The sequence below is a fragment of the Cyprinodon variegatus genome, unplaced genomic scaffold (genome assembly GCF_000732505.1).
Source record: "Cyprinodon variegatus isolate N-32 unplaced genomic scaffold, C_variegatus-1.0 Scaffold204, whole genome shotgun sequence".
NCBI classification, from domain to species: Eukaryota; Metazoa; Chordata; class Actinopteri; order Cyprinodontiformes; family Cyprinodontidae; genus Cyprinodon; species Cyprinodon variegatus.
The window spans coordinates 726,565-790,603 of NW_015150657.1; the positions used below are offsets into that span (position 1 = coordinate 726,565).

General features: G+C 35.9%; 2 protein-coding genes across 4 annotated transcripts in view; both read right to left on the reverse strand.

The window, feature by feature from the left end:
• erbb4 (erb-b2 receptor tyrosine kinase 4) overlaps positions 1-5,970 on the reverse strand; it is a 367,864-nt gene extending 361,894 nt beyond the window's left edge. The window contains exon 1 of the mRNA XM_015379960.1: positions 5,598-5,970. Coding sequence (XP_015235446.1) covers positions 5,598-5,676 — 79 coding nt within the window. The 5' untranslated portion in view covers positions 5,677-5,970. The remainder of the gene's footprint in view (positions 1-5,597) is intronic.
• A 22,034-nt stretch (positions 5,971-28,004) lies between these two features.
• ikzf2 (IKAROS family zinc finger 2) lies at positions 28,005-54,942 on the reverse strand. Of its 3 annotated transcripts, none has more exons than XM_015379963.1 (9): positions 54,803-54,942; positions 51,747-51,793; positions 44,655-44,756; positions 40,452-40,643; positions 37,824-37,991; positions 33,792-33,920; positions 30,439-30,570; positions 29,968-30,009; positions 28,005-29,583 (listed from the first exon to the last, which is right to left on the reverse strand). In XM_015379963.1, the coding sequence occupies exons 2-9, from the start codon at positions 51,778-51,780 to the stop codon at positions 28,775-28,777; spliced, it is 1,608 nt and encodes a 535-aa protein (XP_015235449.1). In that variant the 5' UTR covers positions 51,781-51,793; positions 54,803-54,942; the 3' UTR covers positions 28,005-28,774. The 3 variants fall into 3 exon arrangements, with proteins under 3 accessions (XP_015235449.1, XP_015235447.1, XP_015235450.1); XM_015379961.1 differs by lacking the exon at positions 54,803-54,942 and adding an exon at positions 53,493-53,818; XM_015379964.1 differs by lacking the exons at positions 29,968-30,009; positions 54,803-54,942 and adding an exon at positions 53,493-53,818.
• Between the last annotated feature and the right edge of the window lie 9,097 nt (positions 54,943-64,039).

Genomic DNA, 64,039 nt, shown 5'->3' on the forward strand with positions numbered 1-64,039 from the left:
TTTTGTTTTTTTTATGTATAACTGTGAGAATGAGAATAAAGCTGCAGGACTGTCTAACGGTCATGGCATGGAAAATTCCAAGAATGATTTTCCAGTCATTGACAGTGAGGGAGATGACAGACTTCTTAATGGTCCTTAAAACATGTAGCCATCACAGTGACTTAGTGGAGGACATATTAAAGTAAAAACATTACTTAATTCTGCCTTGAAAGCCAAAATGAGAACTATACATCAAAATCAAACTCCTACATGTAAGTATCAGTTTTGCCTTCTATGCATTTCGTCAAAATAGAAAAAGTGGTTTCACAAAAGTTATTTTTTGAGACAAGAGCAGAGATTTATAAAGAACCCTGTGGTTTTCACTATTCTCACTTTGAATCCTGTGTGGATTATTCATCCAGAAAGTTGTTTTTCAATCATTTTATCCGTCTGTAGAGTGAAATCCCCAGGGGAGACGAACACAATAAATTACAGTCTGTCTTAGTTTTGTCATTCGTGTAAAGAAGAAAAGTCAACAAATACTCAGGAATAAAAAAAAAAGCTAAACTCCAAAGGCTTATATTTAATACCCTCACATTCTAAATAATAAAATATTGTCAGCAAAGAGTTGTTTATCGAATATATATTCTTTTTTTTAACAGATGAAGAACTGATTTAGATCAGATGGGGAAGAAAATGTCATTATAAAGGGTCAATGGTCCTATTTGCTCCTCGTCTCAAACAGAGACATAGGGTACAAATGAACAAAGGTTCACATTCCTTTTCTCAACAGATGGAAGTGAATCGGTACCTAATCAAAGACTGCCATTCTTCGAATATAAAGCCTGGTGTCAGCACAGGGTCAAAGCTCCTTTAACAGGCAACTGCAGATATGACTGTAAGAGGGCTTTGTGACATAGCCGCTGTGTAGGCCGCTAAATGTGTCACCATTTTTTTCGCCTGGCAGTAACTGGCAAAAGGAAACACAAAACAGAGAAGTGTAAGAGATGCATCAGTCTTTGTAGTGGGAGCAGAAAAACAGACAAGCAAAGGAAAATAACAGTCAACAGTTTTCTCTAATTTTTGTGGGGCTCAAACCCTGTAAACATTTTGCTGTACAATGAACCCACATTGCAGTGGAGATGCCTCATCAAGTTCTGCCCAACAAACAGTGGGTTCAACCACAACATAAATGCTGAAACATTTTAAGTGTTCTTTAAGTCCATTGTACACCCCTCTTTTCAGTAAGATCAAGGAAGCGTCTGAAGGCTGTTAGTGAGAAAGATTAAAAGGTGAGGTTTATTTATATGTGTTGAAAAAACAATACTCACTACCGCACACAAGAGGGCTTGAAAACACATTTCTACTGATTAAATAAATATTCATAGGAACAGAGTTTCTGAATGACGCCATATGGCTTAAAATTACCAGCTGTGGGTATTCCTGAGCTCCTACAGCTTCCGAGCATAGCTGCACTCAAATGAAGAGGAGTGAGCAGCGCAGGGAGCTATGGGGTATACCTACAGTAGCACATTGCAGACACATACCCATCTGCTGTCACCTACAACCCTGGAAAAGGGCTGGTTTAATATACAGGCATACTTTGCAGCTATGTAATGTTCCTTTCTAACTTTGGGCTCCAAGAAAGATTGAATTCAACCATGATGGATATTTACAAGCCCACCATTGGAACACATACCAAAGTTATCAAACAACTTTTAGGCATGGGAACAGACATGGCATGGGAAAAGAATCATACACTAAAGCTATTTTAGTTATGACCGCGAGTCTGATTCTTTTAGTTATTCTGTTCAAAAAGTGAACCTGAGAAAAATTCTATTAGATTCATTACATTTAGAATTGTATGATCTTCGAATATTGATTAATGCCATTCCCTAATGGTATTCCACAATTTGAATTATCTAAAAAGTTCATAGTATTTCAGACCTAAAAGAGAAAATACTTTTGGACAGCAAAATGGTATATTTCGCTGACACAAAAATGGGTACAACTGCAGACTTAAAATTTATTTAGCAGTCAGTCACTAAAGTCCAAGAAACTCAAAAAACTTCAATCAGGCACAGTAGGTAAATAAGGCTATACTAAGGAAACAAGTTGTTTACAGAACAGTGTCAATGAATTTCAATGGAAAATGAAGTGGTAGGAAAACATAGTAGATACAAGTAAAGTAAGGAAATTCAAGAATGGATAATAGCTTTTAAGACAAGAGTCTTTCATTTATAATATTTTTTTTTTCCATTTAGAAATCAAGGGCCCAGGGTGTAGTATTTTAACTACCTAGTCGTGTTACTGATATTACTTACTTATTTTTCTCTTCATTAATACATGTCAGCATAATTTACATGAATTCGGCTCTCTAAGCAACAGCCGCTCCCCATCCTGGAAACATGTGTGGCCATCGCTCTCCTGTGAAGGACAATGTTAACCCATCCCCTTCAGGAAGCATCTACCTTAATCATGCCACGCCTGCTCTGTAAACATGACACTTCTCCAATCAATGAGTGGTGATGTGGGGCAGAGGAGGAACAACTAAAAATCTGAGTCATCACTGTTGATTAGATAACCTGTTTGAAAGTGGCAAGCTACCTTTGAGTTAGGAAATTGTTTAATATTAGAAAAGGTAGTAGATCATGTTGCATCTTTTTTCTAAATTAGTATGACCTTAATGTCTTTGAACTAACTATTAAAAGCCAAGGTTGGAGAGGAGTTCTCATTAACCCTTTATAGGGGCAAGTTACCATTTTTGATCACTTGCATACCCCTTACAAATAGAGTTCCCCCCACCCACCCCCCATACCTCAGTGAGGTCTAGAAGCACAAGATCTAAATCCAGTCATTCAGGAAAGTTCCTGCTACATGGCTGTACGTCTTATTTTGGCATTTTACCAGTTAGATGAGCCCTTGAATAATATATTACCTATGGTAAAATAAGTTGGAAAAAAAAAGTTAACAAGTCAAGAAAAAAAGGTAAAAAGCTAATTGAAAAGTTAAAAAGTAAAGTTTAAATGTTAATAAGCTTAGATAACAATTAAATTTATGTTTTTAAACTGAAAAATGTAAGTGTCACTATCAGCACTAATGCCACTAATGCATAAAACTTTAATTCAATTCATTTCAGTTTATTTATATAGGGCCAATTCACAACACGTCATCTCAAGGCACTTTACACTTCACCAGATCATACAGTCAAATGAATTCAAAGTTTTCTATCAAAGGAAAACCATTTGATTGCATCCACTCATTGACTCGGATGCAATCCCTCACACTAAGCTTGCTTGTAGCGACAGTGGAGAGGAAAAACTCCCTTTTAACAGGAAGATACCTCCAGCAGAACCAGGCTCAGTGTGAGCGGCCATCTGCCGAGGAGACAGAAGCAGAGATACAAAAAGCAACTGTAAAAGGCAACCCCATCCAGGAAACACACAGCCAGGCAAAAAAAAAAAAACAACACTATTAAAAAATACCGTTTATCCATAAAGGGACGGTTGAAATTCTTGAGTAAAACACACCATCATATAGTTTAGTTGTTCTAAGAACTGAAAGCCTCAGGCAAAGGGCATAATGGATCCTCTGAACTACTGTTTAGGGCCTCACATAAATTTGTGCTACCATTGCTGAAAACTCCAGGTTATTTGTGAAAATGAAAATGTGTGCATGGACAGCACCAGTCCATAAAAGGTGTCCCTTTGAAGACAAGAAACAATAAGGCAGCATAATTGGTGAAGGATTTTACATTAATTTTGCATTATTGTTCATTAAGACAGACAAACGTTTCCATTAAAAGGAGACCTGAAAAAAGTAAAGATAAAAAACGTGAGAGACGGGCGCCTGAGCGTGCAGTTCAGCACACACAGCAGAACTCGTTCACGCGGTTCTGTGCACGAGCTTGCGCACGGGCGTACATGGAGGGAAATTGCCTTCTCCTTTTTTACAACAGACAGATTAATCCGCGTTTATGCCAATTCTCGCGCTGATATTTGTATAATCCGCTCTTCCTGCGTTTGTCTGCTCCTCTCTTTTGCGTCACCTTTTCTTCTTTTTTCCCCCCCAATAATAACATTAACACAATTTGGAACACTTCCGTTAGAATGACAAACTTTGTTTTTGTTTTTTTCCAAATATGAAAGTGAATTACTCTGATCTTTCTCCTCGTAATCCTCATGGAACACGGATGGGGAAAAGCTCCCATAATCTCCTGGGTACCCCATTCTAATATGTGCATCTCACTTTCATTTTTTTTTTTTTTTTTTTTTTTTTGCTCAGGGGCATAAAAACTGTCTGAAAAGAAAAAGAATCCAGTATGTAGAGAAACATAATTATACTTTGTTTAAAAGGTCACTGATGCAAGGGTCCAACTAGAGTTCAGTCATCATTATCATAACCCTTCTTCAATGCTGTGCTACGCATTAATGCAGTTAAGTTGGTGCAAAAATAAAAAAAATATCTTGGTTTAAAAGGTTTGGGATTTATTTTGGTTTCCTCCGTTAACATTAGAAATCTTAATATTTCTCAAAATATTTGAAGTTTGAACTTTTTTTTATAAATTAGAAAATTGATATAGAGAGTTATGAACAGTTATATGAAACTGTTCCAATAAATTTGTCTGTACAATTAACCCATTCATTTCATTCATAAATTATTCATAAACTAATTCTTTCTAAATAGTAAATTAACAAATATGAAGCAGAGATCAGGAAATCCACTTTTACAATTGCAATCAGACTAAAGCTTTGCGTTTAACATAGAGTCCAAACGATGATTATGCATCATGAGGATGATTTTTAAGCCCATTTCATCTCCATCACCGAGTGCACCTTATGCCGCCCTGTGCGTAAGGAGCGTCATTGCACTGTAAAAACAGTACTTCCACTGTCAGAGTGGGAGCCCTGCATGTGCGCTGAAATACAACATGCCTTATGGATGCGAAGGAGAGAAAGAAAAAAAATCTTAAGGAATAATGTGATTTTACGACTTCTGTTTAGTAGTTTATTGCCATATGGGTGGGCGATTTAAATCAATGCAGGAGTAAGTTGCGGTTGTCCTTTGTTTGACAACGATTGCGGAGCCAATAAAGCTGCAACCTGATGCCCTGCAAACATTACTCTAATTAATTCAAACATAAAACAAACAAACACCGAATCGCAGCTTTTGATATACATTCGTCTGCAGAAAACAGCAGAGTGTCGGACAACTTTGGTGACAGTTGCGCATTTGACAGCCTGCTTATCCACAGGAGCAGTAGCAACTTTCTCGATTGCTGCATCTGCTCTGCGTAAAAAGGACACGTGCTACGGACATCAAATGTCCTGATTCCAACAGCTTGTCATTGCAAAAGAAGAACAGCAAGTCACTCAATTGGGTTCATCACAAGTAGCTCACAGCTAAAACCTGCCATCTGCTCAGACTGACACATGCGCTTCAGTGGAGCACCAAGTTGCTGCTGTTTCAGACAACATGAATGCATCATGTTTAATGCGTAACAAGGAACTAACTGGGGTGATTAGGAAGAAAACTGGTAAACAAACACGCAGCTACGCTCAGCGCGCACTTATTAAAACAGACACAACGGGAAGGGGGGGCGCCTGGCTTTTACTCACCTGATTGTGGAGAGCCGACCCCAAACAAGACGCTCGTCAAGAGAAAGCCGAGGCAACACAGGGCAGACGTTGGCTTCATTGTTGTGCTTGACAGGTATCTCCTTTTAATTTCACATGTCCAGCGGAGTATCCCTCTTTCACAGCGAGGAAGGATGAGTCGCTTTGCGTTTTTTTTTTTTTTTTTTGACGGACGGCTCCTCCGGCTGCGAGTTTGTGGGCACTTTTTGGCTGCTTCTGAACAAGTTTACAGTTTGTCCAACTGTTCTGTGCGTCGTCTATTTCTTGCCTTCTGGCTGAGTTTATGACTGACGCTAGGACAGAAAATAGTGGAAAATCAGCTTCTCATGCGCGCTGAAAAACAAAAGCTTGGCATAAAAAAATGCGTAAAGCACTGTACTCATGTCATTTCTCCCGACTTAGACACTATGCAGCTGCAGACACGGTCTCCAGACACACCCCCAAGTCCCCTGAACTCCTCCCACACGCGCCCTGATTGGCACAGGTGCCCGACGATCACCGCGCACTCCGCTACACTTCATCCTCATGCGCTGTCCAATTGGTTGGCACAAGACGCCCGAGACCCCCTTAAATCCGTGCATCGGCAGTGTTGCACCTGTCACCCTGAACACAGCAGAGATGAATTCTGCTTGAAGGATTTATTGGTATAATAACTAAACTAGAGCTGACTACTACTTATTAGTGCCTTCTTTGCGCTTGGGAAGACCTTATCAGGATCCGATAACATATAGTTTCATTTTAGAAGTGTCGATAGGCTGTTGGGGCTTTAGTACTTGTGGAGCAGTAAAATGAAAGTATATAGAACTAGAAGGGAATTAAAGGATATAAAACTAGAACATATCTTGTTTTATTTATGTAAAGCTCTTTGGTAAAGGCTTTCCTCTTTATTTTGTTTCTTATTCAAAGCATTTTTGTTGGATCTGATTTATTATGAGTACATTTTCAACACTCAATGTTCAAAAATTACTTAAATTTAGGCAAAATTACATAAGTTTAGTCGATGGCGGTATTTATGTTGAAGGCTGTAAATCAATCAGTCTCAATCTCAAAATCTGAAAGACGATGCATGTATTATGCACTGAATATTAATGAATTCTAATAAAAATGTATCACTGTCAATTTACGGGGATTATGATTCACTGAGGATAAACTGTTAATTTAATCATTTTATTATAAGAAATCTTAAGATGAACTGACAATTGATCTAAAACAGGGTTGTTCAGAACCAGTCTTCATGGGCTGGAGCCCTGCATAGTAAAACACAACTGATTCAGACACCTGAATTATCTTTTTTGTATGTTTAGCTAAGTTTTCATTTGATCCAAGTACTGTAAGTTTGACATTTAATATACTCGACACTGTCACCTTTCGACGAACCTCACTTAGGGAAAGAGATGAAGGATCTAACTTCAATAGTTTTCAAGAGTTTATCAGGAGCTTAAAGAAATTGGTTTGCAGCTTCATTTTGTTTAGAGTAAAAAGAGGAGAAGAAAGGGTTGTCTTTTAAATAACTAGGCTAGAGTGACTTTAATGAACTAGGAAGGAGTAGTTTAGATAACTCTTAAAATGAGTTAAAACATGATGGTGGATACACAGCTAACGTGGATAAAGGGAATCTTTTACAGCTTTATCTGTAAACAAAGAGACAGATAAAGGCATGAATAAAACCAAAAAAGTGGGGAGAAAAGAATCTCAAGGTTAATTAGGCCTCTTTCCCTGGTCAGACAAGCATTGTTGATTAATTCTAAGTTTGTAGTCATACAACTCAGCCCTGGGATTAACCTCAATTTGCTTTAGCTGGTGAGAGGACCTCTCCTCCTAACATAGTTTTTGAAAGTTTAATACTAAGTTTAAATACATTTTTGTGCTTGCTGTGTTATCTGTGCCATATAAAAAGTTTTGACTTTGTCCTGACTGAGAGACAACCGGGAGTAAGCAAATCAATGGGACAAAAGGTTATTGGTTTCACCAGCTGGAGCTTACTTTTTGCTCTTTTGGAGCAGGTTAAATGCCTCCTAGTGTTAAAATATGCCCACACATCTGGGGCGATTTGTGAATGCCCCAACCCTTTCAGTTTTCACTCCACGTTTGACTGACCTGTGCACAAACATGTCCACACACACCAAAAAAAAAAAAAAACTAAGATGAGCCTAATAAGTCCTATAAGAGTTTTAAGGCTAATGACACATAAACCTGCAACTATTAAAAAAAAAACTTCACATTTTCCATATTTTATTTAGATCACTTAATGTAATATCAGTTAAATTGAGCTGTTGTGTTAGACAGCGATTGAAATGAGAATGTTTTTATTCCAAGTATCTTGGAAAAATATAACAGCACATTAATTGTGTACTTCATTTTTGCTTTATTGCTAAACACACAGCTCTTCAAAAAACTGTTAACTGAGACCAACATTTCTAATTGTTTGTGTTTGTTCTTTATTCTGCATTGTGCACACATTATACAAATAATATATGTTTATAGATTACTGGCTCAATGGCAATTTGAGGTTCGTCCAGAAATTTGAGATTGAAAAAAAAGCCCCACAGCATTATTTTTCACCTACTTTGCTTAACAGTCTTTAGATTTACCTGGTAAACCTTGTCCTGCTTTTAAGTTTGGTGAAAATGTGTAATCTTTGTCTCTTTATTTTTTCTTCCCCCCAGAAATTGTCTCATCTCTTTAAATTGGCAGATTTAAGTTTTTAGGTTAAAATTTTTAGCTTGGACCACATCCTCCCTATCTTCTCTCTGGACACAGATATTAGTCTTTTTGTAGTTTCCATGCTTAATTTGGGTCTTGGATTTTGGAAATTTGGATCAATAATAAAGTTATTAATGCATTCTCTTTAATATCTGAAACAGAGTATGACAAAAAAAAAAAAAAAAAACAGGTAATCAAATATGACAATGATTCCAAATCATCAAAACTAGTTTTAGAAGGCTTACATCAACCCTTGTCAATAGCTATTGAAACACCTTTACCTGGACCATATAAACATTTGTGAACTCTGCTCAAAAAAAGATCTGTCATTTCTGTTTAGAAGAGTCATCATGTAACCGGCAGCAAATTAGCAAGAAGCTTGCTGATGGCTATCAAAACCATGTGATGATTTACAACATTTAACCAGATTTTGGTGTATGAGTGAGTAGATATCTTCTATGTCGATTTTCATGTCATATGGGTTCAAAAAATCTGCAATAAATTGAAACTTTTGCATCCCCCTCTTGTTTTTCTAAAAATCATCATTCCACACTGGGAAGCGAATGGTTTAAAAATAATCCCTCAACGTTCTAATCTTTTATAAACCAGCAACAACAAATATTAAGTTCTATATCCAGCTTTTGAATTGATTAATCAATGTATTGTGTCATTATTTTATAATTTTAATAGAGCAGTCTAAAAACATCATTATAAGCCCTCAATAGTATACATTTACATCTATGAGAACCATCCATTTCAATTCAGCTTGTTTTTGTTGCATGGATTAAAATGAAATGTCTAAAGAAAAAATCCAAGTCATCCAAAATGACTTCATTTCAGACTACATAGACCAGGGGTCTCAAACTGGTTCCAGAAAGAGCAATATGGCTACAGGTTTTCTTTCCAACCAAGCAATCGCACACCAGACTAAAGTCATCTTATCAACTGAGTGCTATCTGAATGAGATGACTTTATGAGATGAATGGAGTCTTGTGTTCGATTGCTTGGTTGGAAAGAAAACCTGCAGCCACATGCCCTTTCTGGATCGGTTTGACACTCCTGACATAGATGATTCTTACAAAATCAGATGTTTACAATAAGATCATCAGTATGTGTATCAACTCAAACAAAGCCCTGAGTTCTGTAAAGGCCAAAATGTTGATGTCTTTATTCAGCTTAGATTAAATTGGTTTTAAAAAGACTGAAGGAGGCGGAGTACTTCCCACTTAATTTTCCCTTTCATGCCATGTGGTCTCTATGCTAATCACATTATGGGTTAAACATTTATCTCCTTGCTGTCTTAGGTCCCTCCTCCCTGTAGATCACTGTGGACTTTAAAATTAAGTTATAGAATGCTTACACCTTTACCCCTTTCCTCTTTTGCCTTTAGAAACTTTTGCCAAAGCAAGTAATCAACACGTTTGTAAAACAGTTTGCAGTCAGATTAAGTTTTCACTTTGAACAAAGTCAAAATGTTCTGCTGTTGGCTGCAATATGAATAGTGCACTGAACTGTGAGCTGCACTTTTTAAACTTTTGCTGCAGTATTGACCCCTTACCAGTGGGTGGCAGTCCGGATCTTCCCGCACAGGTCACAGTACCAGCCAGTGTCACAGTAGGTGGGAATCACAGAGGTGGGCTATTTCACCTACCGCCAACTTGCTTCCTGTCGCTCTGTTTGACATTGGCTTCATATCACAGTGAAGCTTTATTAAATATTCCTTAGAAGAAACGAGCTTTTAATATCACTGACACCACAAATATATTAAGAAATATGGAAAAATTATATCTGGCAGTGTGCTATGAGAAGAGGCTTCACTCTAAATATCCCCCAAATGGCTGCCATTTATCATTTTTAATACCAAAAATGCAATTTAGCAACACTGTGCATTTTCATTATGCATTACACTTTAAGAGCTACCCTCTGACAGTGTCAAACTAATGCTGTCAATTAGGTGTTTTATTCCAAGGATTATGAGAAGGAATAAGACAGCGGTTTCATGTGTTGTTCTCGCCGTTCCCCAGCGCCCGCTGTACAGCTAATCTAATACATAACCCCCTGATTTGTTTAATGGATGAGACTTTGCTGCTGCAAGAAGCACGCCAATAAAAGCCAGGCCCTCCAGAGGCTATTGTGCCTCATAATGATGCCAGACACACAATATGAGCGTTATGAAGCAATTTTTTATCATGCAGCGCATTGTTTTGCTCTGGTGGAGCCTTGCAAGTAAAGGTAATCTTTCCCTGCAGCATAACGCTTCTCCCGCACACTTAGATAAACCTTCACTGTGATAAACTGTCCCAGCTACATGCTGTAGTGAAAAAAAAAGAAGTTTGGATAGAATTACCATGCTGATGGAAGTCAGACATGGTGTTTTTATTAGAGTTTCTTTTCCTCCTAACCCATTTGTGCTTTACTTTTTTGTAGGAGGGTGTAATTACAGAAGGCATTTTTTATATTTCTTTATGTTTTAAATTATGCATAGAAAAAAAACTATTTAAAAAAGAAATAACAAATGCTGGCCGACTAAAAAATATGATCACATAGTATAAGCTGCTTTTGGTATGTTTGACCTAATGCACTAAATACTAAATATGCAGAATAGCATGGAGTTGATTACCCAGTGTCAGTTGTTAAAAAGACAGGTTGATTTGATGGCTAATTTTGGCTTCTCTGCCATTCAGCTTCTTGATAATGCCCCAAAGAGAGTTTTGGGGGTTTACCCTTGGACAGTTTGCATGTCACAGACATTCATCATGTCTTTGATCTGAACTTTTCACAGTTTGGGCAGGTGTTAAGTCATTTTAAAACATGGGGCCAGCATCTCTGTAAAATTGGCCAGCATAAGAGGCATAAGCAGCTCTAAAACTTCCTGGAACACATTAGACTTTGGAAAACCGAGTTGACAAACATCAGCAGATGGCAAGACACTCCAAATCATCACTGAGTAGAAATATCAAACTGGATCTTAGGGGACTTCTTTTCTTAAACTTAATTCCCAAATTAAAGGCAAAAGTTGGTACAAAAGAGGATGTTAGACCAGAAAGCAGCAGTATATTCATTTTCTCCTAAACTAAGGTACAGTAGGCACATTTGTAACACTGTCAGTGTTTAGTGCTTTAACACAAGAAACATTGCAGTTGTAACCCACACCCTGGACACATATGTTTGTAATGGTTCATCGGATACTGACTGCAGCAGCAGACCCTATTATGTAAATCAGAAACATTTCTGGTTTGCAATGTGTTAAATATGTAAAGATGCTGTTATTTATGTTGCTTCAGCAGCTTTTTCAATTTACTTTGGAATTTTACTGGTTGCACAGTATAATAGAAATAGACAGAAATAAAGGCCTGAAATACGTTAGGGGGAAGTTGTATTTAACTCTCACTTTATAAATCCAGTTACTGAATAAATCATATTTTTATTATTTTCTGGTTTATAGAGCCACAGCCAGGTGAGAAATAATGATAAGAAAAGGTTAAATTACAGCATCCCCTCAAAAGTCAGAACTTAACTAGAAATATTATACTGTCAAAATGATAACACTAGATCATGAAAAGCTAAACACCAAACAAAAGATTTCTAAAAATGGTTTCTATATAAATTGAGAACATAAAAATGAATCCCAGAGGAGAATTTGTGAAAGTGGGATATCTAAACTAAATCACTCATAAAAGAAAACTGCTTCAATAGCATCTGTTTCAGAAATATATACAAAGGACTGTAAAACGGCAGGTGTTGTGGCACAGCAGGTCCTTTTCTATGTCTTTAAATTGACTATCTTACCTAAATGACACAGGGGTAAACATTTTTTTCTTTTCTTCAAGGATAATACAAAACGTGAAAGAAATATAGAAGCAACCTCTGATTGCTTTTTCTAAATCAGAAATGAGAGGCCTTTGTTGACAAAAAAAAGGTGTGTTGAATAGATAGCATTGAAGTTATCTTTTAAACAAAAGACACCTCAAAAGCTTTCAGACAAACCACTGGAAAGCTAGAGCATTTCCTGTCTAAACATATATCACTTCAAACATAGCTCATAAAACTAAAACATCCCAATTTAGTCATTTTCTTCCTCATCTTTGTTAATATGTAGTACATATGCTTCACTTTTTGGTGTACGTATAAACAATTGATGATCGCATTAGATTAGAAAAAGGTATGAAAATGACCATTTTTATAAAGAGAAAGAAAAAAACAAATAATGAGAAATTTTCAAGCATAGATTGCCATTGATTATGCCAGTTGACATTTCACGCTGTAGGCTGTTGTCAAGTCTCACAAGATAAACAGCAGTGATGCATCATTTGACATGTTGACTGATAAAAATTCAATCAGCAGCACCTCTACAGTTGCTCCTCTCTATGATTACTCATTGTTAATAGACACTTTCCTCTCCTTTCTTTTTTAAACAGAAAAGATAAACCCTTTACAGCTGTGCTGTGCAAATGGTTAATATAAAAATGATTTAATGTTTGGAGAAATCTTAAAACCTTTTGTACACAAAAGTGTATTCAACTATTTTACAATTTAAAAAAGGAATACAAATATAAAGGGCTAGTCACACCAATACCATGTAATGTTTTATATCTTCCCAAAATTGTAAAGTGTATGGTAAAACTTTAAGATATATATATTTTTTTGCTTCAGATATGAGAGGTAATTACATACATGGGATATTCTTAGCAAACAACAGTAAAGATCAACAGATATCTTTGTCTTATACAACAGTTTTTATATAGGGGGGAATGCAATAGCTAAAAGAAACAACATATAAGCATTCACTTGGACAATTAATTTTGAATTTGAAATAATAAAACCATTAGTTGCATCAAATACACATAAAATCCCATCTTAATGATCATGCTTGGTAATTTGTATGGGTGTGATAAAAAAGTCACGACATTTGGATCTGCTGTGAATTAAAAGCTAAAATTATTTATTCACAATTACTTGTTTCATGCATAATTGGGATGGAGTGTGAAAGGACCTTAAGCTATTAACCATTTATCAAACAAACTGCTCTGTTCTGCGTATTGCATCAAGACTGCATCAGAATAGACTGAAATAGAACTGCTGGTGGAAATGAATAATCAGACTAGTAATTCACACACTCAATATAGGAGTCAAAATAATTGGTTTCACTGTGGAAGCAGTGTTGGTAGTTGCAAAGCCTATAAAAATGTTTAATCAAGATGTATACAGTGCATATATTATGGTTTAAAAACATTGTAGGCACAGTTAGCAATGCATAACATGCTACATACTTTTTGTACTAAAATAAAAAAACAAATTTCAACCTCAGGAGGTACAGAATCTGCAAGGAACCCTCCCTCCATCTGTCAGTCCGCCCATCCATCTAGACAGATAGATGGATAGATATGGAATGCAAACAATTCAGATCGCTTTTCATACCACTTTTCATCTTGCAGGGGTCTCTGCACGAATTTGCTTGTGTCTACGTGCGTTCATGTGGATGTAGGGTTAGCCACATTATCAGTTTACCATGGTTTGAAAAAAAAGGTACAAATGTTACACAAACAATTGTTGCTGGTTGTTGTATATCGCCATTCTGGTGGAACAGAGATGTCCATGATAAAAGCAAGGTGGGCTCAATTTAGCACTCCTTTCACTAATAAGGTTAATCAAGGATGAGGACTGACATCGGATTTTTTGGGGAGTTCACTTTGTGGGCTTCTCTTTGACAGTGAATTTTCTAGTACATTTTAACTGTAGTGCCGAATGCACATATTTTAACCTGAAAAAGTCCGATTTCAGGCTGATGACTCCCATTTGTTCTCAAAAGGTGATTCAGCCTGCCTATGTACACTTTAACTTCACAATAGTAGCGTCTACATTGCCAGGTTTTCATCAGTTTTACATCCTTGTTTTTGTTTGAGGCCACAGAGTGAATGCCTTGCCCAAAGCCACTCTTATTTGAGTATTGGTTTTCTACACTGTCCCATTTTTTGTTTGCTTTACCATTTCATAAACCTCACATTTTCAAAAGTGTTCTATTATTACTTGTGAATAACGCAGTGAGGGGACGTGTGACTAATAGTGTCAAGGGCCTTACAGTTAAAATATCATTGACATATTTGTCCTTCTGAATAAAGAACAAAGTCCACAATGCCAGAGATAGTAGGGGGAGATGACAGACCATCCAACTGTCTCATAAACCTTTAGATTACAATCACAGCTACTTAAAAGATAATATTTTAGTGCTGCTTTAAAGCTACAGTGTGTAATATTTACAGGGATATACAGTCAGAAATTTAATATATTATACATAACTATGTTATTTATCATCATCTACGAGCTCAGCCTCTTAACCTTAATATTTGCGTTGCCTTAGAATTNAGTAATATTTTTATGTATTCTGTATCGTTTCAGTTTCACACTTTTTTGCATTAAATCCTGTTCAAATACAACACACGCCTGTTCCTTGGAGGAAGTGATGCAGGAAAGAGTTTAGCTGGCTGTGAATCTCAATAGAGGACACGGGGTCACATTGGGTGCAACAGTACAATCATTGACATATTTGTCCTTCTGAATAAAGAACAAAGTCCACAATGCCAGAGATAGTAGGGGGAGATGACAGACCATCCAACTGTCTCATAAACTTTTAGATTACAATCACAGCTACTTAAAAGATAATATTTTAGTGCTGCTTTAAATATTGGTGAAGATTTGCTTTCGATATGATGTTGATTGTGATTGATGATTTCTGTTTCAGTCAAACGTCAGAGCCAAAGATGTATTTGATTAAATCAAAGATTAAAATGAACAGAACCCTCTTCATCCCATTTATGCTATTACAAAACTAAAGTAAAGAAAAAAAGAAAAGAAAAGCCAAAACATTATATAACTAACCTAAAACAAACATAAACACAAAAAATTGCCTGTTTCTTTTAGGACGTCATTTCCATCGTACATCTAAGAAATAGCTTACATTAAAGATTATGTCTCTGGATGGGGTACTTGAGTGCAGCCATTTAAGTGATAAAGCAAGAACTGAAACTTGAATGATATTCCTCTGATTATGTATTTTCTATACTCAAAACCTCTAGACTCAACATTTTGCCTGTCACCAGACTCATATAGTCGCTAAAGAGGTAACTGAAGCCCCTACTAGGCCGGCATGAGCCTGAGTCAGTGAGCAATCAGCAGCGTTAACGCATTACACACACATGATTACGTGGCCATTTCCTCCATGAATGAGTCTCATCAGAAGTCACTGAAGAATCCACTGAGTGTGTAATTGTTTCCCATTAGGGAAAATGTTGACTGCCATTGAGTCGCATCTCACTGCAGAGTTTGCTGACGAATGCACTCTGTCCACTGAGTGAAGCGGGCTAATTCAGCTCTGAGTGGTGATGGAATTACTCAAAATCCCCAAACCACCAGAATAGCAAGGGTGGTGCAGAATGTTCCCTCTTTTACTTTTCTTACACTGCACTGCAGTGGCAGAACCTTAGATGATTCAAAGACTCTTCAGTCCTAGAGTGGTAAATAATTGTAATACAGTGATATCCTCTAATGCAGCAATCATAAACCATGTATGTACCATTTTACTGTCTGTTTTGTTCTCTTCCAATGTCCTTGGGTGTTACTGATTCCATGTAGCCATAGATTTTATTATCTACATGCAGCACCACATGCACTAACTATGGTAAAAGCAAGCGATGAATAATCGTTTCCATGTGCCTTAGTATAAGGTGCAAATTGAGTGGCTTATCCTGAATATTAAAGTGTGGTCAAAAGTTTATCTGAGGCCATCTTTGTCATGTTAAATCTGAGTCTTAAGCAAGGAGAAAATCCTTATTTATGAATGCTACATTCAATGGAGGTTCCTGCTGCATCATTAAGCTGATGTAGATGTGAGCAATTATCACCACCTGTTTTAAGTTTTTGTTACAATGCCGCCATCTACAGGATGGCACTTAGAAATGCTTTAATCAGCATAGTTTTGATGATTTATAAAGTTACTCAAAAATAATTTCCCCAGTGTTTTGTAAAACATGGAAAACACCTGTATGAATTGTTGTGGGAAAAAAGTATTCAACTATTCATCCTAGTTAAATAAACGGAGATCGATGGATTTCACTCAGTCGGCAGATTTATTCGTACCTTTGCAAAGAGAGAACATTTCATCATCCTGCCCTTATGGCACAGCATTCTGCCCTGTTCTGCATGAGCAGCGTTCGTTCCCCCTTACTTACAACAACGGAAAAGTAGTCAGAGTCAAAACAAATTACAGACACTTTGGTTAACAGTAACATGTTATGAATAAACCTTGAGAAAGAATCTGGCTTGTTATGGCAAGAAGCAATGTCTGGTCTACAAACACCATCCCGCAGAGAATTATGTGGCCTTGAAGGTGAAGGTAAATTTTCTGACAACAGTAATGAGTTGAATTAAATTGTAAAACTAAAACTTTACTGCTACTCCTGAAAGTACTTGTTCTTTTTTACTTTTACTTACTTACTATTACTTAGTATTGCTACCCTTGCTTAAATTAAATATTTTTACCTTACCTACTGTGAGTAAATTTACTTAATAAAGAGCAAGCACATTCTAAAGGGGTCCACAATTATTTGTAGCATTAGACTTTATTTGGGAGATATTTATTTTTTATGTAAATAAAACACAGTGAGATTACATTACATTTCAATACAATATTGTCACACAGACGTCACCATGATTTTTGTGATGCATTCTAGGTGAATTATGTATCCTGTTGTGCCAGCGCCGCCCAGCCAAAACAGCAGTGAGTAATGGAAACCTTTTGGGGTAAACATGCAGCACGTTGAAATTGAAGAAAATGTAGGACTCGCAAGAGATAATATAGAGTTAAGGGTATTGACGTAGACTTAGACAACAATTATTGTCATTTTGTATACACAGAGTATATACAAAACGAATTTTGTTTTGTACAGCTTTCATGACATTTCCACTTTCTTAAAGTGCAGCAGTGATCAAATGTAAACATTTTGGGAGAAAAAACATGGTGTAAAAAACGCATTTATATGGTTAGAGTGATGCAGAATCTCTGACATGATTTAGAGTTTTTTCAACATTCAGCTGTCTGATGGCGGTGTGGAAGAAGCTGTTTTCGGAATCTGCTGGACCTGCATTAAATGCTGAGAAGCCTCTTCCTAGAGGGTAGCAGGTAGAACAGTCCATGGTGGGGGTATGAGGGGTCATTGATGATATTATGGGCTCGGGACATGCAGCGCTGGGATGAAAAGAATTTAATGGAGGGAAGAGGAACCCTGATGATCTTCTCTGTAGTTCTCGCTACAGAAGAAGCATTGGCTGAAAAAGCTGGTGTTTGTGTGGTTGTTGCTGGGAGATGCTAATCCAGATGTTGTTAGCAACTCTGTAAGGTCCAGTCTAGTAAGACCTACAGTAGGCTGTGTCAGCCCTAACCCCTCAATCACTGTATAGATTGAGGGGACTATATAGTGGACTTTATAGTGAACTCCGCTAGCCCTCACATTGTCTTCAACCCAACTTGCATTGCAATCTCCATGGGTGAAAAATAAAATTTATAAAATTTAACATTTTAGAACTAATTATGATTTATTACCTATCATAAAGAGCAATTCCTAAGTTTATATAAAAACGAACATTTATTTGGTGGAACATGTTTAACAAGTCACATTTAAGGAACAATGCAGCACACAACTTGAAGGAAGCTACGGGGGAATTATGCCTTTTCTGTGGCAGCTCAGAAATGACCTTCCATTGCCTATTACCTCTCTGTCTGATTCTAAATTATTTATTAAAAAAATCTCTTTGCTTTGCCTTTTAACAGTACATGAGATGGCTGTTGTTGCCTGTGATATATTTTTTTTATTTATTATAGACATTTTTTGTTTTTATTTTAATTTAGTTATACTCTATGTCTTTCATACTTGTAATGTTTTTATTTGATTTAAGTTCTCTGAGTCATTGTGTCAGTTCACTTCTGTTCAATGTCCAGTAATTTAGCCCCTGGGAATTTTTTTTTCTTTATAAATAAAGTTGAACTGGATTGGATTGAAATTAGTGTAGCCAGATTCAAAACAAAATTCTTAAGATGACACATGACAATGTACAAATACAGGCATTAACTTAAAGAAGCTGTTTATCTGGAATCTAATCATGCAAACTTCTGCAAACTTCTGTCTTGACTTTTCCTTTGTCAATACCAATAAGTCACCACTAGATGGTAGGATAAGAAAACTTCTGAACTGTTTTTTAAAATTAAGACACAAGTAAGGAGAAAGTAAAACAATACAAAAAAAAAAGCACTCTAGGCTTAGTAATGAATCTTTCAAGTTAATTCCTCTGTGCTAGTTTTGCAGGTGGTGAACTCCACAGTCCTTTAATTTTATATTAAAATTGCTATTGCAATTACATATACAACACGCCTCAACACAGCTTTTGATAGTGTCACTCTTTCCATCTCCCTTACTCTCCTCTTGACCTGAGAGTGTGCAACCACAACAAATGCTCTGACATTTAAAAAATAGAGAAGGAAAAAAAAAAAGCCTAAAGGTGAGAAGCGTGCCATAAGTACTTACAGCAACCGTATATAATCTTTTTGTTGTTGTTTTTAAAATTTCAATGGGCTGCAAAAAAAAATGCTTTAAATAAAAAACCAATTAGCAAAAGTAGTAAAAGTATCCCTATTACATAATTACTTTAAATATCATTTGTTTTACGTACAATAGAATTGAGTATAATGAAAATGTTTGTTTGAGGAACTTTGAAAACCTTTTTATCTGATTTAAAACCAAAACCTTTGTATTTTATCAAGGTTTTATAAGATAAATCAACGCAAAATATTTCAACCATTTAGTGTGTGAACAAAGTTAAATACCTATTATTTTAGCCTAATTGAATCCTGATCTTTGTAACCATATGTGGATGTTATTACAGCTGCTTGAATATACAGTATCTCTACATGATTTGCATATCCAAATGCAGAATTTAGTATTACTTGTTTCAGACTTGATAGCAGTAATTATTAAATTGTGTCAATCTCAGCTTTATTTGAACCTTTATATTTCCTTTAAATTAAATTTAAATTTATCTAAACTATTTAATTTTATAATTGGCTGTATTTCTAAAGCGTTAAATTGTTAGAGAGAGCTTCTCTGCCCTACATCTTTAACATTTTCTTTTCCGACCACATTATGTTATTATTATTATTAAATCAGACACTTCTAACAGAGACAACTATCTCCTAAAAACAAGGATGTCTCAACTCTATTGTTTTAGATTATATTCTAAGAACAAAGCTAAAACATAATTTTCGTAAGTAGCAGCTCCTTTTACATGTGTGCTTTTCCCCCCTACATGACTTTCAGTTAAACTCAAGTAGGAAGTTTGATAGCATTCCTTCAACAATGGATTCTTCTCGCCAAGGCTTAAATAAAGAAAAGTTAATTGGCTAGACAAATAACAATGCTGTTACAGACTGATTCTCCCACCTAAGCTTTGGATCTCTGCAGCTTCTCTTTAGTTTTCGGCCCCCTGTTTGCTTCTCCAATACTGCTCTGTTTGGGACATTGTTTTATGATCTAACCCTTCCGATAAAGTTTTCCAAAGCTTAGTCCTTACCCTGTTCATTGTGTACTTTGGTCTCCATGTATTTAAGTCATTTATCTTCTCCCGCACACATCTTAGAGATTTTAAAGAACTGCTGCATTTAAACTTAGATTAAATCACACACAGGTGGACTCACACAGGTTTATCAACAAGAAAGAAAAGAAAAAAATATTGCTCTGAATTAGACCCAGTGTTATCAGAGAAATGAGGGCTAGATAGTCTTTTATGCAACACTTTAAATTTTTTATTTGTAAAAATAAAAAATAAGGAAAATGCTGCATAATGTCCATTATATTTCACAGTTACATGTATTTTTTTACTTTTTTGGTGTATCATAGGGACTGTTGAGTTAGTGTTTCCTTATAACATGACAAAAATACTGACACAAATAGGTTTAAGAGGTATACATACAACTGCAAGGTACCATCTATATGTAAAAACTAAACTACAAAGTTTTCTAATCTCATCGCATCTCATGATAGTAAGATCAAAAAGGCCTATTTCAATCTGAGTAATCAGATTTGTCCCTATTCTCTTCAGAGAAGTACAGTAATGCCAAACATCTCCAGTTTTCTGGCAGCTTCTTACAATTCCTCAGTATCATGTCATCACACAACCCTGTGTGTGATCCTCTGTGTTGATACCTTACAAGTTAGAACTACCTAACTAGAACATGAAAGTCATTATTCAACACTGTATTTCATTCTGAGTGTTACCACTCAGTAAAAAACATGTTGTCAAAGAGTTACTCACTACAAGGACCCAGCTCAGTTCAGTCAGTGCGTGGACCTGATTGATGACAAGGAGCAGAGACATACAGAGAACATGATGAGTCTCCCGAGCAACATAAATGGAGCAACCTCGAAACTGACGTGCCTTTGTTTTTGGCACTTATTGGTTTACAGTATACGCAGCTGCCCTTTAAATTTCCTCTTGTTTCTTATAAGTTTGAACCTGACTTTTTCTGCTGACCTGTTTTAGGTCCCAGCCACAAAAAACCTGCTGCACTCTGTCGTGGAAGAGCTGCTTCACCACAGTCAAACTGAAAATGATTTTAAAATGTTGTCTGGGCTCATTTATTCTTGGACCTTTCAGTGGTTACATGTGTTTTTCTGTTTGTTGTCTGAAATTCAAATTAGACAGGATACTGGCAATGAACTGATGAACTTCCCTCTTTTTTTTCTTATGTAAGAAAACATTTCTTCACATTTATTTCCTGTTTTTTTTCAGTTCAGCTCTTGGCAGCTGCGTATCCATTCATGTCAAACCACCAAGTGTCCCTACATCCCAGTCTCCTGCAGTGAACCTGTGGCTGCCTGCTGCATGACAGCCCTCAAACCTTATCTTGTTCTTTCCCAATGTGTGTTTTCTTACTGTTGGGGCTGATCCGCAGGTGTGCACTGCTACACAAACCCCTGCTCTCTCTCTTTGTGTCACATTTTCTATCTTCCTGTGTCAGATGCAGATTCATCCCTCTTTGTCTCAGTTTCTCTGCTGATGTTTCTCATTATGTCTTTCCCACTTTCTCAGTCTGACTTCCCAAGAAGCAAGTAATGCAGACACTGCTGTGTTTTTTTTCTGCTAACTTAATCTCTTCTTTCCTGCATGAGCTCCATCATTTTATCCTTTACACTGTTTTATTACCTTTTGCAAAGTGAAGTGTGGCTGTAAAATGTCATTTTTTTAAACTTTATTTAGTCTTCTGAAAAGCATCTTTCAAGTTGTCAAATATTTTGCACCTCACAACCCTCGTCACCAGACTTGACTGCACAACGCGGGTAAAAAGTGGAAGTTCCCTTCCTCCCCACATAACATATAGACCTCGGTCTCTGACCACAAACCAGCCCACCATTACCCATAAACCTTTGCACTGAGACACCAAGTCTCAGTTATGTGCTGCCTGCACATAGCGTCAAAAAGTTGGCCTCAGAAATCCTAACTTGGAGTCTAAGGTTTTCTCTTCTGCAGCCATATATTGCTTTATAATGATTTTATAGTAGTTTTACTTATTTGCATAAGTAAATCATAATTTAAGGCATCCATGAATAAGCTCAATGCATCTGCTATAGCTGATGTCTGAATTTTCAAGTTTGTAGCAATGATCTCAGATCAGTCATCGTGCATCTTTTCCCAGATACTCACATTACAACTGATGCAACACCTTAAAAAGCTACTGCACAGGATATCGTTTTCTACCATGCTTCAACTAGCCTTATTAACTTCTTAAAATATGGGTGTGTAACAGAAACTAACTAGGAGTGTGGGTTGTTATGCGTGTGCGCTACATGTGTTCAGTGATGTGTGTGTGTGTGCGGGTTTTGGGCCTGTCCAAACAACTACTTGGCAGGAAAAACAGGAATGGGACTAATCACCAGGCATTTGTGCAACCCTGCTGAGGATTCACACTGCATGCTGGAAAAAAAAAAGAGTAAAAGCTGATCCTTGCTCTCTTGGATCAAAATCCAAAGTAAAGTATGTAGTGCTTAAGGTAAACCCAACTTTTATTCTGTTTGTTTTTGTCTTGTTTTTTCTTTTTGCAAAAATGTCACTACAGAGGCTTTTTTTTTTGTTTGTATCTTCATGAATGCTGGTCAACCAGGAGGTTTAACAACCAGCCTGGATGTTTGTTTCCAGTGGCTTCTGCTGCCTCCATGGCTTTTGTTGTCTAACAGGAGTTGTAAAAAGACATGACCAGAGGAAGCCAACAGAGGAAGTCATCTCTAACCACCAATCTACTGCTGCTGATGCGCTGCTGTTTTTTAAAAGGGCCTTAAGTTTCCATTACCATCATGTAATTATTTATCATTAATAATCTTCTCAACCTCAAGTTTTTCTGGGGATTTTTTTTTTATGCATACACGATATATCTTTTCAGAGTATATCATTAGGATCAAATACTTGAAATACTTTTTCTTTTGTATTTTCATTTCCATAGGATAACAGGAATTATTAAAAATGATTGCAAGTAAAACAGTATTAAAGTATTTCTTCTTACTTCATTCATTTGCAAATCATGGAGGGCCTCTTGAACACAGTTTTGGGTGCATTTCAGTTAATGTATTTTTTTAGTAATAGTTTTAATCCAACTATGGTAAGATCACATGTACTTCCTTGAAAAAACTGATGTTAAATGAAAAATATTTTTTACAATAAAAAGACCACAAAGCAATAGCAGGTGCATCACTCCTTTGTCGAAAGTGTGACTCAAACAGAGATAAGATTGAGATGGGAGTAAACAATCAACTGACAGGCAGGTAAATAGTGGAATCTGAAGATGAAACGATACAGTTTAGGGTCTGCTCAAGCTTTTACACCTCTCGGTTTTGCTACCGCCTTCAGGGAGCTTTGATTTTGTGTGTTGCTCTCTGGGTGAATATGTGCAAGTGCGTGTGTGTGTGACTGTGCACGACATAGATTAAAGAAGCAAGTGGGTAAAGGAGACAGCTCTGACATTTAGAAACATCAGCAGGCTCTGGCGCCCACCTGTTCATAGACAAAGACAGAAGAACAAACACCAGTCATTACATTTTAAACTGAGATAATCCTAAGATGCTTTACAGTATGGGGCTGACGTACTTGGTGGACTTAACTAAATTATTTTCAAATCGAAGATTACATTTTGTATGCTTGAACCATGCTGTATCTAAGAAACCATTAATTTCTCTGACATGTACCCTTTTATACAGTAATTAAGCTGCTTTTTAAGGAAAAATATATTATATATTATAAATATTTGGAAGAAAATGCAATGCTTCTAGATGCATAGATATAATAAACTATATAAATAAACAATTTACTTTATTATTTCACCTTTACATCTTCACTGTAATTCTAATATTTATACTTCTTTTAGGTTTATTTCTGTTCATATTTTTTGGCCACAAATCATTTTTCTGTAGGCAACCACCACAATATGTTCTATATTTTTATTTAGTAACACCGATTTGACAATTCAATTTAATTTGGTCGTGAATTAAAGACACAATCAGCATACTTGTAAACACAAATATATTTAAATTTAAAGAAGAATAACTTTGCCATTAAAAACAAAGAAATGTGTTAAGTTTCATGGGGTACTGTTAGTTTTGTCATTACTTATTGATACAATCTTTAAGCTAGATACTTTAAGCACTTTTACAAAGTTAGAGCTGTTTTCCTTCACACGAGTCTATGCAGGGAAGATAATGTCTGCAGTTTGTTGTACTCTGTGTGTGTTTAGGCACTGTACATACAGCAAGTTTAATTTAGATTTATCATTTACTGTGGATTCCAAATAGCTGCAGGTTAAAGCTGCTGCTATTTGTCATACAAAAGAACAAAACACAATTAAACCAGATTAAACCAAAAAGATAATGGTTCGCTCTATGAGCACTGCTCATTTAAAAAGGTTTTTCTTTATGGTTAAATGAGGGCTTTAAATCATGGCTTTACTTCAAATTGTCAGGCTATAGGCTACATGTTTTGATGCTTTGTAAAATAAATTTGTAAAGCACAGCAAAACAAGCAACATCAATGATGAGCAGCTAACGAAAATAACATTCAAGTGTTGCTATCTAACCAAAAGAACATTTGTAGGCAAATCTCGGGCAGTTGTGGGTTCAACAGATTTTAAACCAGTTAGGTGACATAAAATATTACCTTTATCAAAAAAAAAAAAAAATCATCTGTATCATTCAAAACTGTTGATGTAAGGAGTGTAAATCAACCTTTTCCATTTGAAGTAGTACTTATGATTAAACTGAGCCGTATTACATCAATAATTAGAATCTATCTATCTATCTATCTATCTATCTATCTATCTATCTATCTATCTATCTATCTATCTATCTATCTATCTATCTATCTAGATCTCAGGTTCTTTCTATCATATAAATTGTATTATTCTATTTTAATGTCAGCAACAGTCATCCAGTTTGTAAAAAATAGTTCATGTAATACATTAAGCTGAGATCTTAGTTTCCCAAGTGTATTTGATGTATAAAACATCAACTATTAGATAATATAACATAAAAAAGAACTGTTCATTGATGGAAGTTAGAAGACTTTCAAATTCAACTCGATGTAGATTGCCTGATCTTGGAATTTAAAATTATGTCCAAACATAAAAAAATACTTTCAGAATCCTAAACGCTGGTGGAAATAATATATATATATATTTTTTAAAACTTGTTTCCAATATGCATAAAAACATGGACTTCAAATGAATGTTATGAGCTTTAGAATGAAACAAAAATGACTTACATCTTGTTTTAAAACTCACAGTGCAAGTAAAGCAGTAAAACCATTTATTTATATGAGAGAAATCATGTCTTAAAATGTACACTGTCATTTTCACAGCTGTGTGTCTTCATATGGTCAATGTTGTAGAATAAAAATAAAGACAATGATATTAACAAAACAAAAAAAAAAGAACAGAGAAAATACAGGTATGAACAACTTCCTTCACCACTTTCAATGTTAAAGAGGCATCAGAGAAATCTCAGTGCATCTTTCTTGATAAATAAACTACATAAAAAATACAAGGCCTATTTAAATTCCTGAGAGCCGTTACACTAAGAGTCTTTATTAATATCAAAACTCATCATTCGGCACAAGTTCCTGAATAATTTCAATATTCAGTGCCAAGATCAGTTTTGTACACCCAGAGCCACTCCTTGTACAATTTTGTAAACATTTGCAAAACTTCAAAACCATACGTTCACAAAACTATTTGTATCAACATTTCGGCAGAAAAATAGAACATTTACAACGCTTGTTTTTAAACTTGGAAGAAAAAAAACACACACACACAACATGTAACATTAGAATTGATCTGAATTTTCAAGTAAAGTCCCCAGTTACACAGAGGGTGAAAGAAGACTTTTTCTTTACATGGCTGCTAATATAGACAGATAGCCAGCCAGCCAGCCAGCCAGTGACAGACAGAAAGACAGACAGACAGATAGAAAGACAAAAAGGAAAATGCATGCTGCAATACATTTAAAAGAATGTATTTTAAAAATAATACATATACACACAAACACACACACACACACACATATATAGATATATATATATCTATATATATATCTATATATCTATATATATATTATGATGATAGCTGCAAGGTGTAAACAATTTCCTATACCAAAACATTTGAATTATCTCCTATTTGAAGAGGCAACATATAAAAAGAAAATATGGTTGCCTTTAAGTGGATGTATAATCAAACTTAAAAAAGAGCTGTTTGAAACTAATAATGCCTTATAACTTATAGAGGTTATTACATAAAAAAAAAAACAATTATAAGACATCAGAATAAACCTAAACAGAAGTTTTGTATTCATTAAGCTGCTAAAGAATGTTTAATTAAATAAGCTGCATTGTTTTCTGTTACGCCTACATCAAAGGATATTTCCTTGACAGATATATAAGTGCATGACCACAGGCTACTGTTCCTAGCACAATGCTGGGAACAATGACAGGACCAGATTTTCACATCCAAATATGATTTCCTACAGTAACATGTTGTAGTTTGCCTTTACGTTCTTTTAATGCGTGATACTAGAGGTTTATTAATGGTCATATGGAACATTTGGTACAGTCCTTGGAAGTGCCTTCTCGTGGAAATCATCCTATGTTCACTTACTGTATCCCCATTCTGACACTGTCCCTTTCTTGACCTATGCTGCTAAAGCTCCTAAGTGAATGTAAGGGAAAATAGCAAACACACAAGACAAGATTGAGTGAAGGAAACTAACATGCATTAGTGTGTACTTTCTTGTTTGCAAGATCAGGCTGAAGAAGAAAAGATAAAGAGCAGCCCCATTAGAGGCTGACAGGCCTCATAAAACCGCAGCTGAAAGCCAACGAGGCAACACTTGAGCTTCAGCATTAGTAAAATGTTTCTCTGTGATGGTGATAATGCTGAATGCTGAAAAATGCATGTATTACCTGGGCTATACAAAATATACATTTAACTGAGACCGAGTCATACAAAAAGACACTTGATCTCATTTAGTTAGGTACATTAAAAAACATTGCGGCTGTGTATTTAGATTCAATTTTTGTTCCCCTATGGCTTAAATCCCCATTTTACAACCAGATCGAGAGGTGGCGGCAGTATCTTCTTTACTAAAATGCTCACAAGGTATTTTCTGAAGACCTGGTCCACCCATTTGCTTCAAATCCATGCTTTAATCTTAGATCTTTTTGGAGCAAATCTAAGTTTTAAGTCAGTTAGGACTCTGTGCTGTACTCTTTATCCAAGGGCTTATTTAACAACAAAATATCCAATATTTTTTTCTTTTTAATAAAGAATCATTCAATTCCTTAAAAGTTTAATCCGCAAAGCACTGTGATGAGATTATTAGGAAACCAGATTAAATACCTACATTTAAAACCAGTGACATCAAGTTTCATATTGTTACAGCAGTAAACAATATAAAAGACACAATTTACAACGTAGTAACTAAAAAAAAAAAAATAGGAGATGTTTTTACTTTAGAAGTGAAGAACGAAAGCTGCTCTTGACAAAATATAGGGAATGAAATTAGACTATCGGGCCATGCATCTAAGTCCAATCTTGAGCTTATTTTAATATTCTTGCAGTTTAAAAAAAATGATAATTGCATAAGGTTGTTGAATCTAAAGCTGCGCTAAAGGTGAAGAGATGAAAACAATGTAAAGAAGCAAGCAAATACAATTGTCTGTTTTATATTGAATATTTTGGATGTTATTGAAAAAAAAAAGCCTTGCAAGTTGTTTTACTTCATAGCCTGTTGTTCTTCTTAGTAGGTGCATCTCCAAAAATGTTTTCTTTTTTCATTTAAATTAACTGAACAAAACAGTCAATTTCATCATATTGTGCCAGGCCTAAAATATGGTAAATAAAACTTTTCAGAATAATTTTTGTTTTCATTTTTCTTAAGTCATGTTGTGGTGGGTCTAACATATAGGACAATGCCTTTGAGATAACCAGAAGAAACAGCACCTCCCACTGTCAGTATATGATTTATGAATGAGGCAACTGTATAAATCTAAAAAAAAACGATTGTTAATCTATTGTTTAATTTTTTAAGGCCAAATGAATTTGTCTTCATCCATTTTACCATAAAACTAGTGCTTCCATTTGAATGTATTATTTTGAATTTCAAAATAAAAAAAGAGAATTTAAAAAATCAGTATAACCCAAATGAGAACTTTAAATCAAAACAATAGGCTTAGCGAAAATCTTTTGTATAACTTTGGAAGAATCATCTCCAAAAAATGTTTGATTGTAAAACTTGTAAAATTGAATCCAGAGGTAATGGTACTTTACCACTTTTCCAAGCTGTTTGAATTTCTATGAAAAATAATCGAACCATTTGTACCTTTTCATATATGGTTTACCTTAAACTCGTTAATATAACCAGTAATGCACCAGTGAGTTTGTTCTATTGTTCTTTTCTTTATACATTTTACTCATCCCTCATAGCATCTGACTTTGCCATTGTGATACTGGCTATTCATTGAAGGCTAACTCAACTCAAAATCTCCAAGAAAGACATTTCCACGTGACTGTAAAATGAGAAAAACTTCTTAAGCCCTCTAGCAGTTGCTCTGATGAACAACTGATTAGTAAAAAAAAGAAAAATAATTGAAAGTTTTTTTTTTCTTTCTAAGTTATATAAATAAGTAAAAATCATGTCTTTGGCCCATACCTTCATGTGATTGTTCAAAAGCTCCAATTTACAACCAGTAGCTTAAAAAGAAAGTCTTTGATTGTGCTACACTTGTCTACAGCGCCACTGAATTATGCCTTTTCACAGGAAAAGGATGGATGGCAGGTTGACGTTCATATCTTTCCTAAGCTTGTTTCTGATTAGTCCCATTTAATGAAAAGTGTGCTCCCCTCGAACTATATGCGAGGAAAACTCATAGCGGTCTTTGCTTCGGTGACCACAGATATTGCACTCCAGGGGATCCCTGTAACCGTGGCAGCCCATGTGGATGGTGTACATCACGTGATCCAGAAACAGCAGCCGACAGTGCTCACACTGAAAAGCTCGCAGCTCGTGGCCCTCCCGAGCAAACACTCGCACTCCTTCGTGGCCCACTGGCCGTTCTGTGGCAACTCGCGTCATACCCGCTCCCATACCTGCCCCACTACTGGGTGATGCATTTATAACTCGCTCTCCAGAGCCCACAGCTGGACTGGCTCGTAACCTGTGGCTTGCAGGTGCATTGGGGTTAAGGTAGCCCTGCCTGTCCTGAGGACTGCTCCGAGCAGAGTCGGCTGAATCAACGCCACTGTTGCTTGCTGATTCCTCCTGTGATGGCTGAGGTGGCTTGTTCTGCCGACTTAATGAGCTGGTGCCGTTTGAAGTGGAATGGCTTGGAAACTCATGGGATTGATTTGGATGTGGTGGAAGTGTTTCACAGTTCCCTGGACGTTCTGGTTGCTGACCCACTGGCAGGACATGGTGGTAAAGGGGGTTTACAATGGGTACAACATCAGCCATAGATATAGATGGACCAGGATGGTGGAGCATAGGACGTATTCCATCTGTTCCCAAATATGTCATGGCATTGTTAATAGCCTGGTCCATCATGTGGGGTGGTATCAATTCAGGATGATTTTCATACTTCAGGCGCATCTCATGATAGCTTATATCAGGATAGCTGTAGCGAATCTTTTCTCCTATAGAAAAAATAACAAAATAATGATTTAAAAATGTAAAAAAAATGTAAAAATAAATAACTCAAACAAAACAGACATAAATTAAGGAAAATGTTTCTTTAAATTACATTTGGGAAAGGCAGTGGTATGCGAAAACAAAAATCTGAGTATGGGGGTAATTTCCTTTCTAGGGCATAAAAACCTATGCTGTGCTGCTATTTCAGCTGTTGTTTTTCACATTTTGCTCTACATGTTGCAGTCTAATTGGGTGGAAACCCCCATCCTTCTACTATTGCACTGTTTAACCCCTCCAGAACAGGGATGCGGTAAGCTGTTTTCACTTGATAAGAGCAATGTTATAAGTTACAGGTGTATCTAACCACAGAGTGAAAAACATTTCCTTGCCTTTGAGCCCTTTGCTTGCTCTGGCTTGCTCAATCTCTTCCTCTAATAATGTGGCAAATAAAAAAAAAAGAAGAGAGAAAAAAAAACATCTCATAAATAGGGCAGAGTTGCTGTGTGTTATAAGGATATGATGCAACACCAAGAAGGAAGATGAAAATCTCTTTCAAAATAAATATTTGAAAAATAACGTGAAACGTTAAATAATTTAGGCAATTTATATTAAAATAAAAAGTAGTAAAAGACATTTCAAAAGTTCCCGCAAAAAAGCTACATTTGAAGTGTGAAAGAACAACAAAAATCCCATTTAAGATCTAAATTATAATTTTGTATTTCAACTATTTAATGCATTTGCTGAAGTAAAAAAATAAATAAATAATTACCACACAATGAAAAGGATAAACTTAAAATAATATGCTTACAAAACACCATAAATTATTTCGGCAACATCTGGCCAATACAAAACATACTCACCCACAAATTTTTGAGGTGTAGTGCTCTTCCTCTTGCCAACATTAGTGGGCAGCCTTTCGATTACAGGCGGCCGATCAAAGCCTGGCATACTGCCATGCTCGGCCATGGCCCTGACCTCTTTTGCAACTTCACCTGAGAAGGATGATGATGAAAATGATGAATATATAAACTGTGTTAACAAATATACAACAGATAAAAAATGAATAAAAAAATTTAATTTCAACATGCATTATTGTAGTCTCTATAAAATCATGTATACTACATTGAAATTATAATTTTAAAATGATTTTTTTTCTTAATATTGCAAGATTGTTTAAGTTCGAAAGATTTTGTTTCATAAGAGTAATTTAATCAGATCTGAGGCATTGAAAGGAGCAATGGGCAATTACCAATTATTTTAGAAAGAAAGAACGAAAAACTAGTGATGGAATTCGATTGAATGGTGTCTCACTCATATCTTTGATTCTGTTCTTTCTAATGTTTAGAAGCCAGTCTAAGAAATACCTGCCAGTCGAGATATACCTCCCATCTCCACACTGATGAGAAAACGTATCGAAATATGAACGTAAATTGAACTTTTAAACATATTTTTCAATGTTTTCATATTTCTTATGCATGGGTGCCCTAAAATTGAGAGTTTTGGTAGACAGATAAATTCGAACAAATACGATTTTTTACTTGTATGGAGACATGTTTTAGTCGATGTGCTACAGTCAGTATCTGATGAATATATTCTCTGCTCAGTGGATAGCATTTCGCGATTTTGCTATCAACACCATTCTATATCATTTCTGACAAAACATTAAGATTATGTTTAAAAGTTTCCTTTTCGTTCATATTTCAATTCGTTTTCTCATCATTGTGTGAGACTTTAGGCAATTTTCTCTGCATTTATCTGTGCACCCAAACTCTTAAAGGGGTCATAGAATGCAAAACCGAGTTTACATTGTCATAAATGAATAATAACAGTTCAGTGGGTGAAATGGACATACAGAGAAGTTCAAACCCCATTGACACCCTTTCTATGCAAATCTCACAATTCCAAACTTCGACCATAAAACAGGTGAATCCAAACGACGCCCAGAGTTGACGTAAACTTTGGGGTGGTGCCTTATTTGGTTCTGGCCTGTACTTTTGTCACCCCCCGAAATTTACATAGAGACCAGCCCACTGGTTCACTGGCCAAAGAACATGAATAGACGTCACGAAGATGTAAGACACTAGTTTAGCTCTTTGGGTATGAAGTGTCGACTGCTGGGCCGCTGACTGGACCGGACCTCAGGCGGTGTCCAGCCAGTGTCCAGGGTACTGTTAATGGGTCGGTTTAGTCGCTCTGTCCCCCGCTGACTCCCCTACACCGTCCACTGGGGTTCCTGGGCGGCTGAGTTTGAGTGCTGTGGTGTTTCGACTCCGTGCTGCACTGTTGTCGACCAAAATCCTGGACGATTTTGAAATTCCCCCAACATTTTTTAGGTATGAAAAGTAGGACATGTCCAGGAAAAAGAGGACGTCTGGTCACCCTACACATATAAACAATTTCGATGTTTCAGTGAATGAGTGCTTGTTGCTATGATGCGTCTTTGCTCAACAGCTTCGCTCGCTGTAAACCAACCAATCAATGCACAGCTAATCTAGATATTCTTGAGCATACCATAAAAGGAAGAAAACCTGTTGTTTCATTCTAGGGCTTTTAACCAGGCTTGCATTAGGGTGCATAGAACAGCAAATATGTCATTTTCAGCCCAACCAATGTTACACCCTTTTCAGAGACCTTAAGGACCAGCAGCAAATACCCTATATAATCATTCCAGGACCCCTTTAATTTTAGGGCATCCATGCATAAGAAACATGAAAACATTAGGAATATGTTTAAAAGTTCCCTTTTCGTTCATATTTTAATCCATTTTCTCATCATCATGTTCAAAAGGGGAGGTCATTCTCAGCACACAGTTATTTCTCGGCACTGGCTGCATTTATACGTCCATGCATGTTGCTGCCACTTACTTATGACTTTGTCTACAGAGAGCAAAGTAGCTTAGGAGCAAAATGTTGGGAAACACGTTCAGTGAATCAAAATGTTCACCTGAAAACAATCTTTTGCCAAAATTAAATTCTTTTGCTAACAGCATTATAGAGTTATGAGTTAGTCACTTCTTCACTAGACAAGTTCCTCCTGCAAGGTAGTGAAGATTCAGTTGTATAATTATCTTTTGCAAATATGTGCATAAGTAGCTACAGGTGGTGGGGATGCAGCTAGAATTTAGGTAGGGAGAGGCGCCACTTGTTGAACGTGTTTGAGTCTGCAGACAGTGCTTAACAGCCCCACCTAGAGGTGAAGTTTTGCTTATTGCTCCTTTAAGCCTTTATCTGCTCATACAAATTATGTCACATTAAAATATCTATTATAATGGGAAAGGGCTACAACATTAAAAGTATTGCTTTCAAATCCTCTGACTGTATAGCCTACTTGTTTATTATTTCAATCAGAAGCAGATATCGTGTTACTGTGTGAGAAAACAGTTCCTAAAACAAGGTTAGTTTGACTAATATTTTAGGAAACAAAAAACAAATGTTCACAGTTACTATTACTTATTAATAAAAAGTCTGCATTGCTGCAGAGCATCTAAAATGAATAATTAGCTACGTTATAACCGCTAGATTAACAAAGGGTTCTTTCACACCAACCAAGTCTTGGGGACCAGGTTAATTTGGATAGGAAGTGCTAAAAAAAAATCATACCTGCATTTGTTGAGATTCCCTTTCATACTGCGCTATTGAAAATGCCTACATAAGGTCATGCAGTTGAAACAACAGCTTGGCTGCTTTCACAAGTATGAGTGGAAAGCAGGTAAAACAAGCTTTTATTATTTGCATATTTGTTTTTACTATTATTTTAATTATTTATTTAATTTAATCAAAGAAGGGATCAATCTAAATTTTGCCTTTCATTTATAGATATCTGATAAGAAAGTTCCTTCATAAAAATAAAAGGGATGATTCACATTTTACTGCCCTCTGCTGAGCCTTCTTGTTATTTGTTGAGAGTCTTACTCTCTTTCTGTCTGACAGCCTAAATAATTGCAGATATGTCTAGACATGTTTAAATATAGTCTCCATGGGAATAATGTCATACATCTTTACTTACACCTTACTATACAAAAAAAAGTTTATCTATTTTCAGCGTAAGCATCTCTAAAGAAGATCATAGCACTTAGAGAGGTTGCATTTATTTATCAGAAAAAACATTTATTTTTCAGTTTCAGAGTAGTTTGATACTAATCAGAGACAATCAAAAATAAAATCTGTCAACTTTGGATCACTAGCTGATTTCTTTGTGTTATGCAATCGTTTACCTGGGTAAGGGCCTGTGTTGGCACCAGGATCCAAGCTGAGGTAACTGTGGCACCGCTCTTTGTGCTCCTCCAGGGATGTTCGTTGCTTGTAACTCCGTCCACAGAAGTTGCACTTGTGTGGCTTTCCAACTAAAATAATTGGTAATCAATGGAAAAATATTGTTTCAGTTACAGCTGCATAGTGGGTAGAGTCTGGTGCTGCAGCATCAGAGCAGTACGTAATAGCAACAAAGCTTGAGACCAGTTAGTAGTACAAATCAAGCAAAAGTAAGCTTCTGAGGTCATGGAGGTTCCACTACTAGTTTGAGGATTCCACACAAGTGTTGCTAGACTGAAACAAAGGCTGTGGGCGACATCAATAGTTGCGCCATGTAGTCTCTATTTCAGAATACTTTGGTCTGTGCCACGCAAAGCAAACTCCCACTGCTGTGGCAGCATGAGTAAATAACGGAGTTGATCATGCATCCCATGATGGTAGGAAAGTAACTCCAAGTTAAACTGCTACGGAGGTGGAGTGTGATTCATAACACTTTTGTTGTATTCAGTTCATTCAAATGGAAAGATGAAGATGTACTCTTTACATCTTTCTCAGTCAGCCCACCTTCTTTGCTTTTAAACTCGCTATTTTTAACCAAATAGGCATCAAATACTTTAGTGAAAAATGCACATCTGTTTAAATGCTCAGTAGAAAAATCTCCACACAAACCACGATAAAGCCAGTCGTTTTGTGTCCTGTATTAGGGTACTGACTCATAAAGAAAGTAAGTGAGTAAACTGGAGGCCACATAAGTCTACTACTGAGGACCAGAGACTATGATTGGCTGTACCCAACATTCACTGGTATAGTTTTTACCATTACTACTAGAAAATGATGTATGGGCGATCTAGTACTGTGAGAACAGAGAAACCAAGCACGTTTCAGTCTGAGACATTAAGGCAGTACTACACCTAAACACGCGCATACACCCATGCTTACACACATATACTGTACTTGGAGGCAGATTCACTTATTGACATTGGAGCTCTAAATGTTAAAAAAGAAAGGTATGCTTACTAAAATATGATCTAATGGAAGCAAAAGCCTTACGTTATTTACAGAAAATGTTTTACTGTATATTTTCCCCCCAAACCTAAAAAAAAACACCTTTTATATAAAACCCAATGGTTACAAAATGACAAGACAATGCTATCTCTACATCACTACATGCATTTCTTCTCTTACTAAAGGTATAAAATATTTTGCAGCATTACCGAACACTGCTGAAGCTCAGTGTTTTTTTTGGATGATGAAAGAGTTTTCAAGGATTTATTTTCACCTATGCAAATAATGGAACTTTTGTTCAATGTTACTAATTTATTCTCAGAACCTTATGCAAAGGAAAATGCAGATATTACTTTTCATATATGCAGTATATGACCACCTCCGCACAACTTTGTACGAATGTTGGTATGACCTGAAACCCACATCTACCTGCTGTTCTTATTTATGTACTTTTAACTCAAACTTACTTGGCTGATTGCATTTGGCAAATAAATTGGGAACCTGCTTGCATGTAGCACCTAATAAAAAAAAGACTTCCTTCTTAGCACAGAATTTTTTTGTCATTTTTTCACAATGATATTCAGACTGACACAGGTCAGCCTTCAGTGTTCCTCCTTCACTGACTGTCTTTCTTTTACCTTTTTTCTTAACTGACTTCGCAGTTTTTTTCCTTTTCCCTCCCCTAGGCTCTCCCTCTCTCTCTCTCTCTCTCTCTTCCTCTCTATTTTCGCTCTCCTTTTGCTAAACTTGTTCTTGTTGGCAGGGAACCAAACCAGCAGTGTCATCTTATATAAAAAAAGAAAGGATATAAGAATAAACTTTGAAAAAAAGTAATCATACCTATTGATCTTGTGTTTTACAGCCAAAGATCTCAGAGTATATCATCTGAATTTTGTGAACAATCACAAGGTAGCATATAGTAGAAGTAAAGTATATGTGGTTTTAAGATAATTTTAAATCTGACTTCTTAAAGGGACAATTTAGAACTTATTTGAATTTTAATTATCAAAAATCAATCATTGCATCGCATTGGATCATCTCTATTTGATTACAGTTACTGAAACAGGGGAAACATGTCAGCCAAAGTGTTTCATGTTTATGTAACGAACTAGGATAAAACGAGAGTCTGTATCGCCGTAACTTTTACTAGGTTGGAGACTATTTATAAGGAAGTTAGTTGAAGTTAGCTGAAGTGAAAACTGGACACTGCACATCCCTTTGAACAATTCAATTTCAATTACAACTTCATCATTCTTTGGAGCTATCTCTCTTGATTAAGAAATAATGTATGAGAATAAACACAGGGAAAGAAAAACCTGATAGAGTGTGTATCAGAATTGAAACTGGGGTAATGGTTTAACTTCCAGCTAAACAACAACGCTAATGATTTCTATCAAACCATATCTATGAGTAAGTTTGGGGCAACAACTTCATTCAAAAATCAATTTTTAAGTGCAAAGTTGTCAATCTGTGTAGCAGCGAGCACGTCAGCAACATTATCTGACACAATCATTGTATTTGCAAAAGTTAGCTCTAATTATTCAGTGATGGAGTGGTATTTAAATATACGACAATGTAGCGTTCTTGCATCATCAAAGCTCGAAAAACACAGGATTAGAAAGTGGTGATTGCAAAAGGCTGGGCTGCTTTTGATGCCCCAGCATTCAGTGTCGTGAATGAGTGGCTTTCACTGCATACGTTCATATTTTTGGTGAACTGAACGGACCAATTTCGAAGTAACCGATAAAGTAAAGGAGAGCGACTTTAACTCTGAGAATAATGAGCAACAGACACAGCTCATGTTCGTGTTCAATTGGTAACAACACTTTTCACTTGATAATGTCAGGTTTTATGACACTTATTACAGCAAACAGCATGACAGACCAGCATGTCTACTGCTAGTACTAGTCTGAGCGATACAGACTCATCTACTGGTATTTCTGATACCAGTTTTGCAGAGCGCTTGGCAGAGTTTTATGAACTGACAAAGGAAGACTCAGACAGTGCAAACTGTCCACATGGACTTAACTAACATATCCGTAAGTCAGCCACGTCCACTTCAAATTTAAAGCGACACATCAAGCAAGCATCCAAGGAAAGGATAACAAGTATTTATCCCCCAACAAACTGTAATAGTTTCAAAAGAGAGTTTAGGCCTACTGAAAGTTAAACAGCACTTTTCAGATTTTATATGTTGTATGCAATTTAAAATCCCCCCAAAAAAACAAATCTCTTAGGTAATATTTCTAAAAATTAAAGAGTTTAGAAGGTAACATTTGTGTAGGACTTTGTATGTCGAACTAAATGAAAGACGTAAAAGTAGCTACTTACTCGTACACACCCCAAAACAAATGCTGCTTCCAACTAAAAAGAGGACTTTGAATGAGAAACCCCAGTGCGGGCATCACAAGCAGAAATGACGGTATTGTCTGACCTTGATTTCAAAGGCGAAATGGAGGGGAGAGCACATCCTCTGATAGGAAAGTGGGTTACAGTTTAGAGAGACTGCTGCCACTACACATGTGTTTCTCAACAGTTTCCTCCGTCTCTACGAAAGCAGCTGAGAAACAATATGTCCTTGGAACCTAACCACAAAGCACTCACAACCATGCTATAATATGCACATAAAAAAATGACCTTTTTCCAAATAAAAAACAGATCTTTTACCTCCAGGTTCCCCTGAGTCATACTAATATCAGAGCAATAATAGGGAGAAATGTAAACAAAGCCTTGATATCAAGCATGCTTTTTATCTGAAATGCATTTGGGAAAATTAGTCTGACATCTACATTGTATTGACTGCATGAATACATAGAGAGCTAAAATGTCTTTTGGGGGGAAATTTTGTATATGTTTGTCTAAATATAAAACTACTTCTTCTTTTTTTATCTTCATAACACTTCTGGCGAAACAAAAATCGTCTCTTCCCAGTAACAGACATGGTTCGGTTAAAAAAAAAGAGAAGCAGATTGGGTGAGAACAGAGCTTACCAGCATGAGTGCGGAGATGACCAGTGAGGGCATCGCGACGTCTGCAAGCATAGCTGCAGAAGGGGCATTTGAAGGGTTTTTCACCTGTGTGCAGCTTTATGTGTCGCAGCAGGTTTCCCTTCTGGGTGAAAGACACACCACACTGGTTGCACTGGAATGGCCTTTCACCTGAAAGAAAACAGTACAGAAAGTTAACCGCATACTGATTATGAATGACTGTTATAAGCAAATTAAAGCAAGAATAAGGATAATTTCCCTGTTCTGAATAGAATTAAACACCTTACATAATGACTGAAAACTGACTTCGTCAATGTGTAACCATTGGCAACTGTTTTATTATTTCTAGATGAGAAGTTAGACATTTCACTATATCTTTTTACAAAAGACTTAACCTCCTTTAAACTTAGAGTAAGAAATATACAAAGAAAAAAAATCTGTAAAACATCGTTGAACTTTCAGACAATGAATAAAAAATATCAGCAAACCCTGAAAGCCTATTGAGCCCCACACGGAAATACAGTCATAGAAGATGTAGACTTTTAAGTTTCTGAGATTCTACACTCATTTGTAAAGCATTTTATTCAAAAATTCGCTATAGCCTTTATCTTAAAATCATGACCTTTACGTAAAAATAGCAGTAACCAGATGCTTAGAGTTGTAACAATAATGTGTAAGAGAGGAAAATGTGGAAGAAGAGTCTGGTCGGATGATACCTTAGCACAGTGTTTCCCAACAGTTTTTGACTTCTGTACCCCATTGGGCATTTTTTTCTGTACCCCTCTCAGTCAAATGTATTCGTTGTCCAAAAGTGGATCATACAATAGCTTCATCTATTAATGTGAGCGTTTAATTTTAAAAAAATTATGTTTTCCATCTCAAATAACAAAAAAAAAAACAAATAAATATGTTGCCTGGAAGTTAGTATTTGAAATAAAAACAAAATTAAATCATATGATGAACCTGTATTCATAAAACTGGAGCTCCTTTGAGTAACTCTCTTATAAATACATTTAAACTTGATGAATTGGGAACAAAATACAGAACAAAAATTATAGTCAGACCGACTTAATTAGTTTTACTTTGTTTTCATCAAGACACCTGAGCTGCTTTGATGAGCTTCTATAGCTCAGTGTGAAAAACAGCTGATACCAGGCTTTTTTCTACTTCCAGTCTGTTTCTCTGCTTGGTCTGGATGTTTGTCACAGCTCAACATGATCTCAAACATATAAGAACAATTTACTTTTTGATTCATAAAAGCTTGTTTAATTTCTCAGTTGGGTCCTCACAAAGAAAAATATATTACAGCCCTATTTTATTTTACTACCTAAGAAATATTCTCATGGTACCCCTTGCAATGCACTCGTGGACCACTAGGAGTATGCATACCCACGGTTGGGAAACACTGCCCTAGCAGCCCCATATTGTGGGGAATATTGTTCTTAGGAGGGGCAGAAGAGCTGTTCAGTTTGAAGATGGATGGAGCAAAATAGAGGGTAGTTTCACATGGAAACCTGGTAAATGCTACAAAATAATTGGAACTAAAATGTGGGTTTATCTTCCAGTAGGGGAATGACCTTAAACATACAACCAGAGCTATAATAGAATGGTTCGGATAAGAGCATATTCATGAATTAAAATGGCCTAGTTAAAGCCTAGATCTAAATCAAATTTGAATCCTTGGACGGACCTCATAAATGATGTTCACAAAATGAAAGATACTTGTGAAGGATTAAATAAAAAACTTGCAGCTGTAAGATTTCCAATTATTAAAAATGTTTAAAACCAACTCCGATCTATGTTATCTCTCAAAACTAGGTGACCAAGCTTAGTGTATAAGCTTACTCACAACTGTGCCATTACAGAGGGTGTTTTGAGCATAACGCTTTGAGGTAAATACCTGAATCGACTTAGACTTTTGCCCTAAAAATGTCCTGGTCACTAGGACTGAGACTCAAATCTTTTTACCAGTTTTACCTTAAGAGTGAAAGGTACATAAGCTGTATACTGTTACTGGTATTTAGATGTTTTAGAGGATTAGCACTTCCTATGCAAATAATTAAACAAAATTAAATAATGACATATTTTTATCCATCATTTATTTCCTAACTAGCCTTTGCCTCTACTGTAATTTGTTCATTAAGTGTAATAATGTGTAATTCAGGGTATCCTTAGGTCATTCTAAAACTATTACTACTTAGATCAGAAGCTTAGATGCATCATGCTTGAAAATATACATCTGGTTGAGTGTCCTGTGATTTGGATGGTCAGATTACTATGTATGCTACTGCTTCGCGTTCAGATGTAAATCTTTTGATCTGACGCCAGTTGGAAAAAGAGAAATCTGATCCAAATGTGATGACAGCCGGAGGAGTTGTGGCGTCAGTTGGAAACAGGTTGCGGAAGATTCCAAGGATATTTTTTTTCCTTGTTAATCATTTAAACACATAACTGTTGTGCTTGAAAAAAAGAAAACTCCACCCACTGTCGAGGAACAAAAAAAAATAAAAGGCATCTGACTCACCGTCACATTGATTTATCCACAAAATCTCCAACCGAAACCTAAAGAGTTTTTAAAAATGACAGAGCTATACTGTACCAAACGTCCCTATATGCACTTTATGATCTTACCATTTTGTTGTCGAATTACTGGATCTGATGGTACATTTGGCCCAGACAACCCATCCTGTGCATTGTGTGGGCTGTTCGTCAATGATTCCTCCATTGTTGCTCCTTCATCTCCTGTGTGGCCCATTTCTTCAGGTGCCGAGCTGCTGTTGTCACCATTTTCCACAAGATCTTCCTCTTGCTTTATGGCCACTTCTGTAAAGATTATAATATGTGATTATTTCTACATGCTGACACTGTGATACACATGTATGCTCCAACAATATTCACAAGGATCAATAAACATATCACTACACATATTGGCTTTGTATGGCATGATCATGAAAAATTATATTTGAATTGGATTTCCAAAAGCATTTATAATAATGTACAACAAAATGTAATGGAGTTATAACTGAATCAACTTAAGTAATATACAGAATCAGGATGGACTGACACAAAAGATAGAAAAGACTGAGACAAAAAAAAAGGAAAGAAAACAGGATGGTCTGGTTTCAAGCTGTCCCTGAGGAGAAAAGGAGTGTCAGAGGCACATTGCTGGCTGCTGCTGCCTACCCATGGGAGATACAATGGATGACAAGGGCAAAAGATTGTGCAATACAGCCAGTGCTCGTGCATTTGTGTATTTGAGTGTGTAGCAAAAATAGATCCAAAAGTTATAACAGCTCATAAAATTTAATTGTACGTATTTTAACAGATATTTCTTAAGAAGTTAATCAGTGTCCACCAGATAGAATTGTTACTAGTTTTACTTAAATTTTTTTACATCTTTACTCAGAAACAGCTCCAACACAGAAAAGGATTTTTGTGAGGGAAAACTTCTACAATTCACTAATCAGAATTTATTTTGAGTTGAGGAAATTATGTGGGGCTAAAAATGAAATGACAATGGGATTTCATTACATCCTTCACAATTTAGATTTTTGAAACCATAAAAATAAGACATTTAATGGAACGTATAATTCATTTTCCTCCTGTTTATCTCTTTATTTTACTTTATTGCTGTAGTCCTATAGAGCCATACCTCTCCAGGAAATTTATCCATTTAAACGTTTTTAGTTTTCTGTTTTGATAAGAGTGTTTTCCAAAGACTTAAACCCAGGGGATTTTTCTCACTGTTACATAACCTGATGATTTGTCTCATCATACAGACTTGATTTTGTTCCCTTCTTCCAAAATTTCCGTGTTCCAGTGAAGATATGTTATCAGGTAGGCACTGCAAGTCTTTCCCTCGTTTTAAAGTGAATATAAAAGGGGCCCAACATTTGGCTAAGAAAAAACAAAAGGTGAACACATTCTAACCGCAACTTACTGATCCTGAAGATCCTGTTTTAGGATTTTGCAGTGGAAATAATCTTAGTGTGACTCTTTGTGGCTGTTGTTTCATTGAATCCTTCCATTTTACTGTTTTCATCAAATGGCCTCTCAGGCTTTGTAAGAAAAATACACTCAAAACTTGGAGCAGACTACAGCACAAAGATCAGATTTTATTCTATATTCATTGCAAAGTAGTGATCTTCAAGCTGCAACTATACGTTTCATTTATCCCAATGGCCAAGTTGAAACTGAGGCTTGTCTTTGACAGCTGTATCCTGGCAACACAGACAAGACCTAAATGTCCTTGCTATTCAGCTCTGTGTGTCTGCTTCCGTCTCTCCATTGTAGGAGACTGAAATTTACAGACGTGAGGAAAAAACATACTCTAATTTAATTAGTTCTGACTAAAGAAGCAAGAAATTTATATAATAAAAGTATATTTTCTTTTAGTTACACTATAATGATGTTTTATGTGAGTTCCTAATGATTTATCTATGAAGAACAGCAAAGGATACCATTATTGGTGGACTAAAAGCAATAAAACATTATCAAGGCAGATGAAAGAAGACTTCTGCTATCTTTACCATCCAATCTGTCATTGACTCCAAGGCTTTAATTTTACTCTTCCATTCTCAGTGAATAGAAAGTAGAATGAATAATCATAAATGTTCTGTTTGAGCTTGCAAGTTTGGCACTGAAATTGTTTTGCTTTTGTAAACTGGTCTATTATTAAACATCATTTTAAAAAGCCTTTAAAATTCAAAACACGTTAGGACGTATAAAATAACACAAAAACAGCGCAGAAAACATGTTCTCATCTTGCATTCATGCCTCTCAAAGAAAAGGTTTCTGTTATACTTGTTAGTTGCCTCATTTTACTGTATTTCCCCTTTTCTTTATTTGCTTTTTCATTGTAACATTGCTTGAGATTGTCAGGGTTTTCTCGTTAGTAGACTTACAGGACCGACTTTGGACTTAGTTCCATATTTTACACAAAGGTTCAGTATGGTACACTTTTGTGCAACAGCTCTTTTCATGAAATCTATTGGCTTCACATTCAGTTTTATGTTATGAACTGTATTTGTTTGCATTATATAAATTTTTCTATTAATCATCCATTACAATATCAGCCATGACACATTTTAGTTATGTGGAGTTTTGTTATTCATTTTGTAATTTATTCCAACTATAAGACCATGTTCATAGTCTAAATAGTCTTTTTCCCCCTTTTTATACATTGATATCTTTTATGTTTTTTTTTACATTTCTTATATTTTGTATTCTGTTTATGGTCAAACAGGAGTAAATGCAACATAATTTCAATTCAGTGTGTGCATAACGAAGTTATGGAATGAAAGGTTTACTTATCCGAGTACCTGAAATCACTAAGTGAATTATGCATCATTCATTTGACACAGGCTGATGTTTTTGAGCTCTCTTTCCTTAATGTCTTAATTTTCTATTTAAGATTGACTCATGACATTCTCTAAGAGGATTATAATTTACCATCTTTATTATATTATACCATTAGATGGAAAATGAAAAGGTGTGTTTTTAAAACCTTCTTATAGGATTTTTGTTTTTCAAAGCCCTATCAGAAGGCTTTTTCAGGTTCACTGAGACAGCATACAAATTTGTATTTTTGCATTTTTTCATCTTACAACCACAAACTTTATCGTATTTCATTTGGAATTCAGCTGATAAATCAGTACGAGGTGGTGCAAGATTGTAAAGTTAGAAGAAAAATAATGCACACACAAAAAAAAAAAATTGGGATTTAACAAAAATTTGATCTCTTTGACAAAATTTGACATCTTTAAACTCAGCTCCCTTTACATTTTAATATGTTTCCAACCTAATTACTAATGTACAAATGACTAATTTACAAATTATTTAGAGTATTTTCAGGCCCATTGACATGAAGACAAGCTCAGGCCTAAACATATAAATTCTTGAGATGCACAATAATGGAAGTTTTGCTGATATCCAATATGCCAGCATTTCACAACGTAACTATTGATAACTGATACTGATATTACTCCCCTCAGCCTACTTACGGACCATATTTAGGTTTTCAGCTCCTGTCCTGAACAGTCAAATCAAATAGCAGTTTGGCTTTTGGTTTCTGAAACTTTAAAAAACATCAACATTTTCACCTTAGCATCTCTCCTGTGGCACACCAATGAATCACTTGGGCACAATCATCACTTGTTTGTTGCAAAGGCAGCACTTTTTATATCAGTGAGTTATATTGGTAGAATGGCGAATGTCTGAAATTTTGTTTTAAAGCTGATATCGGTAGATACGACAATATTGGGCATTCCTAAAAATACTATAAAACCCACTTATCATCACGAAGCTGGATGTTAGAGGTCCATAGGCCAACATTTTTAAAACTCTGAAATTTTATCTGAGATTCATGCGTTCCTGGTCCGCTTCTAAACAAATGCACTTGGGCCATGCTCAGAATGTCACACAAATCTCGCTGTAGTGTTGTGCGCATGCCTAGTTCCTTTGCTGGGTCGTTTCCATCATTGCATCATAGCTCCACCAACAGGTCTGGCTTAATCGTACTGCATTTTTACTAAGCTGGCTTTGTGCTTACAGAAAAGATTTATGAACTATGATAATTTTCTCTTTTTGAGGATGAAGCCTTGTAACACATGAAACATTTTTTTAAACTTATATTTATGCTCTATTTTGTCTGGTCTAATATCACACTTTAATTATTCTAATATTGTAAATAATATCTTTAGTCTATTGCAAATCAAAACAAAACCCAACAAAAGAAAGTAAGAAAAAAACACAAATGCAGAAGACACTTTATCTGCATCGTGTAGGGGTTCTGGCAACAGGATGTGATATTATATTTATTGAATGACAGCTCACCATTTGGGGAATTAGGACCATGGGGATGTGATGGTACATGAGGTGATGACATATCCACTAACATTCTTGAGTCCTCCTTACTGGAAGAGCATTGGCTGTTACCTGGGAAACAGAGACAGCAATCTTTACTGAGCATTGAAACAAGGCAAACTAAAAAAAAAAAAAAAAGACACATTAGTGCTTTCTGAGAAAAAAAAAAACATGCATATTGAAGTGAATATAGAGTGTACTGAATGAGGTTAGCATGAATATGGGACAAATACAAAATTAATCCTTAAAGAATGTGGAATTAAGATATTTAAATAGATTATATTTGCATCAACAGAGTAACCTGAAAATATATTTTGTGAAAACAAGGATAGGGATAAAGCACACAAGTTAAAAGATTATATAATAAATCCATTTAGCAAACCTTTTCTGCTAAAGAGAATAGAAAACCTTTTCCCTCAATAATTCCTCACGATCATCAGATCTGCATTAATTAAAGACTTTACTGAGTAGTAAGAATTCATCCCTGTGTACATGAGCATCAGTTTTATGCATTAATGCAGTTCTGATGTCCATCAGATTCAGATCAGATTGCATCCTCTCAGCAGTCTGTAGAACTCTGACTGTGGTGAGCTTAGTGTCCACTCAGAGGAGAGCACACCGATCCCTTATCCTCTTACACCCTGGCTCCGTCGGGGTCACTTAAACAATGCAGTGGCAAGAGGTGAACATTATCTCTGACCCAGGTGTCAGATCCCAAAGGAAACCTGGTTAGCTATCATTAAAAACCCACAGACTGGTGTAAAAAAATAGAAAATACGAAAAGAAAAACAAAACAAAAAAACCCAAACAAAGGAAGCTTTCCACCTTTCTTCTGAAAGGATATTTTTGTGGTATTTGATCTGAAACTGGCTATTTTTTTAAATTATAATTTTTACATAATAAAAGAAAAAGAATGCTTGCTAAGCTGTCACTTGTAATGACAGCCTCACAGAGTGGGGCTTACTGGGAGATGTTGTCCATGATACAATCCCTCAGCCTAAGCTCAGGTTGCACAGGTTAGGGTTGGATGAAATCTCAGGTGACCAAGCCTGGGTATCCCTTGGCTATGCTGTCCTAGAGACAGGGGTGGCCCAGATTTGTCAAGATAGATTTTCCATTAGCTTTCGGTAACAGATGCTAACAGATGCTCATAGCATTGGCTTTTCAGACTCAGCTATAAAGCTTTGAGGGTCAGATTTTTGAATGTGAAAATAAGAATCATTCATTAAGATTTCAACCACAAATTAATGAGGAACATTTTATAAAATATGAACCCAGATCAACATACAGTAGGGTGAAGAAAAGATGCACAATAATTAAATTTAGTTCATGGACAGTATGGTGAAACCTGACCTTTTCAGATTTTCTTAGTTTTTGCTTTTTGTTTTGCTTGATAAAACATTTTTATTTATTTTTTTATTTCAGCAGACAGCTTAAGAATATGCTGTACAAAATTCTGTTTTCCAATTATAATCAATTTACTTAGTAAAAAGGCTATCCAAACCCAGGATATATGTAAAAAAAAAAAAGTATTTGCCCAATTTAACAGATAACTGTCTCTGCCCCCCTTGTAGGCATCCAGCATTTGCTAGAAATAGCTGTGAAAAATGTATGTAATTTTTACGTCAGTGCGTAAAGCTGCTGTTTTTCAACCAAACTGGAGGATTTTCAGTCTGTTTAAAATCACAACACAGCAAATCAAATTAAGTTTAAGTCTGAGCTTTGACTAGGCCACTCCAAAAGGTTCATATATTTTACTAATTTATAATATACTGAGTATATGCTGTACAAAACTGACCAGGTGGGGAAAGATGTCTTAAGGTCCTTAATGATCACGCCTGTTCAATGTTTACTCCTTTTATAGATAAAGTCCTTCAGTGTGGATTGCTAGTGCCTCGAGGTGATAACTTTTTAACCCTTCCCATAAAGAAAGAAGTGTTGTTTCTCATTTGTTTTTTAATTAATTTATTCCTTTTTTTTTTTACTTCATGTTGTTAGAAAGGTGCTGTATAGCAGATTTTCTCATTCTACAGGTTTGCAGTATTCAGATCTTGGTACCTCATGTGTAATTTAACCAAAATAAACTAGTTTAATATAATAAATTGGGCTTTTAAAGCAACTGTGCAAGCTTTGAGCCAGATCAGTTTATATTAAAAGATTTCTCAGGTCAATATACAGTACTTGACATGTATCAATGCTCCATGCTGGTTGTCCTTCCAAAAAAAACTCACCTATAAACTTAAAAGGCTTGGATACGTTGCTAAATAGGCCTTGTGACCTAAAGAGCTGATTTCTAACAATCGGAGCTCCCCTTAAACATGAGAACTAACCCTAAAAGGTTGGTTTAGGCAACAAAAAAGATATGACACTTATCTGATCAGGGCTATTTTTCGTTTCCTGATGTAGAATTTAATCCAGAGTGGGAACAGCAGCCCTGTCTTCACAAGTAACTCCTCAACTTCAAAATATGCTGGTCCAAATTGGTCTGCTATCAGATTCCAAAACATGAAGGAAGACTGTTTCATTTTGTGATAGCGCAGTGCTACCAGTTGCTTGCAGGGGCGCTACACCTGAAAGTTTCACATCTACAATCCCTGGCGGCTAAAGGTTAAAAATTGTCGCTAAGGGGGGGTGTTTATACTGTATTTTATAGAGTGGTAGGTCACTTTAGATTTCTTTTAATTTTATAAATGAAATAGTCATTGTAACTAGATTTTGGTGGTTATCAAAGTCTGATACTAAACCTTTTGACTTTTTTTTTATTTTTATTTTTTTTATTGTTAAAACCAAGGACGGTTTTAAGGGGCAAAAACTTTTTACTGCACTTTAAAGACTTTCACTTCTTCACTGTTTGCTGTAGATATAAAAGGGGTTAAAAAAAAGGCTGAAGCTGCAAGCTTAAGGTTTTTTTGGACTGACTCGAAAACTTGCGTTGGTGTCCTATATTTGTTGAGTCAAAACCTGTATGAGCCATAAGATCAAAATAAAAGAGATAAGACTTGCTAGGGAAAAGGTTACTTGAGTAATGTACTAAATATGGATGATTTCATGTGCAAACGGAAAGGAAACATTGTGTACATGTGAAACTTGTAGGTGTCATTTTTGCTGACTTCATTACTGCCACCGAATAGTAAGTCCAGTCATCCTTTCAACAATCTAAAAAGAGGAAAGCCACCTATTTCTTTTAAAAATCATGTGTCTTTACAATTATGTGTAGGAAGCACAACTGCAATATGGAAATAGACCTGATTAAAGCCAGGTCACGCGATACAGTATATCTATTCAGAAGGTGTGTACGGAAAATGGCTCAAAACCACTCACAGCATGTGTACATGAACTCCATCTTATTTTTCTTATATATTGTGGAGCAATATGGGCATCCATTTGGCTTAAAAAAAGAAATTGTTTTGCTCTTTTAGGACTGAACTTAATCTTTGTATGAGAGTAGACCTAGAAACCTGCTACCGACCATCCAAAAATGTGACCTGTTATTAAAGAGGTCATGTTATTATTTTTGGTTATTTCCCTATCTTGCTGTCTCATGTATAGACTATGTAGCTATAAAAGTAAAGACATTATAAAAACTAAAACTACACATTAAATATCCTGAACGTTTTAGCTGCCAATCCTCAAAATAATGTTTAAAAAAAACAAATGCGAGTCAAACTATAGTTTTAGTGTGAACACGTTACACTACTAATAAGTCATTTGAAAGTATACAGTGAGAACAGATAGCTAGCCCCTTCTTTATCACTTTTCAGATTTTTGACACAGATATACTTTATTATAAATATTTTTGTTATTTAGCTTAATTTAAGAGTATCTCTAACTTTGATTCCCCAACTTGCCTTCCAACCCCAACTTCGAGAAGCCTAGTGTTGAAGGACCATGACTGAATAAAAAATACAATTAGAAACTCAAACACCATTCGTCATTCACCTACAGGTCCATTTTGGTAAAAGGTATCCTTAGCCACATTTGCTACTTGTCAAAAAACGTATTATTGTTTATAAAATGCATAAACACATTTTAATTTCCCTATAGGGCGTGACTAATCTGCATTGGTAATCTGACTTACGAAAAATGTGAACAAAATCAACACGTGAGACCATGATATACTCGAGGTAAGAGAATGATTCTGCGTGTGATAAATTGTAACTGTGAGGGTGTGAAATGTAGTGCTAGAGCAGAAGTGTAAGAAAAAGGTATGAGTTTCAGGAAGAGAATAACGACTGGAACCAAGGACAAAATGATTAAGACATGAGAAAAGTAGTGCTTTGGGAGAATAGCTTGAAAGAAAAGTGTAGAATATTACAGACATCTTGTACTCTCAGCTTTTGATCACCAAGCTATTTAATTAAAGCACATCTTTTAACTTCACTAATGAAAAATTCTACAAAGGACTATACTTTTAGCCAGTACTGACTTCTGAATTCTGCCTTTAGGTCTAGTGTATTCAGGTAATTGCAGTCTTAATGATTTGTTGTTTTTGTTGTTAGTTTGTTTTCTTTCCCCCTTCCTATTATCCTCATGTGCTTCTTCTATAATACTATACTCCATCAGAAATTGAAACCAAAAATGGTGAGTCCCATATCTAAATATTCACTGTCTGGTCGTATGTCTCATACCACTACTCTGACTCACAAAGACTGTTACCATCACTTATATAAAGAGCAAATAAACATACAAATTTCCACTCTGGTGACTTTGCATGTGCTTGATTTGATTCTTGAACTCCATACATTACATGTCAAAGCATGGCAGGATGCATCTACCAGAGAACTAGAAATGTTCCATGTTACTTATTATTTTCAAGGACTACATTCTTCTATAATGTACAGTACATGTGCAACTGTTTTGCAATTGGATATTTTTCCAACATTTGAATAAGAATAATAATTGAAATAAACAATGATGACGTACATATCGATAAATCGTCCTGTCAAAACGCAGTTTAAACAATTAGCCAAACTTTCTCTCTCTCCTCTCTTTGTCTCTGTCTCTCTCATCCTGGTTATGTAAGCAAACAGTATGGTGAGTCGTTCTGCCTCTACTGTCCGAAAATATTTGCCTTACAAGTTCAGAAAATCAACTATTCCCACTGTTGTAGAGACTTTAATGAAAGAATGGCTGCAGTTACCATATCATACTCAGGTAGCAAATTGGATCAGTACCAAGAAAACCCCTCAAACCAGCCTAACTTTCACTGAAATCAAGGATGACGTTCCTGATCTGGATATCACAGTTATTACAAGTCTTCCTATTGCTTGACCATGCTCTTGGCTACAAGACATGTTTTGTACATTTACGACTGATTTGTTGTTCTTCCTTTCTGTTAAAAAAAAACTAATATTTTCAGGTAATTGGTTTGATTCTTACTTTGTGTTCAAGTCTAAAAATCACTCTTTTTAATGACCTAAATACAATACTGGAGCATCATCATCACAGCTGATACCTGTTAACCTAAAAATCTAAGTGTATTCATAAAGTAGGTACAAACTTACAAAAATAATAATGAATGTGCCTGTTTGATTTCTATAATGTAACTCTTTTACAGTTTCTCCCAACTTTACTTAACGGCGGTCATTTATTCGGAGGCTAAAACTTAGCTTTTTATCATAACACCTATTATTATTAACAGGAAAATAATAAAAAAATAAGAATACAACAAAAATATTTTTGCTGTTTTAACTTCTTTGTTTTTCCTAATGGTTCCATCCTAACAACAATGAAAGAATGCAGTATGTATGCAGTTTCAGTTAGCAAACTGCATTAGATTTACAAAAGGAATTTCACCATCCAACCTTTTGTGATATAATATAAGTCTATACATTTAATCCCTATTGTTAACCAATGAGAAGTGGCAAAATAAGTCAATAATAAACAAGTGACCAAGATCATGTTTATGCTTAATGCAAAGGTAGAGATCTGAAGATTAAAACAGCAGGATAGGTCTATTTCAAACTCTCTTGAGTTTATAAACAAACATTTTATTTTGATAGATGTTTTTCTTTCTCTTCTCCAGGGAGGAAATGTATTGAAATATATTATGTGATTAATGGTTATCCATAGTTATGTATAATAGCTGAGCTCAGTGTCGATGAACAAACTTTGTAACATCAGAACAGAATTCCATTAAAATCACTTTGTTAATCTTTTTTACTTTTTAGGCCCTTGGTCTTGTTTCCGTTTATCCTTTTCCGGGGTTAACATAAAAAAGCACTGTAGCGACAGCTTAACACTTCATACTGTATGATTAAATTAATACATTCATACTGGATAACTATACAAAAAAAATGTAGATATACATTGGATGTATATGTAAAACAATGCATGAATGTGGGTAATGTATGACGGAAAACCATAATAATGTAACATAAAGTAAATGGGTTAGCATGGTTAGTTTTATAAACACAATCAGTGTACGTATATCAGTGCATGAGAATCTGAAACATCCGGCTCTTTAAAAAAGTATGAAATTATCCAGCATAACGCTAACTGTTACATGCAACTAGTTTTACAAGCAACCCGCAGGTGGATGAAGAGAGAGGAGGCTCCAATTCTCCTTCCACCTCCACCGGCCCGCCTGCCAAGTGTTCCAATGAGCACAAACCCCCAATGGAGAACTAAAAGCTAAAAGTCCCCATTGATGTCATCAACAAGATGCTAACTGTTTTTGAAAAATGCACACCAAAACAAAATGCAGGAGAGAGGGAGGGGGGACTGGGGGGGTTGGGAGAAATTCAGAGACCTACCAAAAGGAAACCAACAAAGGGCAATGGAGTACCACAAAGCACATATCCAGCATCTGCTGCATTCAACAGGATGTGCTAATGCATCATTTTTTTCTACCTTTAGGGCTAAACAGGAAAAAGCCTTCACTTAGGGGAAAATCCCTTAAAATGTTTGTCGTTTTGTGATTGCTTATATTCTTTGTTCTTATTTTCAAATCAGCAATACATCAGAAACATCTGCATCAGCGCCCAAGAAATATTTAGATGAAGCAATATATCATCTTTGCATTTGTAAAAGAAATGTTGTGCAAAACGTTTAAAGACTTACTTGCAGAAAAGTCTTCGGAACTTTCCATTTCCATCTCTTGATAGGTTCTGTAGGAAAGAAATAGTGGAGTAATTGATTTTAACCGATTATGTTTGCACAAATCCATTTAAGAATGAAAAACCCTTTACTTATACAAAAATAAATTCCATACATAATTCATATATATGCAAGTAGATTTTATTTGATTTTCAGTTTGATTCATTTTTGTTTATCTAACGCTAATTTACAACAAATATAGCCTTACAACACTACACTTGCAGCCTTACACACCCTGCAAAACAAATTCAATTTCCCCCAAAAAGTTATAATTCCATCCTGGAAAATCAAACAGCAACTAATTCAGTCTTAGATATGATGCAATGTAGTGGATTTAGCAGTACCGATTTCTCTGATCTTATGTGTATGAATAAACAATAGTAGGTTTGTTTGTGTTGTACAGAGGTAATCGTGGACGATAACATTATCTGAACTACAATAAACTTGCAAAATGACGTTTTAGTTCATTTTGTTTCTTTCTTTTTTAAATTCAGCTTTTTCTAGGTAGTGGGCTACTTAAATTACTCCATTGACCGTACAATGGTTCCTGTACTGTAAGTTTCCATGAATTCACATACAAAGTATCCGAGGCAAACGAATACATTTAAATTTACAAGTGTAGATAACAGATTACAAAGCAGTCAGAGAAAAAAATGCACAAAACATGAGTTTTGGGGGGGGGGAATGTAATCATTAACAAGCATCTTCATCAGCATAAATCATTAACAAGGGGTGAGAGATATAAAATCCTTTGACTTAAATAATGACACGCTTTGTCCTACTGCTTCCCAGTAGTGAAGAATTAATATTACAGGACAAAAGGAAATAAATTACTTGAAATAAGACTAAGTACTGCATTTGTTTGTAGCTTTAGATTGAGGCTTAATATCGTTGTAGAAGTTGTTATTATTACTGTATACAAATCTATAAATCTGTCATTACAGTTACGATAAACTGCTATAGTTTATTAATAATAAATTATTACATTTTATATTGGTAAAACAATGTCTTTATCTTTTAGCTTTAATAAAATATAAAAGTGAACGTATTGATCAGAATTGTCTCATATAAGCATTATTACTTTTTCAGAAATTTTTCTTTGAAAGATTTTTATTTATTTATTTTTTTTGGCCTCCATAGCCAAATGCTATACCATCACAGCATTGCTATTGGCTTCTTTGAAAAGCATAAAAACTTAACCCTTTATTAATAAGAAGAAAATGATTCAGATCTTACACATTTTCTCACTCTTCTAATTACAGTCACATGGTTAGCGCAGACAGGCTTCAGGCTTTTGTCATTTTCCTTATAGTTTGAACGAGTTTCACAAAAAGAGCGAAGCTGTATAGTGAAAGCACCAATTTGGCAAACAATAGTTTCAGATTCGCTGTAGTGCTGTACATGAAACGCTTATTTGGCAGGAAAATTGAAAGTTTATTGCTGAAGAAAGAAATACACACACACACACATATATATATTTATATATACAACTTTATATACATGTATGTATATAAATACATATATATATATATATATATATATGAAGAAAGTTGGGTTCACACGAGTTACAATCAAACAAGTCGCTGCACTGTGCAACAATTTGTCACTAATTCAGTGAAGGATGGAGGGAGGGGTGCTGGTTAGTTGTCTCCACCTCCTTACAAAGCAATACAAATAATTTAAAAAATATATATTAAAATTCAACTTTACCTAATTTATCCAGTGAGATTTCAAACTTTTTCTCCAGATAAACATGTAACAATCCAGTGGGAAAAAAAGAGAAGGAAATTATGTTCTACAGCTCAAGTTCAAAAAGGCAGCGCAAATTTAAGGAGTCGAGGTGCGCATCTGCAGTCTCCTACAGGTGACTGTCGCTGTGTGAGAGCCTCTAAAGTGCGCGCCCCCTCCTCCCTGTCGACTTTTCCACTTTAAAAGCGACACCGACGCCGTCCTACAGTCAACTAAACTCCCAACTTCAGCAGATCGTTTTTGTTTTTTTTTTCAAAAAAAAAAAAAAGTGACGCGGCTTATGAGCGAACGGTTACATAGCGAACGTTTGCAGCAGGAACAAAGAGAAGGGAAAGACTCAACAAGTTGGTTAAGGGAGCGAAAGAGAGAGGGATGGATCAAACTGGATCCACCGGTTCCTAAGGAATTAGCCATAGCGACAGGGAGCAGCCGGGCTATTTTCAACAACCGAGACACTGGAAATCCGTGGGCAGGCAATGCTGAAAAGCTGCTGTGGAGATGTGACTCAAGGTCGAACCGGTAGAGTCGCAGGCATTTTAATTGCTGCTGAAGAGAGTGGGGATATAATGTGAAGAATAGAACTCATGAACATCACTTTTTGAAACATGAAAGTAACAAACAACTGACTTCTCCATCACACTAGACAATACGTTTCCATTTCCAAGCCTTTATCTCTTTTGACATCATTTTATAGTTAGTTTTGAATTATATTAGAAGTCTATCCAATAAAAAATAGATATGAAGCATAAGCTTGAAAGTAGGTTAACATAAAAAATACTAAGGACAGAGTTGATTTACCTGCAGACACGCTCATCAGCTACCAGACAGTGTATTAGGCCACTTTTCATTTAGATAATATGCGTTTCCCCTGTTAGATGTTTTTTTTTTTCTTTTTTTGCTTGTGATTCCTGCATGACTTGGGGGGAGGGGGGGTTGACTGACAGCTGTAGTTCAACAGGTTATCCGATCACCGCTGTCTTACAGCAGAGCCAGTCTGGTTTTCCATTCATCACACAGACGCTCCTTGTCTGTGTTTTTGCTGCAGACATGCGCCGCCAGCAGTTCAAGCATCTGCGGCCAATAACCCAGCCGCTAAGATACACTGAATGGACAATCGAGCTGATACCCCGATAGACGCACTTAATTACCAGGCTTTGTTTTATTAATTGACGTAAAACAGTGAGTTACATAGATATATAAATAATATATACATATGCACTCTGATCTACAATTACTATCTAGAATACAATTTATGGTTGTCCGATATTCACCATGCAGCCAGGACTGAGAGGTAGTTGGTTCCGCAGCAGCAACAGCAGCAGAAGCAGCAAAATCAACAGTTGTTAAATCCACCACTTCCTCCTCCATCTCCTCGCTCGGTGGCCGCACGCGTTGCTATTCTGGGTTGTTGGTCTGACACTGAGAAACGGATCTCACAGTATGGACAGGCTGCCTCTCGGCTCGACTCGCCAATCGATCAGGTTACAAGTTGCAATTTCTCTGAGCCAGTTTTTTTTTTTTTTTGTATTTCTTGTAACATATGTTACAATAAAGTACAAATGTGTTTTAATTTTGCTTTTTTTCCCCCTCTGCGTGAAATAAACCTCTGTATTGGACGTTTGTAATTTAATAATGATTTGTAATTTTAAACACTGAGGAATAGATGGACAACTGAAGTATTAAATATACAATGAAATAAATGAATGCCACATGTTTTTTTTTTTTCAAAAAAAAAAAAAACTATTATTAACTTATGTGATAAATTATGTTTGTCAGTTGTTAAGTTGTTATTTTAAAAAATGAGCCATACATACTGCCATGTTTTTTGTAATTACATCCTTTAATCCTCTCTTTTACATCATGGATGGATGGATGGATGGATGGATGGATGGATGGATGGATGGATGGATGGATGGATGGATGGATGGATGGATGGATGGATGGATGGATGGATGGATGGATGGATGGATGGATAGATAGATAGATAGATAGATAGATAGATAGATAGATAGATAGATAGATAGATTCTATAAGATATTTACCCCCTTGAATATAACCTTCAGTTTTTTATTTATTTTTTTCTTTTGCTCATAAATAAAGTAATCAGATCACCATATTAACTTTAACAAAACATTACCACCTTAAGTTATGCCTTATATCATGGATCTTCAACATTTTTCAGGCCAAGGACCCCCCAAACTGAATGCGAGATGGAGCGGCGACCCCCTAATTATATATATTGTATGAAATTGTGTTATATCAAACTGGTCCTACAGTCACTCTACCACAGATGGAGTCATGTAACAAAAGTAATTTCACCCAGGGATTATTAAAGTATTTCTGATTCTGATTCCTCATTGATGGGACAGGTTTTGTGAATGAAACGGTGCCCAGTATGAAAGAGCTCCGGTGTGTCACTAAATGTGTGCATTGATGACTGAAAGAAATCTTCTGCCTCCGTTTATCTGTTTACTACAGAGTGTTGAATTCATGTAAATGTGGATTTAAAGACATTTCAATTAGTTGCAAAAATTGCAGGGGGGATTAAACAAACAAACAAAAAAAATTGAATTAACCAAAACTTTCGCGACCCCCATGCAGTACTTCCGCGGACCCCCCCTAGGGGTCACGGACCCCCTGTTGAAGACCTCCACCTTATATGGACAAACACATTAATTATCATATTCGGGCCAGAATAATGCCGGATCTGATATAGTTAGATGATCTAAAACAAATAATTTGGTTTCAGCGCAAAGGGACAAAATTAGAGAAATCTGTAATGGCGTTCATAGCTTTTCAGAAGACTGTGTAATAAGTTATGAAGTTATGGCTACATTTTTCATTGAAGTTGACATAAAAAAACAACTCAACAAGATTTTTTGTGTTAATATTTTTTATGTTAATTTGTTAAAGTTCTCTTGAAGCACAAGTTTCATTTACCTCTGTATTTTAAGGGAAGGACTTCAACTTTGTTGCTGATCAGAACTACAGTGAAATCCTCTTAATCCATTTCATTGACAATCTTAGTTTTTCCATATTATTTTCAGGGCATGGGCATAATGGTTTTACACTGAAGCTGTCCCAAATGACCTGCATTTAAGTTTTTTTTTTTTTTTTTTTTTTACTTTTTGCCATCTTACACTTTGTAGATAATAAGTATCCTTGATACAATTGAAGGCTTTTACCTGCAATCTTTTACATTCTTAAAGAGGCATTACAGAGTTTTTGAATGATACTGCCACCTGTGGCCAAATCACTGAACTGCAACACTCTTCTACTCGTTCTGATAGTTATTTTCTTATCTTTTTTCATCAACCAGGTATTGCCATTAGTGTCTGAGTTGAGCTAAATGCTGGTTGCTTCTGATTATCCACAAAATACATCTTTGATTGTTTGCTAGATCGAACCCATTCAACATGGATGAGCTTGATGTCACAACTGCCAAACAGCAAAGGAACATCCAACTCAAATTCAGGATAACAGGCCACAGAGTTATAGAGGCATTGATGCTGAACTACTAAGATGTCAGTCTGCTCATCAAGTTATTTTTTACTCGTAAAAGGTCAATTAAAAATGGTATTTTAAAGATATTAAAAAACTTACATAATGTCTGATTATCTTCTTTTTCTGCCACAAGAGGTGTCCTTTGGACACACCTCCCATATGTCATTAGGCATGATGACATTAATTGTAATGATGTTCTAAATTTGGGATATCATAGTTGCGGTCACCAAGGCTGTTACAGTCCCTTTCATAATTAGAAATGCAGAGACCAAAAACCCTCATCAGCATAGCTCTTACTCATAAGTTATACCAAACTTATGTGGTTCAATATTTCACTATCTCTTTCTTTCTCTATTTGCTTTTTTTTCTGCAAAGATGTCCATTAACAGATGACCAACTCTTTGTTTCATGCTACCATCCCTTGTTTCTCTTCCTAAGTCAGTGACCATCTTCTGAAACTATGCCTCATAGGGGGTAGTCTGTTCAAGTTCCTTACACTCATGCCACCCTTTCCAACAAACCACACTTCTTTAGAGATGAGTTTGTTTACCAAGTTCCACAGATAGCATAGCAGGTCTTTCCCTTTTAAAACAACCTTCAAGATCCCTAATGCACTGTGGGATGTGTGAGAGCCCAACCATTTCCTAAAGTATATCTGTTACCAGGATTCTGTCAGCCAGGTGTCTCTGGATAAGTCCTCGGTGATAGAGTATGAACCTTTTGGTCTGTCTTGTTGTAGGTTTAGGTAATGGCAAGACTTAAGTCTGCCTGGTGGCAAACTTTCTCAATATCAAGGCCATGAGGTGGTGCTGTTTGAGTTTCCCTGAAGTGTGCAGAGGTTTGCTCGGTCTCACTTGTGATTGATGGTTTCAGATTAAGATAGCAAATATGTAAAACTTTAACGTCTACTTATTTAAAAAAAAAAAAAAAAAAAAAAAAAAAACATACTATAGATTCCTCTTGAGAAAAGCTTAGGGAAAGTAACAAAACCTAATTTCTAGATATTCCACTGTTAACACATGGCTGTGTAGTATGAGTCTTGGTTCTTTCATAAATGGTGACATGAGCTAGTCCCTCCTTCTGTAACCTCTCACACATTGAAAACAATTTTGATAAACAAATTAAACCTTCCATAGTAAAGCTGGTTATAAAGATAAGAACTAATAAAAGTGTTGATCATTCTATAATAGTTTTGTATTATTTTCTATACAGACCACTATGTAAGTATTTAAGATTTTAAGCTACGGTTGATTCAACCAGAATCTTCACAAACCATAAAAAAAAACCTCTAGTGCCAACTGCAAAGGTGGGAATCGAACATCAACCTCAGCCTTTTTAACTATCCGTGGCATACAGGCATTGTCTCTTAAGCTGTATTTACATTGCATATTTTAAATTAAATTCCCATTTTATGGATGAAATCCATTTTTTTTTGGTATTATCAATCAAATTACTAATTAAATGTCACAAACATCTGATTTCTGTATAAACCATTTAGAGAACATCAAATCAACCTGGAGACGTGACACAGCAGAAGTAATGATGACTAATACTTGAAATGTTCAATAATGCTTTTTTATATAACTGTTAAAGGAATAGTACACCCAAAACATGATTAGCCTTCATTTTCTACTCACCCCCATGCTGAACAAAACTCTGGAGTACTTTTTTGATATCTCAAATGCATCTGGAGATCTGGGAGGCTTCTTGCTGTCTGCTGACATTCAAATAATGGAGGTCTATGGCGCCCGAGACAGAAAGGTCCACAAAAGTCCACAAAAACGTGTCAATATTCCTCCATACTGCTCGTCCAATGTAATCCAAGTGTCCTGAGTGGGTAGCATCCAGAATTTACTCGAAACGAAGTCATTTAGAACGTTTTAGAGCCTAAACAGTAGTGTATAGGATTTCCTAATAGCGCCCCCATGCGCGCTCACGATTCTACGGAAGCCGGCAGACCAAACCAGCGCATTCAGCTCGGCAAAGAACTCATGCTCTTCCTCAACACTGAAGTCCTCAGACATTTTTCTTTCGTTGTTTCTTTCTTTGCACAGGTAAACAGCACATTTCTTCTTCTACGCTTGCATTATCGGCAGAGCAGACGCTGAATGCGCACTCTCTTCCGGTTTGGTCTGCCGGCTTCCGTAGAATCGTGAGCGCGCATGGGGGCGCTATTAGGAAATCCTATACACTACTGTTTAGGCTCTAAAACGTTCTAAATGACTTCGTTTCGAGTAAATTCTGGATGCTACCCACTCAGGACACTTGGATTACATTGGACGAGCAGTATGGAGGAATATTGACACGTTTTTGTGGACTTTTGTGGACCTTTCTGTCTCGGGCGCCATGGACCTCCATTATTTGAATGTCAGCAGACAGCAAGAAGCCTCCCAGATCTCCAGATGCATTTGAGATATCAAAAAAGTACTCCAGAGTGTTGTTCAGCATGGGGGTGAGTAGAAAATGAAGGCTAATCATGTTTTGGGTGTACTATTCCTTTAAGAAACAAAACAATGGATGCCAACGTTTCTTGTGTTATTAAACTGCAGACGAAGCAGACAATGTTATGAACACTTAAGGAGATAAAGAAAGGTCAGAAAATAAGTTGGTTAAACTGCAACATTAGGCACCCGATGCTTTAAAAACTATTGAATAAGTATCTGATTTATTCAGAATTGTGGCTCAAATAACTTTTTTTTAGGTAAAACAATAAGAATTGGGTTGTTCAGAGTGCAGTAAAAGAGTTATATATGGGGTGCACATAGGAAAAAAGGTGAGTTTTGTGTTGTATTAGCATGCTGTGAGAAGGTAGCGCAAAGTGCTTACATTGAGAACAATAGTGGGGCAAAACAATAGTTGTTTGATGACACACAAATATTTTGTCCAAATCTGACTATTATTGTGCAAATTTTGCTTTTAATTTTAATCAGCTTGGCCTCATTAGATGCATTTTATAGTTAGAGATTTTATGACAAAATAGTTCTACTCCCAATGTGTTAAGATTAAGATAAAACTATATGTAGTATTTTGTTCTCAATCCGGCTGTGATTAGATAGGATATAAATTTAGTGGAATGATGGGGCTGAATGAAAGTCCAATTTACTGGATATGAATTTGTCCTGTAAAGGGCCACAGGATGAGATTCTCGCTCTATAAAGATTAGTTCAATTAAATTAACTCTTTAAAGATAAGTTTAATAATTTTAATTTGATAAATTATTTTAAAGCCATCTATTTTTAAGGTCTAATAATTGTTCTGTTACTATGACCTAAATTTCTCTTGCTGCTTCAAACCTTTTTTGGTGAAGGTTGAAAATGATTGGTTCCTAAACGGTTTAATGTGAGCATTGTCTCTTATCATTAATCTGATATGCAAACAAATGAAACTGAAATATACAATTTGCTGACTACGTTGTATGTTTCTTTCCTTGATGACTACTTTTTTTGGTCTTTCTTAGTGATGTCAAGCTGTGCATCAGTAAATAATTAATTGTGATTGGTAACAAGCTTTAAACAAATGTGCTAATTTTCTTTAGAAAGTTTGAAATTCTACATTTTGGCAATTGGCTATGTTGTGTAAATTGTTTTGTACAATGGCCAAAAAGTGACCAAGATTAGAATTACCTTAGCTCCCACCTTTTTATAGCTTGTGAATTAAAGGATTGCATACCCAGATGCCATTGGCCAGTAAAATAATATTATAAATCCCACATGTTTGTGATGTATTTGAAAGGTAGGTAACATAAAGTTACACTTTGCAGTAACCATTATAACTTATTTATTGTGCAAATGGTAAAGATTTATTAAAGATTGAAAGATAGTTTAATAATGTTTAATTCATTATAAACTGCTTCTAAACATTTATAAAACATTTATTATGGCAGTAAGCCCACTGATTTTAGGATTTTAGGGTAAGACCAACATGACAGGGCAAATTAAATTTAAAATGATGGCAAGGTTAAGTCTTAAGTCCACTTACATTAGGCTGAGAGCTAATCTAATATGGCAGGGGAATATAAATCAAAGTCAGATTAGGGTTAGGCAGGAAGCCCACTGATGTTAAGGTTAGGGATGAACTATCTTTCATAAATGTTCAGACAATTTGTAAATGATTATCAAACATTAATATATCTGTTATTCCATAATAATTTGTCTCTCTACCATTTATAAATTATGGTTGTTGTAAGGTCTTACCTAAATTGAACATATACAGTACAATAAAATATATTTTAAAATATAAAACCAAAATAACTCTGACTCAAGTTTACAACAAGTCATCATGGTTTCCTGCTGTAGAATATTTTTATTCTTAGTATTAGGTCTGGACCTAACCTAATTCAAACATTTTAGGAATAGTACTTTTCCTAGCTTCCGCACTGGCACTCTGCTCACGTGTCACACACAGTGCTTATGGCACCAAATACATAAAAAAAAAAAAAATAATAATAATAATCAAAGTCATCAAAACAATAAAATAGTTAGAATAAAAATGGGAAAAGCATATTATTAAATATAGCCAAGGAAAAAAATGTTTGCTTATGAAAAAGGAGTACATATCAGCAGTTTCTCCCACTGTGCCCCCTCCAGGGTCCAAGTCTGCAACTTAGTTGTGAAAAAACGTTTGCTAGAGGTCATTCTTTAACAGCACATGTGTTCACGGGGATGGATGTCTGTATCTTTGGCAGGCGCAGAGCTCACAGAACTGGCAGAGTTACGAGGCAAGGCTCAAACACGTACGGCTGTAAGCCTTCTACACCAAACGAAGCTTCTGCTGCCCTGGTGTTCTCTTCTACAACATCTTTGTCCCCACTTTCCTCCTCTGAATAAAAAATGTATGACGGAGGAGACTCATCCACCACCTCCGACAAAAAACTCTCCTCCACTTGCATGTTTCCATTGTCCGTGGCGTTCCTTGACAGTGTCGTTTCTAAGTCACCAATTTAGTGCTACTTGGTCCCAATGTAATTTCCTATTAGGAACCTCTAGCACTAAGTTGCTAACTAGTTAGCAAGATGCTTAAAAAAAAAACGGCCACATCCATACTTGCTGGCGAACCTTCCATCACAACAGTCCTGCCCCCTTGATAAACGACCAATCACATTTACTTTATTCACTTGTTTAAGACACCAGTCAGGAGAATTCGGAAAAGTAATGGTTGGAACAGCCGTTTCCCTACGACTTTAAGGCGCTTTCACACCTTGACTATTTGGCCAGCGTATGCCTGACATCCCAGAATCTTCTAAAATGCTGCGATACACTGAACTTTTGATGCATTTTTTTAAATTTTGGGCTTATACATAGAGTATTCATAACGAGTCCAGAACTAATGTCCAAAGACAGCCTAACTTATGCATAGCACACGGCAGCATAATGCCCATGAAATGTCAAAAGCCAGTGTCCTGAGTGGGGCAGCGATGCACTCAAAGGCACCCGGCCTGCATAAGAATTTTACTTTGACCGCAGTATTAATCTAGCTGTTGTTTACCACCCGCCAAAAAAAAATAAAATAAATAAATGAAAAGAAAAAAGAAAGAAAGAAGGTTTGCAGTTGCAGCAGATTAAGCCTCATGTCGGCTAGGAAGTTTGTTGGTCGTGGCCGTGGACGTGTAGCCAGGAGGTTCCATCACACTCACCTTTACGCTCACCCTACAACTGGAACAGTGTGAAACTGATGAGATCATGGTGATGTTTCAGGAGAGTTAGTATGTATTCCCATCTCAGCCTTGCCGGATCGTCCATCTCCAAGTCTTGAGGAGTACAGACGGTTTTCTCCTGTGAGCCCCCTTTTATACCAAAACGCTGCCAATATGCCATCAAACAGTAGCTGTAAGTTAACAGTCATCTGGAAGACATCAAATATGTTGATATGCGTTGGATGGAAGTTACGCATAAGTTATGCAAAAGCTAGTCATAGGTTTTTGATGAGCTAGACACCACGATTCATGAGTAACTTACACTTAAGACAGATAACAGATGAAATAACTTACAGATAACGGATCAAATAACTTACTTGTAATTTATGGCCCATGTATGAGCATATGCTGGCATACGTCAAGAAATATCTCCACGTACTTACCGTATGTCGACATGTGCCGGTGTGACTCACACTGGCACATCTCTGGGTGCTCATAGCTTATATGCCAGCGTTTTTGCCAGATTATTTGTATGTCAGACATACGCTGGTTAAGTTGTCAAGGTGTGACAGGGGCTTAAGGCTCTGGTTATCCCATGTGAATGCACCACAAAAAAAGTAAATATAGTTCCCCATATCATACTTATCCTCTGTGAATGGAGATTTCTTATTAAACTGCACTTTTAGACGAGTCCTTGTAGTGTACTGCACTCTTCCATGGTTGCATTTCCTTCGTTGTATGTAATATGGTTTTGTTGTATAATTAGAAAGATATTCTTATAAATATTCTTTTCCTATTTCTGTTTCTCCTTTTATTTCAGCTGTTTTAAAAACATAATTATAGGGAAATATTTTTGGAAATGAAATAAAAATTTAGAAATAGGATGTTTTAAGGGAAAATGGTTTGAAAATGGTTTCTTTTAGAAGAAATGTTTGCTTATCTGTTCGTGAAGCAAAGCCCTGTTTTTTACAGGTAACTGGAGAGGCAGGACTCAAAAACCAACTAAGAGTTTCCGAAATTATGTAATTCAATGACAGTCCAAAGATTGGTACACTGAGAATCAATCAAAAACATTGTGCAGAGGCATAGTCAGAACAAGAAAAAGGTTTAAAAATCTATTAGGGGCTAGAAAGCTTGGGAAAAAAGGAATGGAACACTTGCTTGAAAAAAACAAAGATGAACTGGCTTGGGAAGAAGGAAGCAGACTGCTTAAATACACTAGAGGAGATTATTGAGGGCAGGTGTGTTTAATCAGGCTGGCTTGATTGAACACACAGGTGGGGCAAAACAAAGCTGCCATGTGACAATGTGAATATAAAAAAAATCATAACAACATATAGATAAACATCATATATATATATATATATATATA

Coding starts and splice junctions, on each gene's coding strand:
- ikzf2 (XM_015379963.1), bottom strand. CDS start 51,780: ATGGAAATGGAAAGTTCCGAAGACTTTTCTGCAA. Junction 30,010..30,438: donor TACACCTCAAAAATTTGTGG/GTGAGTATGTTT, acceptor CCACATTATTAG/AGGAAGAGATTGAGCAAGCC. Junction 29,584..29,967: donor AGCAAGCAAAGGGCTCAAAG/GCAAGGAAATGT, acceptor TTTTTTCTATAG/GAGAAAAGATTCGCTACAGC.